The following is a 72,089-nucleotide window of genomic DNA, read 5'->3' on the forward strand; positions in this document are numbered from 1 at the left end:
GGCACTTTTCATATTTAACATAAATGTACATCTTGGGCTTCCAGCTCTACAGAGCTGAAGTTGTAATGTCTAATATTTTTCTGAACCAAATACATAAAGGCAGGGGAATGGGCAAAAATAAAAGATAATGTGCAGGCACAAAATATCAGATACATTTAGCTGACAGTAATTTTTAATGCAGTAGCTGATGTCTGACCATGGGGAAACCATAATGTTTTGAAGAGTTTACTTTTTGGGGTAAAAGGGTATAAAGCATTTTGTAAGTGAGAGTATTTCCTTATGAAAGGTAAAGATTGGATCCATATAGTCTTTCTGTACATTAATTCACACATCAGAAGAAGAAAATTTGGAATTAGAAGTCCATATACAGTTGAAGAGCTATGATTTCACTGTGACTGTGTGGTGGGATAGGTTGCCTGACTAGGTGTTGTATCGAATGATTACAGACTTCTTGGGAAGACAACTTAGGAAATGTTGAGATGGGACTGTCTTGACATAGCTCAGTGATATGAATGAACAGACAGGGGAGATGTTCTGCTTGATGTAACAAGGAAAAACTCATTGGGGATGCGAAGCAAGTGTGTTATGACAAATTTTGAAATCTATAGAGAAGTTATCAAGACAAATAGCAGATTCACAAACACTGAACTTCAAGGGAAGGAAGTTTTGCCTTCTTCAAGAATCTACTTGGTAGAATCCCTTGTGAAGCTTCTCTGAAGGGCAAAGGTTCCAAGCAGAACTAGCTGATCTTTAAAAACAAATTACATGAAGAACAAGAACAGTCCTCTCCAGTGTGAATCTAATCCGAGAAGCAGAAGGCTTGCATGGAGAAATAGATAAGTAAACAGAAAAAGGAAGTATACAGGAAATGGAAATGAGACTGAGTTACTCAGAAGGACTAGAGGGACAACACCTGAGAATGCAGTAATGGAACTAGGAAGACAAATCTCACTTGGACTTGAAGCTAATGTGGGAACAAACTGAGCCAGCCGCACCTGCAGCTCAGTTAATTAGGATCAAAAAGGAGTGTTTCAGCCTTGACTAATGTCTTGACAAAGACAGTGCTGTGTTTTCTAAACAGAAAACCACTTGACAGTGTGCATGGTTTACCGTGACTGAAAACAGTCACAGAATGATAGTATGATTTTGTGAAGTCAGAACACTAGGTCAGCAAAAATACTGGGAATTCTAGTTAACTGAATGACAACACCAGATGCTGTTTATCAAATAACACTAATAAAAGGGAAACAGAGAGAGATCTGCAGAGAAATTCCGAAAATCGAATCGTGTTTGTGCAGTCCCATTCACCCATCGTCAATAGCTAGCACTGGATACACAAGTAAGGAGGGGTTTCTGTAAGTTTTACAGTTGAAAAGAAACATCAACAAAAACCTTAAGAAAAATTTTGTCCTGCTACTCAGTAAACAGAGTACCTAGTAAAAAAAGGACATAGAAAAGACAAAGATACTTAGTGTGTTTACTTGTTTTTGTTGGTTACCCTCTCCCTCAGTTTTCACTGGTCAGTTCTTGGCTCTGACTTCCCAGTTTCCAAAGTTATTTCCTTCCAAATAAAAGGAATAAAGCATCACCTACAATCAAGGATAACACAACTAAGAAATATTTAAAACAGCAGGACAAATTAAGGGCCATGGAGACAGGTGGGATGTTCCCAAAGGTGCTGGGAGAAGAGAACAATGCATTTGGACATTACAAGGCTGGTTTTTGTGATCTTTGATAAGTCATAGGAAACAAAAGGTTCCTGAGCACTAGAAAGACCTAATGTCACACTCATCCTCAAGACTGTGAAGTAAGAGGATCTGGACAACTGAATGGAAACCAGTTTAATCTCAGATCCAACTTGAAAAATGAAGAATATGATTGGCCAGAGTGGATTACCCAAGGCAAAATCATGCTTGACCAACCAGTTTGCCTTCTGCAATAAAACAACTAGCTCAGTTAGACAAAAAAAGTATGAACATTCTATGTTTTTTACAGTTCTGTGATCCTCAGTAATAGAAAAACAAGGTACATGCGGAAAAGGTGAAAAAAAAATGGATTTGTTTATAAGGATAAAGAAAGATCTTTCTGCTGTCAAAGGAGGGTATAATGATGATATAACCTGTTGCTACCTACTGGTGCACAGGGTTAGGACAAGAAATAACAGGCATGGCTTGGAACAGTAGAAATTCTGGCTCAATATAAGGAGAAAAAAAAAATGACCAGATGGAAGTCAAACACTGGAACAGTTTGGCCAGAGAAACCATGGGCTTTCTATCCCCACAGATTTTCAAAACTCAAGTGGACAAGGTGCTGAACAACCTGTTCTCAGTGGACATATTTAAACAGTTGGGCCAGGTGATTTGCAGAACCCTTCCAATCTTTAAAATTCAATGACTGAAGTTTATAAAATAAAAACAGATTACTTCCTCTGATATTTTTCATAATATACACCACTTAAATACTGGGGAAAAATACTCCTCTGCATGACATTATGAAAATAGAAGAAATACAAATATTAGGAGAAAATTATATCTGTCTATAAAAATATGAATAATAAGAAAAAATTGTAGTTACTATTATACACCAAGACTAAGAGTTTCCTTTACTTTTTTAATGTTTTTAGGGGTTTTCTTATTCTTCAAAGTAGCTTTTATTTCCCATATTTTTTTTTAATTACTACTATTTTTCTGGCAAAATATTAAAATTGTTAAACCTTACAAGTACTAGCCCTTCGGGAAGCCCAGAGCAGAATGTAAGCCAGATATTTGCATATGTCAGCTTCACTGTACAAAAAAGGAAACAAGCCACAAAACAAGGAAATTAATATGCATATCTTCCCTTATTGCTATGAAATTACTCTTTAATGAGCATTAGAAACTCTCAAAAATTCTCATTGAATCTTTATATTTCAAGGTACCAGTTACTGCAGTGATAATGAGATTAAAATATACCTATAAAGTTTAGTGGAAATAATACCACTAAAAAAATTAACTTCTTTCTTCTCAAATTTGAATAACTTAGTTCTTAGTGCACATTCAACAATTGTGATCAATCAAAATTTGTAGAACGAAATGCAGATAAACAGATTGTCTAGATAATTATGCAGTCTTTATCCTGGGAGGTTTTCAAGATCATACTAGATATAGTTTTAAGCAGTCTGGTCTGACCTCACAGCTGTTTCTTATGTCCAGAATGTTGGAATAGAGACACCTTGAGGTCCACTCTAACCTGAATTATCCTGCTATCTTAGTATCTTGTGCAATAAATAGTATTTAGGTTGTATTAAGGAATTTAACAAAAATTCCTTCTCAAATCTTCATTCTATCCAAATGTAGAAATTCTAGCATTTTTTTAAATCCCCAGAGGAAAAAAAACAACAAAAGAGTACTACCACCACAAGAAAAAAACTCTTATATTAGAAATCTCAGTTAAAAAATAAAATAATATTAAACCCTCCCAAACACGTATCCATATAAACAATACTATATATTGTTTTCTTTATTGCAACAGCACCTTAATTACATAATGTATTAAACCAATCACTTCACAGATCAGATAAAACTGTTCACTATATTTGTCTAAAGGAAAGGACTGCTGTAATAACGTTGTTGTTTCTCAAAAATGTCTCTTTTACTTTCTTTTTTCCATAGAGGAAGAGAAATAAAGATATCTTTTTTTTTACAATGATTTCACTTTGATCCTCTCTAATTAATCAAATATGTATGGAAATAAATTCCCTGTCCTTAATATTCAAATATATGTAAACATCTATTCCATTATGATACTTGTTACTGTTTTGTGAAATCTGAAAAAGCTTACATTTCTCTTCTCTGCTGAGTATAATATTACAAAACAGTGCTGAACATTCACAGCTCCCAGAGCATAACTCCATGAATAAAATTTACTTGCAAGATTGTCAAGGAAATTTGCTTAGATTCTTTTCTCTTTTAGGTATATAGCTACCATGTGGCATCTTACTGGCTAATACAAGCCTAAAGCAATGAAAAAAGAGAGGAAAAGTCAATGTGAGTATTATTCCATAGTATGATAAATTATACTAGGAAATATTGAATATTTGTAGTTACTACCAGAGCAAAGGAGTACTATGAAATTTCTTGCTTTATTTTATTACGCACCAAACTGTTCAAAACAACTATTACTTCTAGATGTCATCTATAAATCAACACAGGCCAGTGGCAGCAGAGTGATGGATATTCACCCATCTAAGAGATTTGATCATAAGACACAAGCTAAAACAGTGACAAGGCAGAGATAAATGTTGGTGTTCAGATTAACATCCCAAGGTCAGAGTGCTTAGGCATATCAATGAGGAATTTCAACTAACACTCTAAGAATATTAATCTGGAAATGTGTAACAGCAAACTGAAGAAGAAATTGAATTTTAATGAAGTTGTCTATTTTGATTGTCCAAGAAAATATTTATGGTAAACTAATCACACAGAGACTGGAATTTGTTCTTGCACAGGGCCTGTTTCCTGAAAATATTAGTCTTGTCCTGGGTTTTAATGACAATTTTATTTTTCATTTGTTTATTTTGCAAGGATGCTACTAAAGTCTTTATTTCTTGAATGGAAAAGCAGAACAAAATAATGTCATGACAGTCATGCACTATTAATTGTAGGATGACTGTATGTTTATACAAAGTCGTGTTAAGGTTTTACAAGATTATTTAACATTTTCATTTGTAGAAGTAAATAACAGAAGATAGCAGGAGAGACATTTAAAGAACACAGCAATTAATGTCAAAAAAACATATCAGCTTGCTAAAGCAGACAGCAGACAACGTTTTTCATCACTAAAAACATCTGAAAACTAAGGTTTACTTCTGTTATTAGATTTTCAATGTGTATAAGTGTAGTAGCTGTTTTAACAAAATGCTCAGCAATGCAGGCTTGTCTGAGTTCAGGGTCAAGCCTGTAGGGCACATCTTTGTTCTAGTGTGTGTTCTTTCTTTCTCACTCTCTCTCCCTCTTTCTTTCTCTCTCTTTCTCTCTCTTCCCCTCCCCCCCCCCCCCCCGCTTTTTTCTTTCTCTCTCCCTTTCTTTTTCTCTTTTTTTTTTTTTCTCCAATGTAGTGCTCTTTCACTTTGTTTCTGTACATTCTGTGAACTACAGTATCCAGAAAAAAATCTGAAATCATAAGTAATTCATTCAGTCTAAAATAACTCTTAGGAAAATCAATGTTGTGAAGTTCACTGTACTAGATCATTTAAAATCTGTATACTTATAACCTTGGACCCTGATGCTTCTGTAAGTACAAGCGGGAAAGAAGTACTGGCTTTTAAACTTAGGGGAAAAAAAAAGAATGCCAAGACCCTTAAACTTACTATTTCTGTAATAGATTGCAGAGTTATTTTGAAATGTTACTGTTTATATGTATACATGTATATATTTACATACATAAACACATACATCCCCCCTTCACAGGTGAATCATCCATTAAACTATTACACACAGAACAATTTTAAACTACTAAAGTCTTTTCTGGTTTTACAAAATTTAGATGAAGACAAATAAGTGATTTATTTATTAATGTCAGCCTGTCACTCCTACTCCTTTTATACTCAGGAATAGTTTTATTCCCAGTTTTAAGAGTTTAGGATGAGCTAAGGTATATGTGTGATGTATTTATATGCATACACAAAAAATCCCTATGCAATATACTAAGCTCTTGCACCTATTGCAGATGAGTGAATAAACTAAAGTGAAAGACAGGTGTATTTTGCAATAGACAAACAGGAGAAGTTTTTAACTTATTTAAATGATTTCTAATTAAGTAAGCAGGTATTCTCTCTTACTGTCACTATTTTGCAGGGATATGGCAAGGGACAGAAAGGGTTGTTACTGTAGAAACCAATCTAGTATTAAGAGATTACTCTCAGATCTTACTTAAATTTACTGAGATTTATATTTAAGTTTAAGAAAAAAATTACTCTTAAATAGCAAATTTATTCAGGATAACTGACTCATATGAATATTTTAAATTTAGAAAAATATAGAAATAATATAGAAATCATATAATATAGAAAAATAAATATGAATATTTTAAATTTAGAAAACAAAAAACCTGAACAGCTCCTACAAAAAATCGTAAGGACACGCGGTTAAGGTAAATTGGTCCTAAAATATTTGAACTCATTTTTTAAGAATTTTCTTCTTTTACTTCATTTTCAGTGTGCAAAAGGAAAAAAATAAAGAGATACTTTCATCTGCAGGTTGAGTAGTTAATTTGGCTCCACAGCCTTAGAGAACTGAACTTACTGTAGCAAAAATCTCTGGAACTCTCTGCAGGCCAATTTTGATGCATTAAAACAGTGCAAGAAGAATTGGAAAATAATAATTAATCATTAACTTTGAAAAATGCAGTGAAAAATGTTAGCATGATTGCTGTCTTCATGTCTTCGATTTCACTGTTATTCTGAAAGTATTTTGGAACATTTAGGAACTGCAAAAGGACATGATTTTTAAAGTTATAAGGAGGAGAAATTGGGTAGGAAACTTGTTTCTATAAAAAGGATTGGCATGACTGTCTTCAGGGACATCAATGAAATAATGCACTGTATTTAAATGCTTCATCCAAGAAAAAAAGAATAATATTAATTATAGCCTTTAGCTCTTTTCATGGCACTCCTTTGGTAATTATAGTTCAATACAAAGAACAGAAGTATTTTAAAGATGTACTACTTCATAAGACACCCAATTTTATTTTTTTCTTAGAAAAGAATGTATTTCAAAGGAGAACTTTGTTTTAACTTAGATATGCACTGTTTGCACAGAAGTAATGAAATAAACTGTAAAGATATTTCTGTAGCGTATGCTATTTTTGTAGCTGCATCCATGGTGGCAAATTTGCTTATTGGTAGTAAGTTAAATGGCATCAACTTTGATGATACCTGCTGGTACCCCCCAGCCTCCTCACTGGAGGGGCAGTGTAAGAAGCAGAAAATGCCCTGATGCTGTGTAACCACTGCTCAACAATAGTTAAAACATCCCTGTGTTATCCAGACTGTTGTGGTCAAAAATCCAAAATGCAGCACCTTATGGACCACTGTGAATAAAATTAACTCCCAGTCAAAACCAATATACTACCAAAATCAGCCTATTACAGTAAGTAAATGAGACAGCAGTCAGTAGTAGATGGTCTCCTGATGCAGGCATTTGTTACAGTAGTTAGAAGTGAAAGTTTCAACTTTTCATACGTTCTTATGAAGAATGCAAATGGGACATAGCACTACATGAAGTTTTTCAGATATAATTAACTGCCTAACCTAAAACAGCAATCTGAACTTTCACAACCAACTCTGGGAAATACATGCTTTTGAAAGACTACTTTTGCTGCTGTCTCTAAAGACTACTAACCATTTTGCTGTTTTCCCACTCCTTTTTACTCCTGGAGCCTCACATTTGCTCTTGAACCAAAGATCTGCTTTCAAAAAAAAAAAAAAAAAAAAAGAAAGGTGAATATCCTTCCACGCCATTCGCTCATAGCTGGTTCTTACCTTATTATATCAACCTGGACTGAAAGAATTCTCCTGGCTTCCAAAGTCTGCATTTTTTCAGGCCAGGACTTAAACATATCATCTACTAGGGATGAACTCTAACCAGTAGATTATTAGAACTATGCAGAATATTTATTTAAGATATGCACTCCATATGTTTGCATATTTATGTTAGACGTGCTAGGAGGATTAGATGGCATGCAAATGTGCATGCATCTTGGTTTGCTTCACACTTGGTTTGCTGCATGCAACATACATGCTTGAATTGAATTTAGATCATTTAGATTTATCCTGTGATAAATCACCTGGACTAAATTTCTTGCATTTAGTTTTATGCTTTTTATTTTAAGTAAAAATATTCTAACATGTCTTATTGCCATCTAAAAGTTATTTTTATGTGAGATTTAACTACTATTTGTGTAACTTTTTTAAATTTCAAAGGCTCAAAAATAGACATCCTTTTTTAATTTTGTTAATTGCTTTGACTATGTGTAAGGATTTAAGGAGCACAGTTGCCTGTCTCAAACACTGTTAAGGCCACAGAAGGACTTTGCCATGAGATAAGTATAGAAGGGAATGATAGGATGACATTAGCTCCAGGCCTAGCAGAGGCAAGATCTGGTAAGCCTATCCCGGTTAACATGTCTGTTATGACCCAGTTATTAAAATTATTAGAAATGCCTCTGCCTGAATTAAGGTGCAAATGAGACTATATGTCAAAGTCAATAGTATGGATTTTATTGAACAGAAAATATGAGGTAGATAAAGAGATAGAAAGAAATAGGAAAAAGGAGGGAGGGGAAGAAAGAGAGTGACAGAGAGAGATTAAAATAGAAAATGTATCACCACTGTGGAACCTGCAGCATTCTGTGGGTCTTATTCTTCTGGTCTTCTTGGTGGTGAGGGTCCCTCAAACCATAGAGTCCAATGGATTAATATACATTCAGGAGATGCCCAGACACCTCCCCAGCGGGGGAGCTTTGCAGTCTCTTGCTCTGGATTTGTTGCCTCACTTGGATCACGTGCAGTCCTCTGGTGGTGGAAGGCCTCAGGAGTGAGTCTTGGAAGGTGCTGTGGGGGTCTTTGATGGTTTATGACCTCTTCGCAGCTGCCTCTCACATCAATGTCCTGTGTGTACGTGGTCTTCCTGGGGGAAGGGGGAGTGAGGGGTTACTCCTTTGGTTTGTGTGTAGAGATTTTTCCCATCACACACTCAAACCCTTCTCCTCCACCACCTGCTGAGCCTTGTTTACCTCTCCTCAGACCTGATTTAGTTAGACAATAGTCTTATCTCAAGTTCCCAGTCATAGTCCAAATTCCAGTTAGGAGGCATTTTTGGGAGGTGGGGGGTGGGTGCTTCAGTGGTCCCAGACAGGCAGTTGCTTCTTTGCAGTTTGACAAAAAGTATTTCTATGAATTTGACAGTGTTTAAGATATTAACAACATTTCAGTCCCCCACAGCATCCAGACAAATATTCCCACTGTGGCAAACTGTGTAAAGAAGCAACTATGCATACACATAACACAGGTCAAAAAAAGATCACCCAAGTTATTGGACAGATGGCATTTCTAACAACCAATGAGCGCTGAAGCCAACCATGGATGTACCTGTGTGGATACCTGGAACTTGGACTGTAAAATAAGCCACCACAGTGGGAACTTGAGATAAGATAAAGGCTGTACTATTGTCCAGGTGTAATCTCAGACCTAGGAGGAGGTTAACAAAGCTGGGGGAGAAGAATATATCACTGATAGTGGACACAAAGAATGCAGAATTTATGGGCCACAAGGGAAGCCGACTCAGCAACTGTGCTGAAATCAGCTCGGGCTGAGTAAAAGGCATTTCCAGCAGGGGGAGATCACAACCCACTGACTTTCAACCCACCGACCCAAGAAATCCACCAACTCAAAAGAAAACAAAGACTAAGCATGTGGACTAATTAGCCTTAGAAGCAAGGCAATAATTTAACCAATAGAGCAAGAGAACTGTGCATCCAATGATCATTAATTCCTTTGTTTGCTAAAATCTATGAATGGTGAAAAATTTTGAATTACCTTGGGACCCCCAACACAGAGAAGCCCAGGGTGAAGACAGACCAGTGGAACACCACTGGGTCCATGGGTTGTGAGTATCTTCTGCTTGATGTGCCTCTCTCTCACTATTTCCCTCCCCTTTCTTCTGTTTCTTTCTATCTCTCTACCTCACATTTTATTGTTAAATAAAATCTGTATTATTGACTTTGGTACATGGTCTCTTTTGCATCTTAATTCAGGCAGAGACCTGAATTGGATCTTAACACTATGACACACTTCTGCATGTATATTTCCACTTAGATAGCACACCCAAAAAAATTCATTTTCAGTGGTGTATAAAAAATATTTTTTTCCTCACTGTTTCTGAGGATTCTAAATGTTTTCCTTAGTGATCCTGTGCCAGAGTAAAAACATGAAAATTTTCAAAATCTGATGATATTTTAAATAAAAAAAATTGAGCTGAATAATTTTTTTATTTTTATTATTTTATCTTGATGAAAACGTATTTTCATATTTTTACCTTCAAGGAAAATGAATTTTAAAACACATTGTGAACAGAAACACATTGCTATTAGTTTAAGAAAAATACACATTTTCTCTATAAAATTATAAAACTCAGTTTTCCTATTTTTATGGAGTTTGGATGTGCAGAAAACAAGTAGGACGCAGAATTGATCCAAAATAACACTTTCCTGGTAGTTCACACATGTTGCTGTAACATTTTGTTTCATGCAGGTACGTTTTTCAGACAAACACATTTCAAAAGTACTTTGAGCACTTAAGGCATTCTAAAAATGTTATTTAGTAATGAAATCATAGGAAAGAATAGTTTTTTTGAGACAGAAGAGGTTTTTTCCAGCTTTCGTAATACCACAGGGTATGACATGAAAGTATATCCCTAAGTGAACGATTTTGTTTCACCTTAACCTGTGAGATGTTCAGGGGCTTCCTTACAGAGAATTTTTTCCTTTCCCCCTAGAATTGTAGTCAATCCATTTTTCAGTAGGTTTATTTATACTGTTAATGGTTCAAGGAGCATTTTGAATCAGTAGGTAGTGAATGATAAGCATAAAAGCCTTGGAGTTTCTCTGTTCAGATAGGCATTGATGGAACTCTATGGTGCTATTTTTATACTTGCAACCAAGCTCTGAAGCCAGTGAGCCTGAAACATGGCTTCCCACCCAAGGTGTTCAGGAAGATATTGCTGCTGTGCCTGAAGTGTCTAATGCAAACCATGAACTATTGTAAATTGAGGCTGTAGTAGGAATGTGTGAGATATCTGCAGTCTTTTTATCCACCACCATTAACGTGGTATTGATTTGTGTTGCAGGCTCTTTATAATGGAAAATATCTCTCACTGCTTTGTTCCCTGTGCTCAGAGAAGCTCTCTAACAGTAGCTGCAGAAAAGCAAAAACAAAAGGAGAGTAGGGGAAAGGTAAAGATGTAGTTTCCACTACTATCTTTTTTTTGTTTTAATTTTTAATAAGGTGACATACGTCTTCTTTGAATCTGTCCTTAGGTTTTTCTTAATCAGTGATTATGACTAGTAAGTTTGAGTAATAGTTCCTTATTTTGTTTCTGCTTGCCACAAATAGTCTTTATTTTCAGAGACATAAAACTACCCATAAAACTACCTCTATTTCCTTCAAGATAAAGATGTACTCTATGAAAACCCTTTTACCCCAACACTTATACCTGAGCTAGTCACCCTGCTCCTCTATTTAGGTAATGGTCATAAACTGGCATGTCTAGACCACGACATCATCTCTTCTGAGTAGATGCCTCTATCTGGTCAGACTAACCTTGATGTAGTAACCATATTTCTTTCTATTATTTACATTTGCAGTGTAAAAAAAGGCTGACAATGACAGGATGAACAAGAACAGATGATAAACAGAAAAGAAAAAATTAAGAATGAAGTAGATACTTATTTTAATTCACTGGTGTATGACTATTATTTAAATGTTTACAAAACATCAACTAAGGTAGAAGAAACTGTCAAAAATTGTTTTACCAATCTTTGCATTTTTCATAGCTGTATTTGAAAGTATCAACTTGGGTATAAACTGACCAAAAAAATGTAAAAAGCAGAAAATAAGTTTAATACTGATTGAGGAAACATATAATGTTCTCTTTTTTTTTTTCCCTAAGTGGAACAATATGTTAAACACTTCTTTTCTAACTAAAAGTATGCTACAACTCACATTAAAATACTATGTAGAGCGAGCTAACAATAACGTTTTATAAACAATATCAATAACTTTAATTTTCATTATTTAGTGACTTTGGTATTTGGAAAGACTGTGAGCAAACAAGTTTATCTCACTAAAACAAACAAGAAAATAAAACCCTGTTTTTTGTTGAAAATGTCGTCACACAGGAACAAGCATAATGAGTTTACGCTAATTTATTTATTGTTGTTGTCTCCGAGATGTTATCTGTTATTTCCAAGCAGTTCCTGGAACATTACAGATAGCAGTAACATGCATTAAACTTTTGCCAAATTCCAGAGACATGGCTTAATGCACTATAAGAGAGTATTTTTGAAAATCTGATGGGTTTGAGTACTGTTTTTCTAGTAATGCAAAATCTACCTTTGTATATAGTATACCATAGTGTAAACTATCATAAGCTATCAGTTTAGAAATGCAATATCTTTATAAAGGACTAGTCTGTCTCCTTAATATCAAAATGGTAGCTTCTGTGATGGGAGATATGCATATTCTTGATGATCTAGTCCCCCCATTTTATTTTTAGCAAGGAACTGAGTTGCTTGCATTGACAGTTTTCTAAACAGGAAGAAATATGTTATTGAATATTTAAGATTTTTCTCTGTGACTACTATTTTCTCTGTAAGGATAACTCGTTGGTACTAATAATTCTGCATTGTACATGTATAAGATATGTAGATGAAATCTTAAAACAGAAACATACTTTTCTATCTTGTTTGTTCTGTGTTAACTCAGAAACCTGTATTTAACTGCCAACACAGACATTGCTTCCAGTTATGAACAATAAATCAGCAATACAAGATGAACAACAAAGGAATACTCATATACCAGAGGTGAACAGGAGAAACTGGCAACTTTTGATTTTCATTTCAATAGAACTTCAATAATTTATTCAATACTTCACAGGCTAAAGCCAACCTGAAAGCTAAGACAAGTGAGATATCAAGAGTATTTGTCCAGGTCTAGCAAACTAGACTAATACTAGTTGAATGAGCTAGAAAAATAAGAAAACAAACATGAACCTTGCTATATAATGATTGGTAGCTGCAAAATTTTATAACAGATTTGAGTTTGGAGACCAGAAGGTGATAGAAACCCTGGTGATGAATGCTAATTGGTCTTCAGTGCAGAGAAATCAAAGGGACCTGGCCTAGGGCTATGTTCCTAATGAGATCACTGGCTGTTTATGCTAAAAATCCAGAGAGGAATAAATAGTGAAGGCAGGAGCCCCTTTGGTGTAAGACAGGCACCCATGTTCCTGGACATCTGACATTGCAGAGGACTAAGTCTAGGTTGGAACTGTTATACATGGGAGCTGAGAGCCCAAACAGGATGCAGTCAGAGCACATCTCTGATTCCTCTGGGTTCCTGATATAAGTGGACCAGAGGGCAGGACTGGAGTAGGTCTGAAATTTGTCTCTGTTGTAGAGAAAGACCTTAGACTAGAAATTGCTATATACCCACCATTCTATTTAGTAAATGGATTGTACAATATATGTCAGTGAATGATGCAATCTTCTTGTGGCCACCCGACTTGTAATTGCTTGGGACAAGGTTTTTCGTGGTACCTTCTCTTCTTTATGAAAACAACTGTGTATAGGTATATATGTATGTATATGTGTATATATATGTATATATTTATGCACATCACCCACCCAGATTTCAAATGTTTGGAATGTTGTTTTTTACAGTTTCCTTTGCCTCCAAACTCCTGGAAGCAGGAAGTTTTCACCGAATGCCTGACTCTCAAGGATATCCAGAGGCCAGTGATGAATGCACACTGAAGACTCATCTCCCATATGGTTCTGCTTACACAGCTTAGAGTCAGTGACTTCTAGCATTCCAGCAGTTTCAGGAAGGACATGGACCTTTTGGAGCAAGTCCAGATGAGGGCCCTGAGGATGATCAGATGGCTGAAACACCTCCCCTATAAACACAGTCTGAGGGAGTTGAAGTTGTTGAGCTTGGAGAAGAGAAGGGTCAAGGGAGAGGTCATTGAGGCCTTTCAGTACTTAAAAGGGTTTATAAAAAAATGGAGAGTAGGCAGATACATAGGCAGATAGTGATAGAACAAGGCCGAATGGTTTTAAACTAAAATAGGAAAGCTTTAGATTAGATGTTAGGAAGAAATTCTTTACTCACAGGGTGGTGAAGCACTGGAACAGGCTTCCCAGAGTTGCGAATGCCCCATCCTTGAAGGTATTCAAGGCCAGGTTGGATGGTGCTCTGAGCAACCTGGTCTAGTGGAAGGTGACCGTTGTCATGGCTGGGGGGTTGGAACTAGATGATCTTTAATGTTCTTTTCAACCCAGGCCATTTTACAATTCTATGGTGGTTTTGACAGGACAGTGTGCAGCTATTGGACCATGTAAGGAGCTTGCAGATGCATGCCCAACCTGGGGGCAGGAGAAAAAGTTTAAACAGGGTTACAACTGCAGACACTGCCAAGGGCTGGAAGTTTCAAAAATACTTTTGCTATAATCTTTGTGCCCAAAACGACAAATAAGGAGAGAGAGAAGCAAGAGAAAACCATAGCTGTGAAGAGGGAACACACACCTATTAATCTTTCTTATCTAATAAGCAGAAGGGACAACTGGGAGTGAGAGTATAAGCTCTGTTGTGTCTGCACCAGCAGCAGTGGCAGGTTCAGCAGCAACAGTAAGACTGGTATTGGGATTGTGATGCTGTAGTGGAAATGGTGGCGGTGATCTTCATGACTTCCTGGCTCAAACAGGAAGAAAGAGCCAGGCATAGGACCTCTTTTCTTTCAGTAGGTACAATTAACTTACAAAGTAGCAAGAACGGGGCAAGGATAGCCATTATTCCTGTGCTGCATAATCTCGGGGAATAGAGTCTAGGTAGTTGTTTTATCTCAAATCAAAACCGCTGAACTTGCTCCACGCCTGTCCTGTCCTCTCCTCTCGTCTCATCTCCTCTCAGCTCCTCTCCTCTCCTTGAGCAATTTTATTTATGTTTAACTGTGCAGAATGATCAGCTGTATCTTTTCATGCCTATAATTCCCTCTTCAAAAACTGTCTTACATTCTTTTCCTGAGTGTATTCAAAACCACATTTTAGTACACTTTGCAGCCTGTGTGCTGAAGCTTGTCAACGCAGTTGTTATACACTTTCATAGTTAGGTTACTGCCATCTCTTATCTAGAGTCGTTACCTTCGACTTAATTTCTTCTCTGACTTGAATTTACCTTACAGAACACAATTTCAATATTGTTTTAAAGATGTGAAGAATATTTAGTTGTTTTTAGTCTTCACAGATAAAATTACAAGGTAGTTTACAACTAAGCATAATTTTGATGTTCAGTAGCTGTCTTTTTTTTTCCCCTCCAAGTATCCCAAGAGATGAAAGCAGACCTTAAAAGATAAAAGTGAATTTAGAAATATAATGAAAGTGGTTTTAATATCTTAGCTTTTGCCATAAGCTTTGCTATATAACCATGCAAATTGACTGCTTCTGCATGTTGCAACTGTATTGTGCATTTTTCCCTCTTGGATAATGTGCTTTCTACTACTTCAAAGAACTCTAAAATAATTGGACTTGTGTTATATGTAGGAAACCAGGGTGAAATTAATTGAAATTGATGTTAATTGTATTATTTTCTTAATTGCTGCAAATGTGGGTCAACACTGCCATGGACTTCATATAGATTTTAATAGAACTGTGAATTATAAGATATTTTTGGATTTGCTTCAAGCATTAAGTTCTAAAAAAACTTTAATGATTGAATCTCATATGTAATGCCATCCCAGTGAGAGCAGATTTTGAGTAACACTTCATGACTGGATATTCACTTTGGAAGTATACAAGTCATGCATGGTTTGTTGTTCTAATGAAGGAACTCAAAATATGTTTTCTAGCAGACTTACTTAGCTTCAGATGGAGAATCTTGTTATAGATAAAGAAACAGAGGGCATGGTTCAGTTGTTAGCATAAAGGTGTGACATTTCCTTAGGGTACTCTGTATAGTATCCAGTTGCTGGTGTAGACAATCATATATGGTCGTAAAGACCTGGGACACACTTCTCAACTCTGTATGAAAGCTTCCATTGCCTTAGGGCATCTGAAATGACATTATCCATCTGTGTCTAATGGAGATGAGAAGCTGTAAAAAAGATTTAAATTACTCCAAGTAATGTGGGTAAATGTTCATGCAAGATACAAACAATATATTAGCTGTCATCAATACACTGCTTCTTGGAAAAATTAATCCGAGTATCACAAGAAGAGAATACCGTTTTTCCTATCTATGCACAGGACTGAGATACAATGCCATTAAAAAAGAGTATATGCAATGATGACCATAGAAATACCATGGTATACTCATGGTTTACAGAAATGTAATATTCTCATAGGAGAAAAACAATACATGTGAGACCCTCAACAATATAGTGTAGGGTAATAGAAAAAGCTACAGAAGAATGGTGTCATTATTTTAAAGGAAAATGTGGAAAAAGTGGCTAAAAGAGTAAAAAATTTGCATGTTGTATGAAGGTTTTTCAAGGATATCTTGTAAAATTTTCAGAAAAAATAAATTAAATAGTTATTCAATTTAACATTGCTTTTAAATGAATCAAAAAGGAACTTGAAGCAGATTAATAAAAAACCCAATAGAGTAAATCTTGAAAAAAGTATCAAAAGTTGATTATCAGAGAAAGGTGGCTATCAAAAAAAAAAAAAAGATATATTTCAAAATGGAAAAGGTGTATTCAAATGAAAAGAGCATGAACTCTAGATCTGTAAACATGTATTTTTAGCAATGCATGTACTATTACCTCATTTACACTTCATATAGGCACCTCAGTAAAGCAGATATTAAAAGATTTAGAGAAATATCTTGTCTGAACTACCAATAATCTGTATGAGAAAGAAGAAAATTCTCAAAGATTCCATGATTTGTACATATTCTTTATCTGTACTCATGCTTTAGCTGTAAAAAAGGGTACATGTCTCAAAATTTTTGGAGCTTCTTCTAGCATATAAGAGGATGCATAAGAGAAAACCAGCAAAAGCTAATTACTGGAACTACATGACCATCAGTGTTACTTCAGTCCCTGGGAAGGTAGTTCTAAAAACCATTTCCAAACATGTCAAGGACAAGAAAGTGACCGGTACTGGTGAGATGCCTCTTGAAGGCTGGGTCCAGATCTGGGCTCCCTGCTGCAAAGGAGACATGCACATACTGGACCAAGTCCACAGAAGGGCCCCGGAGACAATTTAGTGTGTGAAACATCCCTCATACATGGAGAGTCTGAAAGATTTTGGACTGTTGAGTCTTGAGAAGAGAAAGCTTGGGGAGATTAACATGTTTAATACCTGATGGGAAGGTGTAAAGAACACAGAACCAGACTCTTCTTAGAGGTAGCCGGATGAGAAACAATGGGCAGAACCTGAAATATGGGAAATTCTGTGTCAATAAAAGAAAATATTGTCTTTCCGCCAGGGTGGTCAAACACTGGAATGTAGGTAGGAATTTATTGTTAGTCTGCAATTCTTAAGGGTCTAATCAGAATGCCACATTTATTTTTTCAGTCCCATTGCAGTTCTATAAGCTTTTTCAGTCCAAATTTATAATGGAAAAGCTCATTAATAATTCTCTAAAATTACTATGCTTTAAAAGTTAATAATATCTACACCCTCTTTTTGATGTTTTTCTGGCTTGTTCATGTTTTCCTAGGCCCGAAGACTGGTCACATTTCTCAGAAGCAGGGATGTGGTGGAGTGTCACAGTGAGTTGTCAATACCCCAAGTTTTCTGTAGGAGGAGTTTGGTGTCCAGGGGAAGTCTGATGCTCAGTTAAAGTCTAAATGCTGAACAGTAGCTTCCACCATCCATTACAAAGCAGCCACTTTATCACTGGATTTCTCACGGTTGCACTGTATGTGGTATTCACAGATTTTCAGCTATAGTACAGTTGAGGCAATGGTCACTAGACCACTAGGGAATGTCTAAAATTAGGTCAGACCAAGACAAACCCTGACAAGCCCTTAGATCCATCACTGCCTTGTAAGTACAAAATATATGGTCCTTTATTATTAATGTCATAATCATAGTTAGAGTTGCTTACTTCACCCTGTTTCTTACTCTCTTTTCCTAAACATTCAGTGCTGCCATAGATGGAACTTACATCTTAGGGTTTTAGGATGCTTGATCTGTTGAGGTGAGAAAAGTCTTGTACAAGGTGACAGTCTGCTAAGGGTTCACGCAATTTATCCCTCAGGACTGCCTCCACAAAATAGAGTTTTTGAAGGATCTCCAAAACTACTTACTTAAGAGGCACAAAGGTCACACAAAGCTTGAAGCAAATCAACAGACACCGTCTGAATAACAAATTGATCTATTTTAGGAACTGTATTGTGTGCCTGAGATTTGAAAGAGTCTGCCTTCCCCCTTACTCTGGTTATTCCTGCTATTCTCCCTGTCCTTTGAAGTTCAGAGTATCTGTTCAGTACACATCAGAGTTCAGTACACACTGTATCTTGATACCTAATTTATAAACTACAAACTGTTACATCTGAAGGAACAAGGCTTGTGATCTGACTCTGGGAAGCGATATTTCTATACATCTTAACATAGGAAAGTTGAGTAGAAAAGGTTAGTTCCCACTGTCGGCCTTGGCATTATGAGGTTTTTAAGGGATGTTTGTTCTTAGTGTTTAACACTGATGGCTTAAAAACAAAGAGGGAACTTTTTTTTTTTTTCCTTAGAACTTAATTGTACTGAGTTTTATTTAAAATATTTCAGAGACAAAATTGGTCATAAAGAGTACATTCTTTGACAGAGGTCAGGATACTGTAGTATAAGCAGCCTCCAGAAAGCAAAACTAGGTTTCCCTGCAACAAAATATGTTAAAATGGTTCTCTTGAAGCTTTTAAGTAACTAAAAAGGTGACATCATATTTAGATTTTAAAAAATGCTTTGGCTTATTGTCTTCTTGGTTTTTTTTTTTTTCCTTTTCTTCATTTTTTTTTCCTGTTTTTTTTCATATTTCTTGCTAAGTAGTGGTTTCATATGTCTAGGCACTACACCTGCTGAAATGGATCTGAAAGGTATTATGAAGTTGACCACAAGTCATTATAATACTGTTGTGGGGGAAAAAAAATAATATTTTTTTCTGTCTGAAAGAACTGTGGCTTCTAAGAGGGGTAAAATAGTTTTTTTTGTTCTTCTTTTTACTCTTTAGACATCAGATAAACCAGGTTTGGACACTGTATATCTGGAAAGATGGGGCTAATTCAAGAAATTCCCTATGGAAAAAACAGAATGATCAGAGGTGAGATCAATACAACCTAAAATTTAAGAGAATTTGTGCTAAGGAGTTATGTTTACATTCATATATGTTAAAAAAAACCCCCAAAACTATTTTAAAAGAAGGCAATAATTGATGTCTTATATCTACAATAAAACAAGAAATAAATAATTCTAAATTGCAGCAAAGAAAACTCAGGATAGATATTATCCACTGTCATAAGAGTATTAGCACAGCCTGCCTGATCTGCTCCTTGCCTAAGTTGCACAATAGGTATGCTATGCCTGCTCTTGTATCTTAATGAGTTTGAATTTGCCTTGCTTTTCTCTTCTGGTTTGAGCTCCAATTTGCCTTTTCATTACAGACTTACATGGTACTCTCGTGGTTAAACCTGGTTATCATCATTGGACCTACATTGCTCTTCTCCTTTGGGAGCTGTGGATCTGCATTTTTGTTGGAGGTGTTCATTGTCCAGCCTGCCTTGCTGTCACTCCCGCTTATCTCCTTACAGGGTAGTTCAACCCTGACATCTCCATTGCAAGAGGTCCTCAAAAACAAACTAAAAAATTTTTGCAAATTTGAAACAAATATAATTTTGATTTTGGGGGGGTTTTCATGGGTTTACTTGTTCTAAAAAAAAACAAACAGGAATTTTTCTTTCCCCTGCTGCATGTGGGGGAGGGATGTTGAATGGAGAGGACAGTTTTCTGCTTTGGGTGATTACCTACACAAAGGACCTGGTTGGCAGAACTACATTCCAGGCTAATAGCCCTCTCTCGGGCTGAGGGGGGAGGTGGGGAGTTTTTCTCCCCTCTCCTCCTTGGAAAGTGGCACTTCATTTTTTACCTTAACGGAGGCAAGGTGTGTATGTGCTGGGAAAGCTCTGAGGCCGATTTGCTTTTGATCTGGTCATCTGGCTGCTCTCTGGCCTTGGCTTGCCTGTGCACTGCTCTGTCTCCAGCTCGAATCTGCTCAGATTTCATCGGAGAGTTTTGTGCTCATTGACGAAAAAAGGGGAGTCCTGACCACAGCCAGCTGCGGACAGCATGAGTTTAGTGGGAAAGAAACGACCCTTCTTTCCCTTTTCCCCTTCCCCTCTTCGGTGGGGGGGGAAATCTCCATTTTTTGGTTTCTCCTGCGATCCGGGGCCTCACGCGGTGACCACCAGAGCCCAACAGCGCCCCCGCTGACCAACACCGAGCACTGCAGGCTCTGCTCCTCCAGTGATCCAACAGCGCCTGCCAACGGGGATTAGAATCGCACTAGAGGACAGAGAAGTATCAAACTGTTTCCTTTTTGAAGGGGACTTTTGGGTACAGGATTATTGCTTAGCTGTTTTGTGTGTTCTGTTACTGTTTTTGCCAATACACATATATCCTTTAATAAACGGTTGTTATTTTTTCCTTTTTTCCATACTTCCTCCACTGGAGCCTCTTAATTTCAGATTTACAATTGCTGAGAGAGAGGAGTTTAGTCTACCTCATCCTCCTTAGCAAAACACTTCAGTCTCCTTAAACTGAGAGACGGGTGTAGAGGACCAGGCCTAGGCACGTTTTGTCTCAAACTTTCTGAGTATTGCTACAGGAAAGGGGTGATCAGAGGAGAGGGTCCCACAGAGGTTGGGCACACACCAGCATCTTACCTTACCTCTGCACACACCAGCATCAGCAAGAGCCTAACAACCTTTAGATTCTCACAGAGTGCTATCATATTCCTGAAAGGACAAATTTACCATATACCAATACAAATAAAACATAATCAGCAGAGGCAGTGGTCAGAATTCATTCTCACCCTGATGAAAATCCAAGGCCACCTGAAATGAGTTACAGTCTGGTCACCTGACTCAGAACTGCATTCCCAGATGGTAACAGAATTTACCAGTTCTCTATGTCGATAAATCTGAAATATTATTGACCTTTGCCAGTCTAGCTGATGCTTGTCTAGTAGTGTATACAGCATTGTGTTTAATTATAATTATGAATTTCAATGATAGTATTAAAAGGTTCATTCTCTCCCTCTTAAAAAACAAAAAAGAACAGGAAAAGAAAAAAATGGGCAGCTAAAATACACATGGATCTAAAATATAAGAAATACAAGATAAAGAGAAATTTTCCAGCTTAAGGACTACTGTGAGCCTGATCTCATATTAGCTTTACCTTGTTAAACACAAAAGGAGAGCACTTAATTCAGAAAAAATACATAAAATTAATGAAGTGCAGTAATCATTAATACTATTAGAAAGTGGTTTAGTAAGGACTTTAAGATCTCATGTTTCTTTTAAATCCTTAGCAAACTTCAGCATTAATTTCTATATATAAGTCCCAGAATTTGTCCATGGACATATCATGTGTCTGTACATCTGCCTCATTATCAAAAGTAATTGAGAGTTCTCATCAGTTTGGAGCATTTGTGCCTACAGCACATAAATACAGAACATAAACTTCATAAAAGTTTCAGTATTTTTTTAGTTGTTATTTTAATTTATTATTATTAGTAATTTATTATTATAATTTTTTAAAAGTTGAGTGTATTGTCTCTAGCTGAGATGATTTTCCCCTTAGCAGACCCCAAAGTTCTGTGGTTTGTATTGGTAGCTAGAAAGGTGTTTATAACACCACTTCCGAGCAGCACTAGCACAGCATCAGGGCTGTCTCTAACATTCTGCCCTCCCACCAGCAGGCTGGGAGTGGGCAAGATCTCGGGAGGGACCATAACGAGAAGAGCTGATCCAAACTAACTGAAGGGATATTCCATATCATATGATATCTGGGACAAACTGGTTATTTGTTATTTACAATATTTGCCCTCTGGAGCAACCAGTACATCTTCTGAAGCCCTGTTTCCTGGGAAGTGGCCAAACATTGCTTGCTGATGGGAAGCAGAGAATAAAATCTTTTGGTTCTATTTTCTTTTGACTGTGTGCTCACGACCTTCACTTCTGGGTTAGTAAATTATCTTTATCTTGACACATAAGGTTTTTTTTTTCATCTTATTTTCTTCCCATGTCCTGCTGAGGAAGGGAGAGATAGAGCAGCTTGGTGCATGCCAGGCATCCAATCAAGGTCAAACAGCCACACTGGGTAAAGGTAAAATGGCATTTTTTGAATACGCGGCATGTAGAGTTAGGGACTGATAATATTTCTAGCAGTATTGCAGATTTTCAGGTAAGTCACTGTGCAAGCATCTGTCATTTTTATCAAATGTATGTAAGGCATAAATTTTCTGATTCAATTCTATGTTGGAGTTTAGTTTATTCCTGTCAAGCTTTATATATTGGCAAGGCAGGTAAGCAAGCAGAGTTAGTAGAAAGAGGTCAAATGATTGAGGCTATTCTAGAGCCAATCTTGTGCAGAAAAGAGAAATACTAAAATTAAGAGAGATAAAGAATAGTGCCAAACCTTTGAACATGAATCCAGGGCCTATAGAATCCCTGTAAAATTGGTATAAGCCCGACATTTAGTTTACAATTTTTAGGGAGGGTTACAACGTTTTTGCTTTTACAACTTTTTTAGTTTTTACAACTTCAGAAGTTTACAAAGACACTAAAAGGGTGAATGGTGTATTCTATGGAAATGGTCAAGGTCAGGTTGGATGGGGCTTTGAGCAACTTGGTCTAGTGAAATGTATCCCTGCCTATGACAGGGTGGTTGGAACTAGCTGATCTTTAAGGTTCCTTCCAATCTAACTCATTTTATGATTCTGTGATTTTTCCACTATTCAATAAACTCTAATGTAGCTAATGTAATTATTTTCCAAAGAATAAAGAAGATACAATCATTGACAATGATTTTTCTGATCCTACTAATGAAAGAGAAATAATGCAAAACATAATGATACTGGCATTTCAGTCTGACTTTTCAGATAATTATAAGTGCAAACCTGCAAAAGCAGCATTTGATATATGAAACCATTTACACTTTTTATCACAGATATGCATCTGCCTTTATCATTCTATCGATATTTTTATTCTATATATAAACCCTAAAAATATGGGTATTTCTTATGATCACAGTGATGATAAATATTTTATACATATGCCCTTTAATTTACTCAAAATCCTCAATTGAAAGAGCTATGTTAAACAAAGCAAAACAAAAGATAGAGTACAAACTTTGATACAAGTATGCTTCTCGGTTACATAATTTTAAGAACTTTTGCTAAGTAAACCTAGCTTCAAACTTTCACTTTCTACTACAGGAAGCAGCAGAAACTGAATAGTGTTGTGATACATTTGAGAAAACATTTCCTAGTATTTTACCATCAAAAAAGCTAACAGCTAATTCAGGTTAGGATTCATTTTGAAGCTATGTTTAAAGCTCTAAAAGTTAACCTTCAGAACCTGAGCAAGGATCAATTTGTAATCAATGAAAGGAAAATAAACACCTACAGAAGAAATTTCAGCTTGTTATAAGACAAACAGCTACCATAAATCAGGTATGGAAGTATTTATTCCTCTCCTTTGGCCATAATGAGAGTGTAGGATAAACTTAGATGGCAGCGGGTAAAGATCTAAATTTAGATGAAATTGCTGTGTACCTTTTTACATGCCAGTAACTTTCAAAGGCTCTTTTCTATTTAACTCAACTAACTTTAAAGCCCATTTCAAGGAATAAAATGCATCTACTCTTTTGTACTTAATCATACTTGTCAGGGCTAATAAATTAAACACATCCAGGACCATTATCTGACATCAAAGCCAGGTGCCACAGAAAGGTTTGTGCCCATACTATTGAACTCTGTTGCTCCCTGAAATAAGTGTACTTACGAGTTCCTTACACAACAAGGACTGGACTCTTGCCCTGAGGCAGGGCAGCGTCAGACTGTGCCTGGGATTGTATCCACTAGTTAACCAGGTAAATAGTCTGTCCCAGCACCTGGGAACACTCTATGGCACTGGCTTGTTTTATGAAGTGATTAACTTGGTGTTTCTCAATGTGCTTTACTGAGGGTGTACAAAATACAAAATTACTGATACATTAACAGACTTCAATACTGGCAGGCATTATTTTGGTATTTACCCAAGAAATGATTATGTTCAACTTAAGTGAAATGGATAACGTGAAATGAATATGAGTTAGGAAGAATAGCAATAAACAGGTGGTTTCTTAGTACACGTCATTGTTTTTCAGATGTTTAAAAGGACTGCTGAAGCACCATGCAGTTATATTCATTCAGTACTTCAGAGCTCCATAAGGTGGTAAAACCGTAATCCTTTTAATATTCTAGTCTGGGATTTTAGATCATTGTGCTGGTTTTGCATAGTTTTCTTCACACTGGCTAGTATGCAGAAATGTTTTGGATTTGTGCTGAGCAGAGGGTTGATAATGTAGAGATGATTTGGTTATTGCTGAGCAGTACTTACTCAGAGCCAAGGCCTTTTCTGCTCTTTGTACTGTCATGCTGGCGAGGAAGTTGTGGGTACATGAGAGGTTGGGAGGAGACACAGCTGTGACAGGTGACCCAAACTGACCAAAGCGTTATGCCATACCATATGGCATCATTCTCAGTGTATGAGGGGGGTGGAAGAAGGAAGAAGAGGGGGATGTGTGGAGCGGTGATGTTTGTCTTCCTAAATAACCATTATGCGTGATTGTGAGAGTCTGGAAAAAAGTTATTACTGGCTCAAAACAACTCTGTGTGTGGGGAAGGCAGATCAGCTTCTGCCAAGCTGGGATTGTGCTTTGCCCCCCCCCCCCTCCAGTACTCTGCCTCCTTGCGAGCCACCTGTGCAGCTGTCAGTCACTGGCATGCTGGGAGCACTGCCTCACACCACACTCCCTGAAGCCCCTAACCCAGCCCCAGAGTGGGACACACTGGAAGTCCCTCCTGGGGGGGTTGGGGGTGACCACAGGCCTCCAGAGTAAATAAAACCAACCTCCTCATGGTCACAGCCTTATTGTCCTTGAATTTGTGGTAGCTAGATCTACCCTGAATCTAAGGTGATAGCTAAAGTTCTCTCTTTATCTCTCTCTCTCTTTATTCTTCTTCTAATGTCTATTACTTGATATTTGGGTAACTTAAATCTGGATGGGTTGTAATTTGCTGAGTTAATGCTTCATGAAATGCTTTGCATTGATTGAATGTTTGCCTTCAACTTTTGCCAAGTTCCCTTATCTTCCAAAGTTTTCCAGTAAAAGTGTGTTCTTTTGACCTCCAAAAAGCATTGTAGCATTTTTCCTGTGTGCATCCTTCAGATATAAGAGAACTGAAGGCCCTTTTAATAAATCCGTCAGGTGGTTTTTGGGACCTTGTATCTTTTTGATGTAAAACCCCTTTGATGAGCTTGTGAGGCGAGGCTGGGGTCTTGCGGTGATGGGGCCCTGCTCTCCTGGAAATGGGTGAACTGACCATGGGAAGCAGTGAATTAATTTCTTGCTTTACTTTGCTTACATGTGTTACAACCTGGTTTAGAAGCTCCACGCTTTACTGGGTGTTACACTTCTATTTCAGGCTTGAAGAGATTCTGCCTACCCAAACTCTTGCAAAGCCTTTTGATTCTTTGGAACCTCGAGTTCATGTTCAGAGAAAAACTACGCATTTTTCTCTCAAGAGATTACTTTTAATTTGGTGAGAAAACAGGGGTTTTGGCAAAAAGGGCTTAGCAGAAATAAAATGCAACTTCACAAAAGCATTACAAGAGGTTACTGAAACTAGCAAGCATTCCTAAGGGAACCTTTGCTACACCCAGCAAACACAAACTTAAGTGAAATAGCCATAGCTTGAGTACGGACAAGTTGTCCACAGGAGTAAAGGAAGAGGGAATAAAAGAAGGAAGAATAAAGAGAGGAAGAGAGGAAAGAGACATATTTGCTGCTCTGGAGGTCACATGTGGACAGATCAGGAGGGCAGAGGCCAAGGGGGAAATACAGGCCCTGTCCATGTCTGTTTACAGGCTCTGGCTATTGTGGCCACCCCTTCTAGGCGGGACCTTTGGCTCACTGCCACTCACTGTCCCCTTTGCCAAAGTGAAGGGTGCCACAGCCAATTAGAGGCTCCAGGGGTTGGAGGGCCACCAGGAAGACTTTATTGAGAGTCCAGCCACATGGCTTTCCCTGCCATGTGCTCTGCATGGATGTGGCTTTGCTGGTTGCAGGCCTAGGCCTGGCTTTCCCCCCCCCCCAACACAGACAACATGGTTTATTCGACCCATCAGTCAAACAATCCAGTGAGATACGAATCTGGTCTCTGACATTGCTTTCCATATTAAACTGTTTTTATCTCAACCCATGAGTTTTCCTGCTTTTACACTTCTGATTTTCTCCCTGATCCTGCTGATGGGGCAGTGAGTGAGCGGCAACATGGTACTTGGTTGCTGGCTGGGGTTAAATATGGCAATGATAAAGAAAACAAAATTTCAAAATGGATTTTTTTTTCATGCACTATATATGAATTGTACATGTTAGTGTGACCTTAAATTAGCATTTTAAAATCCTGTTTAAGTGCCATGCAGGGATGATTTTATGGGTAGTAAATGGGAAAAATGCTGGTTTCTGGCCAAGGAGAAAGACCTCCTGGGTACAACAGAGAAAATGAAAATGGGAAGTGAAAGTGACCAATATCACACTCTGCTTATGGATGCCATGAATTGTTGTGTGCGCTACTTGGAAGCAACCACCTGGTGGTTGCACAATAAAAGAAACCCATCACTTTGCAACTTTGCTTTTGAATATCATTACATCGCAATGGTAAAGATGGTAAATGAACTCCTGAACATTCAACTAGCAAGCAAAATTTAGGAAAATTTGTTTTCTAGCAAAACAGTGGTATGCTCAAATGAAAATAATATTTTTTTTTCTCTAATTTGAACCAGACATATTTCTCACTAAAGTGATTTTTGATATTTCAATGGAAAATTATATTTGAGCAGCTTTTCTTTATCACATTACGTGAGTCAGCAGTGCCCTGACAGCCAGGAGGGCCAAGCATGTCCTGGCGGGCATCAGGCAAAGCATTGCCAGATGGTCAACGGAGGGGATTGTCCTGCTCTGCTCTGCACTGGTGCGGCCTCACCTTGAATATTGTGCGCAGTTTTGGGCACTGCAATATAGGAAAGATATTAAGCTATTTGAAAGCAGCCAAAGGAGGACAATGAAGAAGGTGAAGGGCCTTGAGGGGAAGCCGTATGAGGAGTGGCTGAGGTCATTTGGTCTGTTCAACCTGGAGAAGACTGAAGGGAGACCTTCTCATAGTCTTCAAATTCCTTGTGAGGGGAAGAGGAGGGGCAGGCACTGATCTCTTCTCTGTGGTCACCAGTGATAGGGCCTGAGGGAATGGCCTGAAGTTGTGTCAGGGGAGGTTTAGGTTGGATATTAGAAAAAAGTTCTTCACCGAGAGGGTAGTTTGCTGCTGGAACAGTTTCCCCAGGGAAGTGATCACAGCACCAAGCCTGACAGAGTTCCAGAAGCATTTGGTCAATACTCTCAGGCATATGGTGTGACTCTTGGTGATGGTCCTATGCAGGGCCAGGAGCTGAACTCGATGATTTTTATGGGTCCCTTCCAACTCAGTATATTGTGTGATTCTGTGATTCAAATATAACTGTCAGAGGATTGCTTCTGAAAATCAAATACAAACATCAGAACTGACTTTTTAATATTGTCATAATTAAAGGGTAATGGTTTAAATATTAAATATCTTCAGTAAACACTTTTGTTCATAAACTCTTTGCTCTATACTTTAGTAATTAGACATAAAGCAAAATTATTCTCCAAATACCAGAAGTTGATGGTATTACAGAATGTAGGTCAAAGCTAATTCATAAAGGATACACATGTTGGGAAGGAAACAGAATTTGTTATCAGCTACTTTACATCCTTTATAAAACTAAGTCTGTGTACTAAGTGCTACAAAACTTATTGAACAACAGAATTTTATGGTTTAATCTATTCTATTTGTTTAATCTTCATTCCATGCTCTTCTTTGTCATCATACCTTTAATTTTTTTCCCTATCTAAAAATGAATTTCCTTTGTCCAATTTAAGTTCATGAGATGTTCAGAAAGTAGAAATATTTGGGTTTGGGTGCTCAAATATTGATTAATACTGACTTATGTCATAAGAAAAAGGTAAAAAGGTAAAGGTAACCCCCCCAAACTAGGAGGAGTTGAGAAAAACCAAAAAGAGTTTAAGAATTCTACTCTTTTCTATAAGATTGAAGTTAAACTGTAACAGCTGGAATGTAATAATTTTATGTATATAAGAATAGATATATAGATATATTTAGGTTGGAAAAATTACAAAAATTGGGATATATCACCTTATTGCAGTTTCTTTCTTTCTTTCAGGATAATGCTAAGACAGACAGGACCACACTATTGACAGCAAATTTGTGTTAACCTACACTGAAGTAACATTTCAGAAAGCAACATCAGTAAAGCATAATTTTAAATTTCAACGAGGCTGATACCCAGTTAATAGCAAAACCTGCATGAACATTGGCAACAAGAAGATTCCATTTTGTGAACAAGAATCAATTATTAAAAGAGAATTCTATGTAAGAAATATTAGAAAAAGTTCTTCCTTTTCATCAGACTTCAAAGGGACTTTTCTCAAACACATTAAGAATATACTATAATTCAAAGGTTGCATTTATGTTGCGATATTAGCTGTAAGAAGCGAGAGAACTGAAATATGCACACTGTAAGAAGAGTAGTCTTTGTTTCTTCTAAAGAGAAATAATCATTTCAGCAGCAGAAGTTTTTCATGGGCTTTTAAATTTCAAAAGGAAAAGAAACTTATCCTATATTTTCTGGAATCTGAAATAAAACAAAGAAATCATTTCAAGCTGAATGAAATAAAAGTGACTAAACCACTTTTAAGTGATTTTTGTAAAGATTAAAGATTGGATAAAGACAGTAGTATACTGAGCAATGAGAAGGATAGGTCTTCACTATGCATGGGTGGAAGTAATAATAGAATGACATGACCAATTCTAGTATCTGCAGTCCAAAAAAGAAAATTATTGAAACATAACATATTCAATCATTTTAGTTTAATCAAAAAAGTTACAGAATAATTTGATATTCATACATATAGAATCTATATATGTGAATTTATAATATATATTGAAAGTGAACAAGTGATAACAGAAAACAGCTTAAAGTAGAAGAAAAGAGCAAAATTACACCTAATGAATTGATCAATCAACAGCGGAAATAATCATGTGGACTCGCAACTACTGACAGACAAGCTTAGATATTTTTTCTAAAAATACATCTAGTTGAATTACAAATGAGCAAAGAGAAGCCTTACTTTTTTATTTTATTGAATATTTCTTTTGCTGGGCTTTTTGGTATTAAACTATGCGGTGCTCACAATTCTAAATAAACCAGGAGTCATTAGAAAATTTGAAAATTCTCATTATCTTTTTCCTTTTTTTATTCTCTTTTGCCTTTTTTTTATCTTCTGAAGGTTGCATGTGAAAAGTCAATGACTTGTAGCATATCATTTATTTGTCTTTAAACCAGCTGAGATAGGCAGTAAAATAAATAGCAACATCACAGTCTTTCTTTGGAATCTGATCCTGTGGTATAATCTTTCATAGATTTTTGGATTTCCTTTTACACCTATGAATATCCCATCCCAAAGTTGACAGTAGATTGGCAATATTTCTTTTGAAGTGTCTCTGAAGCATCCCCACCATCTAACTTAATAATAACAGCTTTGGGTGGGTTTTTCTTTTTGTTGGTTTCTTTGTGGTTTTTAGCTAGAGACAAGTCTAAACACTGACTGTGTTCTATCTCGTGGCATAGGCATTCCCACTCTATACACTTAAATCTATAATGAGGCAGAATTTGTAATATTTCCCAGAAATTGCAATGTATTTTTAACACTTATTTGCTTATCATCATGTAGAATGTCTATTTGTGGATACACAAAGCAGCTTCTGGAGATGGAGAAAGTATTAAAGTACCGACCTTATTTACTTTATATGTGAAAATACCCTGGAGGCATAACTGTGAACAATGACCAACAAATCAAAGGAGGGACGGAGGGAGGGAGGGAGGAAAGAAAGAGAGACGGAAGGAAGAAAGGAAGGAAGGAAGGAAGAGAAAAGAAGGAAGGAAGACAAAGGAAGAGGAAGGAAGGAAGAAGGAAGGAAGGAAAGAAGGAAGGGATGTGACAAATATTTCAAAGGTAGATTTCATGAAAAGGCTACTTAGACTTAAAATAGAAGTTACCATATTCTCTGCTTCATAGTGAAAAAAACAGTTGGGTCAGATTTGTGCAGTGTGTGGGGGCGAGAAAGGAGACAACAACAACAAAAAAAAGAGCAGATGTCAAGAAACATTTGGTTGTTCAAAGACTTATGAACATGTGGAATTGCCTATGAAGCATAATTGTTGAGTTGAAAAGCACTGAAACAGTTGCAACAATTAAATGGCATCCTAAGAGACATTCAGCTCTAAAAAGGACTTTGATGGGTTGAGTGATCTTTAGTCATTTTGCCACCAATATCTTTATATGTTACATTTAAGGTTTTTTTCTTTAGCTGAGTAGGGCAATATTTTTCCTTCCGTTATAAGTTTTTCAGGGTATTGCACAATAAATTAGGGATTTGCAAGTTCATCTAGAAAATTTAATGAGAAGGATTTTTACCCTTTTTTATTTATTTATTTTTAGGGAGGGAAAAAGATGAGAAAAAGACCACAAGCAACCCAAAATTTCCAAAAGTTATTTTAAACAGACAATTATATGTTGTTTACTGGGAAAATATTGTATTTGATCCTTCTCCACAGGAAAATAAAATGCAATGATTTGGAAAAGTAATGGGATTTTATTTCAATACACCCATCAGTACTAATCTGTATGTTGATACAGATATATCTGTAAAAAAAAGGAACCACCTTAATTGTCTAACTCATTTATGCCAGTCCTAGAGAAGATAATGAAATGATTAATGTAATTAACATCAGTAGAGTTTGGCTTATGTGTTAGAAATATAAATGATGGGTGCTTGGAATGCATAATAAGCACTCAATTATAATTAGTACTTCATAATCCTTATTCCTCTGTTGGTGTAAATCCTTAATGCTTTGCTAAAAATATTAGTACCATGTTCTCCTTTCATGTAAAATTTTTGAGAAGTAAAAATTAAATTAATTTTATGAAAATGTTGCAGAAAGTTGAAAACCTAAAATATATTTTATTAAATATATGTTGTTACGGACATAAAATAACAATATTTGCCTTTTAAATTGTAGAAAAATTACAGGAACTTAATTCTATTCCATTTTATTTCACGAGCTATATCATTTACCGTGTAGTTTTTCTTTCAATTATAAACCTATAGTTAATAAAGGAAAAGTTCTCTTTATAGTCAGTGAATGTTAACCATGTATTGTTTAACTGTTCTTTCATTCTGCATAGAAGAATTTAAAGAAATTCTTAATAAATACAGAAACATTTCTTAGTTGGTTTTCAGTTTTTGTTAAATTGTTGTTGGTAGATTACTTTCAGTTTTCACTCATAAACATAGTTACAATATTTACTCCTAATTACCCTAATGACTTAAAATAATTTTGCTGCTTTCTTTGTGTTGACAGCCACATTCCTACAACAGGCGACTTTTGCCTAAGCTGTAGTACAGTGCTGTATATTTGAAGGTTAATTTTTAGATTAAAAGGGAAATCAATGAACTGCAGCTAAGATGTGTGTCAAGTCATTTTTCTTTTCCACGGCTGTATTCTATTTTTAAAATTAAAGAGACAAGCAATATGCAGAGTAATTTAAATTTTTTTCAGGGCAACTCAGACAACTCCTTACTTTTTTCAAAGAAAGACATAAAAAATTTGTCCTAGTGCAAAAAACCCACGTATTTCAAGATTTGCAGTGGTATCTCTCTCCTTAATCAACATAACCAATCTAGAAAGAAAGAAAATAACCCTCAGCAACAAAAGCTATTGTACAGAATCAAAACTGTCCATGTTCCTTTGGAAATTCAGTAGAACATCTAAAAAAGCTGGGCCTAAGCTATGGAATGGCATGAGGAAAGGGACTTCACTGACAGTAGAGAAGTAAAGAAAGAGGTTTTGAGGAGAACAGTATTGCTCCTTTTGGTGACACTAAACCATTCAGTGGTCTTGGTTACACCATCAGATATTAGTCTCAGGATCTGAGCAGGAAAGAGAGCACCAGTGAATTAGGCTAGGCACTGGATGCAGATCTTCCACACTGATCAATTGCTTCAAGACATCAGTTGTTTTTCCGAGAAAATAATTGGGCATAGCTTGGACCTAGTTCCCTTCAGTTACAGCTTTCAAAAGGCAACAGGAGGGCACTTCAACAGGACTGGCCTCTTCACCTCTACATGGTCCTCTAATAGTAATGCCAGAATGCTTTGCACTTTCATATACTCTCACAAGGTCTGAAGTCATGCCCTAAGAAACACAACATATGCCATCATCTTTAGAAGCACCGCTTAGTGCATACAACGGAATTATCGCATTTCAGATATTTCGGCCTGAAAAACTTAAAAAGTAACAGTTATGACTTCTGCTCTGAACAGTAATGGAGTCTGACAACACGTTAAAAAAAAAAGCTTTTTGAGGCAGTAAGAAAGATGAGTAACAACATGCCCATACGAAAACTCACCCAATCACTAATAACAAATATAGGATCATAAATGATGTTATGGCTCTTCCAGAGTGCCAAGGACACTTAGTATCCAGGTAATCTGTCAGCAAAAAGCCAAACGTGCAAATGCTTTTTGAATACACATAGGAGTTGCACACCCTCTTGACTCCACCAGAGTGATTTGAGAGTATCATACCTTACATGGATAATGTGGATGGCATCCTGCCCATGCTGCTGCTATTGGTAAAGGGTCAGGGTGTCAAGAGGCAGGGGGTAGGCAATTTGTCTAGGACAATGATGTTGATCAAGGGACAAGATATCAGGAGCCAGGGTGTCAGTACCGCATGTACTCAGGTGAAACTTTGATTAATGTAAATGTGTTATGGATGCCTTCAATTAGTTAAAAGGGTTGAGTTCTACCTAGACTAAACTTGAGTTTATCCATGCACTTATATCTGGAGCTACAGATTAATGCCTGCCTTTGTTTTATTTAGCAATATAAAATACAGGCATAGTAGATCACAGCCATAGCCTCATGTTCAAACTTTGTCTCAGTAATCAAAGTAGAAACTTTAACCTCAGTCTACGTAACTCAGGTATTGTCAAACTCATCAGGCTACAGCTATGGGCTACATCTATCTTAATTTCTTCTTCTAGAGATTTTCTATTTTTACTAATAATCAAATAGTAATTGCCTGTAAGAAAAAACTGTTTCATATACACAAGAAAAGCATTGTAACTGCTACAGATAGAATTCTGAAAAATTACTCTTTTTTGTGGGCATGACAACCATCTCGTTGTCTTCTTGCACAGGACTGTTTCATTTAATGTAAGTGGGAATTAAACTTCTAAATCATAAAGGTAGCTTGTGAAAAAGTGTAACATCAAACAAACTGCCTGAGTGCAATACAATGATTAACCTTGTGGTAGCTACTTGTATGCTTGAAAGTTATATTGAAAATAACATCAGGGAAAAAAAATGACAAACAGCTCCATTACAAGGTGAAGAGAATCTTTTATTCTTATTTGAACATTGCTGACAGCATGAGCTATAAAGAAAATAAGAACTGTGTTGTAGAAAGCATTTTTTATTCTATTTTCATTTTTCATTGAATAGTTTAAAATAAGTTTCCATCTCACGTAGTTTGACCAAAAAAAAAAATCACCTGGATTTGAGAATCACTTCTTTCTTGTTAAGTTAAACCAGCTCTTCTGAAAATCCATCACAGTATATCAGTTATGCCATCGGCACAAATGTAACTAGTGATTTTCAAAACATTTTTCTTACAGTGAGAGTGAAAGACATCTAAAGAACAATGACAATGAATTAATTAGGAGTCTGTAGAATAGGAGAGAAGTCTAGATTGGGAAAAGTAGCACATATTAGCACAGATCTAGCTTTTGACAACTACAGAAATAACAGAAATCAGTCCAACTGCCTCTTAGTAGATTCTCACTGTGTAAAATTAGAGTGCAGATCTCCTTGTCACAAGGCATTATGGTTATTACAAATGTATGGGGGAAATAATTCCCTTGATGGCCATTAGAAAATAAAAATATAACTTCAGGCTTGTGAATTTGCAGATTGCTAGTGGGTGGCAGAATAGTCTGGGAAAATATCTCTGCATACTGTACTGCTTCAGAGTAATCTACTTTTAGCTAATGGTGAAGACAGAATGCTGGACTAATGGACCTCTAGGCTGACATGCTGTGTAGCTTAGTCATTAATATGATTGTTTGCAATTGCCTTTTTTTTTTTTTAATAGTTGAGCTGTCCATAAAAACAAGAAGTTTTCTGACAATGTATGTCTACGGATTCTGAAGACATCAGGGTAGAATAATGCTACACTTTATTGTCAACTAAAGGATAACAGGTCCTTCCTCTGGAAGATTTTTCAAGTTGCCAGCCTAGTCTTCTGCTTGGAAAACCTCTTGTACAATATGTTACTTACATATATTGGTTTACAGAGGCTTTGTAAATTTTAATCTGAGAAAGGCAAATATATTGTTGCTGAAATCAGTGATACCATTCTATGTTCAGCAGCAACAGTATTTGTCAGTGTGACAACAGGCTGAGGGTGGCCTTTGTTTTAGGGTATATCAATTGTTGTAAATATTTCTCCCTCAGTTCATTTACACTCAAAAGAGTGTTAATGTCTCCCCTACTTAGCCAGGCCAACATGTAGGGAGTGAATATCTGTCTGTCTGTCTATCTATCTATCTATCTATCTATCTATCTATCTATCTATCTATCTCAGCCCAACACAGAGTATAAAAACTACACAATTAGCAAAAGAATTTTGATGAGAGCAAGGGACTTGAGCTGGTTTCAACCCAGATATTCCCTCCTGATGACTGAGGATGCCCAGCATTGTGAGAGTGAGCCTATCAGGAAGACCAGTAAGAGGTATCTCATTGTTATAGTAATTAAATTGTGTATTGCAGTTGCTGTATCTTGCTAAGTATAACACATATTTTATTGTGTCATGCAGTATATTTTGTATCACTCTGCTAAATCAGAAGTACTGTGTAACATTAACTATCTCAAAAATAATGAATTTGATATTAAGTAGTACGCCGTCCATGTGTGAAGTACTTAAAAGAACTTGGTCAGAGCATTGGATTCTGACACTGATGCTGAGGTCTACTATTATTTTTTGCAATGAACATCATTCCTAGAAAATTAATTTTCTAGAATATGGCAATAAGTGATAAAATAAAAAATCACATGCACCTGTACGTATATCATTATGCATATATAAGCACGTATGTGTGGACGGCAAGAGTTCAGAAACAATGCAGATGATCAACATGATCAGTGATGTTCAATTTATTATTTAAATGACTTAACTTTTATACAGTTTAGTTTGTTCCGGGTACATGCTTACAACAAGGTGATTGGATAGCTCAGTCTGTGCACGTGTCTCATGCTTTCAGTTTATTGGATCTAAAGCTCTGTCCACGCGGCCTGAGATCATTTTTGACACTCAAAGTCCCTTCTATTGATCCACCTTTAGGGGTTTTCCGAAATTCTGCAGGTGTCTCATTATCTCCAGTTTCCCAAGGCTTTCTACTATAAACATACTATTTTCTCATACCTTATAACTATAAACACACAGCTAATGAGCATAGTTTCACACAGCTTGCAGCTTCTAAAGTCACGTCAAGCAAGGCCTACAAAATGCAGGAGAAATTGCTCAGAGAAATCTCTCTGCTCCGGCCACACATATGTATGCATACACATATGTATATGTACCCAATTTTGTGTACTATGTATAGGATAGAGAGGAAAACTAATTCTGACAGATGTGTAAGGAGACTTTGGGTTTCTGATTTCCTCAGAGTCTCTGGGCAAAAAAAAAGTCACCATCTACACTTGGAGTCTTGTTTAGTGTCATTTCTGTTCATAACGCTTCCCTATCTAATCTTGGTGTGGCAAAGAAAAGCTGATGAGTCATTATGAGATAAATGTGATACTGCAAGAGCATCATAAAAGTAATGACATTAATATTAACTTTTAATTTGGCATATTGACATTAAGAGACCAAGTCTACTTTGCAAGATTGTATGAAAGCTTAAGGGGTAAAATCAGCATTTCCCCTGTTACTGAAATAAGATGATTGTAAACACAGCATATTTCCCACACTTTGTCACTTGCAGAATATTTGAGTTTGGTTTTATTCCTTTTCAGAAGAACAGCATAAAATCTTTTTCAGATCACTATGCTCAGTGACTGCTTCATTTAATAAAAATTGCCCAGTGTTAGTATCTTGCCAAACTAGTTATTTATTTGTTTACACTGAATGCATTTACCCTCTCTTGTCCCAATTACATAAACAATCTAAAAGCTTTTCAATCTAGTTGAACATTTGCTACTGTTTGCTACATCTTCAAATTTGATACTTATTTGAATTCTGTTTTCAATACCATGTTCCAAGATCTCTATGGGTCATTCTCTTTAAAGCTACATCCCCTGTTAAGATTTTTTGTGTTACCACAGGGTTACAAAGCAGCCTTGAAACTAAAGAAAAGGCTTCTAGGAATACAGAGTCATAGGACAGTTTTGCTTGGAAGAGACATATGGACATCTGCTAGTCCAACCCTACTCAGACCAAGGTCTGCTAGAGCAGGCTGCTCAGAGCTATATGTGGTTGGATTTTGAATAACACAAAGGACATATAGGAGAAATTTCAGTTGCCTTTCTCTTCCATTTCTTTATTTTATCAAGTTTTGCCAAAATGGCTTCTGTTTGTGAGGGAAAAAAAAAAAAAGACAAATAAGGGAGTAGAATATGAACAACAAAATTACACAAAGGCATTTTTAGTCCTGGGACTGAAAGATAAAATGGATCACAAGCCATCTGCCAGGATTTGAAGAATTGTATTATCTTTTGTTAGTAAGTGAACTCTTTGATGCAACTGCATCCTCAAGCATAATTTTGTAATGGTCTTCACAATACTTCAGTTACTATGGTGGTTTATAATGGATATTCAAAAATGGGCAGAATCAGATGGAAATCAAATAAAATATTTCTGCAATACATTTTTTTTTTTGCAACAGATGCAGCAATTACAAAGTGACTTTAGAGGTTTGACATATAAGCCAGTATATTTCAGTAGTCCAAATGCTGTGTTTTTTATGTTGCTGGTGCCCATCATAAGGTTCCAGAAAACCAGAAACCCAGTAAATTAATGCAAAGGTGATACAGTTAAGTAAAAAAAAAATTCTTATCCTTAACAAAAAATTACAGAAATTGTCAATTACAGTGTATATTTGTTTGTTGGTGTATGACAAAGGCTTTTGAACTCAGTTTAACTATCAATTACAACTAATTTTTTTTTTATAAATCACAATTTTTGTGAATCATTACAACTCATTTTTTATAGATGATTATAACTGATTATTTTATTTGTTGGAATAAAATAACGTGCTAACTAACTTGGTTGAATGAGTTAAGCTCAGACTTGTAGTTTTACCCATATCTTATAATCCTTTTAAAGATACTCTATTATGCAAAGATGTAGATTTGGTAAATCCAAGGTGTAGACAATGGAAAAAGGCAAGTAGCTGTCAGAATTTCCCATAAAGAGACTCACCAATATTTAGAGCAAAATCTAGATAATTAGAAATTCTTCTCTAATTATGTTGAGACATTATATACCCAGTGATTCACCAAAAGTGGAATTTAGCCTCAGAATAAAAGATATAACCTTAAGGGTATACAAACTTTCTGTACATATATAGGTGAAATGCTAAGACTAGGGCTACTCACAGTTATAAATTATATAAATATTAACAGTTCATCAGGATAGCTATGTCATTCATATTCATTATGACACTATAACCGTGAGTTTGGGCTTAAATAAGTAGTAGAGACAGGACATAGTAAAGTGTCTTATTCAACCTGTCAATACAAACCTAGTTGACACAGTCTTGATTCCTTCAGTAGGAAAAAAAGTATTTTTGCAAGAAGAACAAGTTGAAGGAAACCACGTGAATGTACCTTAAAGTGTTTATCATTTGAAAATAAGTAAACCAAACTTTGAACCTTTGCAACTAAGTATTCAGCTTTCCTTTTTCTTTTTTTTTTTTTTGTACTCTTCTCCCTTACTGCAAGGCATGAAACACAAGACATACTACCAGAAAATTATCCTAATTGGTTATAATAAAGTGAAAAAGAGCGCCACAAAATGCACAACTCTTCCTAAATGTAGACTCCATAATTTTTATTGGAACATATAAATGCATATTTCATCTCTCTACATCAGCATTCTGCCTTCTGTAGGAATCTGTTAAGAAGTGAACAAAAAGGTTCAAATACCTCATATTGCAGAGGATGTTTTGAGTGTTGAAAATCTGGGAATAGTCCTGTGATTTCCTTTTACTTGTGCAGATATTAAATCTTTCTGTCTACTCTTCCAGTGAATAGAAAGAGTCAAGATGATCTTGTCCTCTCTGAACTAAATATCCTATTTCTTTTCTATATGCATAACACTCCAGTTGTAATGACAGTGGAACTACTCTAGGTAATAAGGCCTTTCTTTTCTAAAATGCTGTTTATAAGTTATGCTTATTCAGTTCTGTATTTGAAAACAATTTAACAGTTTTCTGAGTGGAGAAAAGTGTGATTATTCACAGGATGAATTCAGATGTAGATTCAATATTTCTACAGAGATAGAGCCTCTCTACAAACAAGATAGGTAAATCCAATTTCAATAAGTTTTGTGAATCGTCTTCTACAGTAAATTCAGGGTTCCTTGTATCTATTAACGTCTTGATTGCTTTAGCTGATGGAAACTAAATAAATGGAATAATATATAAATATTTCTTTGGAATAAAATATAAATATTTGTTTATTAGTTTGAGTCTCTTGCCATTCATTCTTTGGTATACTCATGGTTAATATGCAGAAAGTGCCTTTTCTGAAGTATATTTCTGTGTATACTACAGCTTTTTAAATGAGTATGACTATGTTGGAGATGTGACTATAATCTTCAAATCTACTTCTGTTGCCTTCGGAAACAAAAATTGCAAAGAGAATTCTGTTTTTATATTATGCAGGCAAGACACATGGATCCTTAGTCACTAAGGTTCTGTCACTAAAACATCTTAAAAGGGGATTTTTATTGAGTCAGCTGTCTAAATCAGCTTTTCCATCAATTTTGCAGCCATTTGTAGTCAAAAGTAATGAGTGTCTCAGCTCATAGGTTTCAAAGTAATATATTAGAAAATCAAAGTAAGAGTGCACTGAATGGAAACTGCATTGAACTTCAGAAAGCAATATTGATAGTTTTTTTCCTGCTGAGGCAATTATAGTGAACAGCAAAAACTGGTTTTGATGCTATTAGCTGTTGACAATTTAATTATTCCAAGGATTTTCTTAAGAAGTTCCTTCAAAGTATTAATGTGTTGCCCAACACAAAGTTAAGTTGATTTTTTTTAAAACAAGGAGTTATAAATTGCTACTAGATTGCATTTAAAACATAATATGTATGAAAGCTTTAAAACTAGAAATATGTTTTCTCTGGAGGGAGCTGAATTAATAAAGGCAATGCAATAGGTCCAATTTTTAAATATATGTTATATTCAGAAAATTAAGAAAGAGTAGAAACAATTGAGGGGACTCCAGCTTTGTTAGAGCTGTCGGAAAATCCTAAGTGTCCTTTGGATGAATCCTTCATGGTCTATCAAAAAGAATCTGTATTTAATTTTTTTTTTTTAAAAAAAAAGATTAATTTAAAACATTGACCTTACAATAATACAGCAATGATTTTTTTTCTGTGTGTTTTGGTTTTCTTCTTCTAGTTATTTCACTTTTTAATTTCTCCTACAGACTCACAGAATCAGCTAGGTTAGAAAAGACTTCTGAGATCATCGAGTCCAGCCTTTGATCTAACTCTACCTTGTCAACTAGACCATGGCACTAAGTGCCACATCCAGTCTCTTCTTAAATACCTCCCCCGGGTATTTACCTCCCCCACTGTCCCCCGGGACAGTGACACCACTACCTCCCTGGGCAGCCCATTCCAATGTCTGATCACTCTCTGTAAAGAACTTCTTCCTAATATCCAGCTTAAACCATACTTGGTGCAGCTTAAGATTGTGCTCTCTTCCCTTATTGCTGGTTGCCTGGGAGAAGAGACAAATAACCACCTGCTACATACAACCTCCTTTCAGGTAGTTGTAGAGACTGAAAAGGTCAGCTCTCAGAAGCAGAAATACTGCATAAATCATTGCCTAGAAAATGAACCTGAACTTCCATAGATATTCATCAATTAAATGAAACATAAAGAGCTGAAAAGATCCCAGGAAAGTTATATGTTGTGAAACTTTTATTCACTTCAGATCTGAAATATAGAAAAGTTGGAAGAATGTCCAGGTAGGTGTTTATTGATTGCATATACTATACATGGAGATTATACTGCAAAAAGTTTTCCTCAGAAGCCAGGAATGACCTCAGAAGCTCATAAAATTGTTTAGTGTCCCATTTAACAGTGAAATACAACTCCGGAATTATCTCTGATGGACTCAGTTGTAAACTGATAACCTCTATTAGTCATGCCACCCAGAAGCAAAACTGTTTAAAAATTGTGTCTTATCAAATTTTGTCTTCTGTGATGCTTCCTTCTTGATCTCAAATCATACAAATTTGTACTGTATTTTTTTTAAAAAGTCTGCTTTTTCATCTAAGCATCTTTAGGTGGAAGAGCTTGCTGCCCAGCCTAACCATTTGTTGATAGGATTCCTGCTTTCTAGACATGCAGGTCTTCAATGATAATCTAAGATTAGCTAAGCAAACTAGTAAATAATGGGAGGTTATACTTTTCTGTGCAGAGGTATGATAGCACAATTCTTTTTGAAATGAGTAGTGTCTTCCATCATCATAAAACAGGAATTCAGTGTTGTCACTGATAGGAAAACAGGCTCAAAAAAATACTGCAACATTACTGTATAACAGCAATCAGTGTTCCAGGCATGGCATGATGAAAGAGTTTCATGAAACATCCATAAATACTAGACCAATAAAAGGTACTCTGCTAGGGGCTCTCCTAGTTTAACATCTGTTGCTTCTGTGTACCAGCTATTGTAAAAGAAAGAGATCTGAGACCTTGAGTCAGCTGTTATCTAAGCAAAGAAATACAGAAATTCAAAAGCACTCTATATATGAATTTTGTTCCTGATTCACAAGCCTTAGAAATTTCCTCTCTTCCCAGAGCACTGGAAAAAGCCTCATAGGATTTCAGGACCTAGAGATAATAGTGCTTTAGTCACTAAGGGAAAAACACTTAAAAATCTGATTTCTTCTCTGATAATTTTTTGGTTTATTTATTCAGTAGTTATTAAAGGAAAGAGAATTTGTTTTTAAAACAGTTGTTTTCAGATTGTCTCTTTAATTTGCCAAATTGTTTCAATAAATATAAATAACAATGTATATGTATTTGTTAAACCGTAAGTTATAAAAAGTTTTAAATCTGAGTTCTTTTAGCTGGGGGGTTGGTTCGTAGTAACTGAATTTTTTTCTAACTTAAAAACATCACTGCAATAAATATAGACTTTTACCGGAGGTGAAGAAAATGTGCTAATTAACCTTTCCTTACAATAAAATCTAGATTTATGAAGGCATTAGTGTCGCTATGTTGTGCAGATCCACCAGGGAGAGCAAGAGCTAAAAAAATTGAAAACTGCAGTGGAACTCAGCATTCATTTCAGGCCATACTTGCAGCTGTGTTAGTAGTGGTAAAGAAACTTTAAATTACATTGGTATTCTGCTTTAACATTCAGGCTTGTTTAGGCATTAAGTTTTTAAAAAATTCAGTGAAATGTACCTTCTTTAAGTTGAACAGTCTCAGCTCTCTCAGACTTTCCTCACTGAAGGAAAGGCTCTAGTCCCTTCATCATCTTCGTGGCCCTTTGCTGGACTCTCTCCAGTATGACCATGTCTCTCTTGTACTGGAGAGCCCAGAACTACACACAATACTCCAGGTGTGGCTTCACTAGTGCTGAATAGAGGGGAACGATTATCCCTTGGCCTGCCCTGTCTAATGCAGCCCAGGATGCCATTTACCTTCTTTGCAGCAAGCGTACATTGGTATTTCATGTTCAACTTGGTGACCACCTAGAAACCCAAGTCCTTATCTGCCAAGCAGCATTCCGTCTGGGTGGCCCATGGAATGGGCATGTAGTGGTGCCTGGCATTTTCCCTCTCCAGGTGCAAAACTTTGAACTTCCCCTTGTTGAACTTCCCCTTGTTGAACTTTATTAGGTTCCTGTCAGTCCATTTCTCCAACCTACCAAGAACACTCTGGATGGCATCACAACCCTCTGGCCTATCAACCACTTATCCAAGTTTGGGGTCATCAGCAAGTTTGCTGAGGGTGCACTCTGTCCCATCATGCAAATAATTAACAAAAATGTTGAATGAGATAGAACCCGTTATCGATCCCTGGCTAGTTGCTGGCCTCCAGTTAGATTTTGTACCACTGATCACTGATCCTCTGGGCCCAACCTGTCAGCCAGTTTTAAATCCAGATCACTCCTCACTCAACATACTGTCTATGAGAATCTTGTGGGAGATGGTGTCAAAAGCTTTACTGATGTCAAGGTAGACAATATCCACTGCTTTCCCTTCAACTACCAAATCAGACATTTCATCACATAAAGATATCAGGCATGACTTTGCTTTGGTGAATTCATGCTGAATATTCCTGTTGCCTGTCTCTTTCTTGTGCATGGAAATATTTTCTAGGATTTGTTGTTAAATTGCCTTCCTGAGGATCAAGGTAAGACTGAACAAACCTGTAGTTCCTTGGGATTTCTTTCTTCCTATTTCTGAGAAGTGGTATTTGATTTCCTTCAATCTTCAGGTACTTTTCCTCATTGCCACAATTGTTCAGAGATTATCAGGAGTGGCCTCACAATAGCATCAGTCAGCTCCATCAGTACTTGTGGGTATATTCCATCAGGGACTGTGAACTGCATAGCCACTTTGCACAAATATTCTGTAACCTGATCCTTTTCTACCAAAGTATGTCTTCCAGCCTTTCCCCTTGGTGTCAGGTACCTGGAACTCCTGAAGACTGGTGTTGTTAGTAAAGACTGAGGCAAAGGCAGAATTCAGTATCTCAGCTTTTTCCATGTCGTGTGTCACTGTTGCCATTCAGCAGCAGGCCCACATTTCCCCTAGAGTGTTCCTTGTGTCACCTATGTATTTATAGAAGCATTTCTTGTTGCCTTTGACATCACTGGCCAGATTCAATTACAGGTCTCTCGTTAAGAAAGCATGCTCTGACAATGTCCCTATTTTTCCCATGTTAGTTGTCCCTGATTCCACTTCCTGTAAAATTCCCTTTTGTATTTGATTTTTTTCAAGGATCTCCTTGTCCACCGCAGAGGCCTCTTTGTTTTTTTATCTAATTTTCTACTCTTTTGGGTGGAATACGATTGACTTTGGAAGAGGTGATTCTTGAATATTAATGGCTTTTCTTAGGCCCCTTTCTATTCCAGGGTCTTATCCCATGAAACTCTTTCAAGAAGATCTCTGAAGAGGAAGTCTTCTCTTCTGAGGTCCAGGGTTATGATCTTGCTGTTTGCCCTGCTTTGACCTCAAAGGATCCAGAACTCATGGTTGCTGAAGCCAGCTTTGACCTTCATGTCACCAATGAATCTTTCCTTGATTGTTAGAGGTACCAATATTTCTAAATATTAACCATGCAGTTGTCCTCTCTGTAAATTAATGGAATTTTTAAAAAAAATTATTGTGATTACCTTAGAGAAAGGAAGGAAGCAGTATTGAAATGTCTTCTTTACAGACATTATCTTAATTTTTAATACAAACACTAAAGTAAGCATTAACTTCTCCTGTTTGGCACAAGAAGACCTGCAGTTCCAACAGACTAGAGTTGGGGAAAACAGGCAAATTTTGCCTCATATATTTATTAAGAATATATCAAAGTGTACCATTAGTGGTTACTCTTTCAAGGACAGACTCCAAAAAGTATGTTATTCTAATAGCTATCTATGACTGCATCAACTCTGTGTCATGTTATTTCAGTAGTGTTGAGGGTGAGCTTGAAGGGTTTTTTTGGGAAGAAGATAATGACATAGCTGCATGTGAACTGGTAAAGTATAAGGATGGAAAGTTTGGGTGTGTAAGGACTTAAAGGGCACAGTTGCCCATCTCAAACACTGTTAAGGCCACAGAAGGACTTTGCCGTGAGATAAAAACAGAAGGGAGTGACAGGATGTGTTAACTCCAGGCCCAGCTGAGGTGAGATCTGATGAGCACATCCTGGTTAACACATCTGGAACAAAAATCCCCGCTGTGGCAAACTGTAATAATATGCATATCACCAGTCAAACAAAGATCACCCCAAGTTATGAGACGAACAGCATTTGAAACCACCAACAACCAGTGAGGCCTACCCTGAATATGCCTCTGTGGATACCTGGAACTTGGGCTGTAAGACAAACCACCACAGAAGGAATTTGAGATAAGATAAAGGTGGTACTATTTTCCAGGTGATACCTCAGACCCAGGGGGAGGTTAACAAAGCTGAGGGAGAAGAACACATCACGTAAAGATAGTGGACACAAAGAATGCAGAATTTGTGGGCCACATGGAAAGCCAACTCAGCAACTGTGCTGAAATCAGCTCTGTCTGAGTAAAAGGCAATTCCAGCAGGGGGAGATCACAACCCACCGACTCATGGTCCACCGACCGACCAAAGAAATCCACCAACTCAAATGAAGAGAAAGGCTGAGCATGTGCACTAATTAGCATTAGAAGTGAGGAGATAATTAAACTAATGCAATAAGAGAACTGTGTAGCTAATGATCATTAATTCGTTTGCTAAAACTTATAAATAATGAAAAATTTTGAATTACCTTGGGACCACCACCACCACCAAGAAACCCAGGGTGAAAAAGTTTAAACAGGATGCTGCTGAATCCACAGGTGGCAATTATCTTCTGCTTGATCTCTCTCTCTCTCCTCTCTTTTCTATTTCCTTCTCTCTCTTTACCTCACATTCATTTTTAAATAAAATCCGTATTATTGACTTTGGCATATGGTCTCATTTTCATCTTAATTTGGGCAGAGGTATCTCTCAATAATCAGATCTTAACAGGCTACCATCGGAATATTTCTCCTTGAAGAATATCACAGTGAGATGTCATATGCTAGTGAAAACGTGAATTAGAAATATCTGCATATTATCTCATATGAGATAAGTTGGATGTATCATTGCTGCCTTCTCTGCTGACAGGAATACTTTCCTAAATTGTGTCCTTTGTAATGAACCAATAAAACTGCTTCTGCACGTATCATAGCACAAGACAAAAGAGAATTCTGAGAGATACATTTTGGATTTGGAATCAAAAGCATTTGATTTGAAAGTTCTGTAAAAGAAAAATCATTTTCATCCCAATCAGCTGTGTTCATTTATTTACGGGTTATACGAATCTTCTGAAAAGACTGGTATAACTAATGAGTTATAGTATAACTGAATATTTGAAAGCAGACTAGACTTAGACTAGAAGCACAGACTTAAATACTTATATCCACAATTCTTATATTCAAAATGTTTTCAAAGGCTATAATTTTCTCTTAAAAGGAACATCTTAAGTCATAGAATAAAAATGAAAAAAGCTTTCAGAGCTTCTTTTTGGACTTTCAGTTTCAAACAATATAATTCATAATGTGAGTTTTTTTATTCTCCAATATGTGATGAAAAGAGGAGAAACAAGAGTGAATAAACTTTCACTTTGCCTTTTAGTGATTTTTTAAAATTTTTTGATAATATCTAGCGGGTTTTTGTCCTGCAGTGCACATTTCCTTGTTGTGTATTCTTCAGTCTTTAGTAAGATAGACAGAAGATTCAAAACAGAGGACTCTTCAGGCCTTCAACAGGAGTAAGTTTTTGGAATTGATACTGATTGAGTATGCTATGTAGTGGGCAAAATCTCTGATTCAAAATCTTCTGTGGACTTCTGTATGACTAGTGTAGAAGTCACTACACTGACTTCTGTATGTCACTCAAGCTTCACCTAAAGGTAAAGAAATAGTATAAAAGTGAGTTAAGAATGGGTAGAAATCAGAGAAGACTCCATTGTAACTTCTGGGATCAGTTGAAGCACTGAACCTGTTCTCTTCTGTAAGGATGCTGATTGGGTAAGAACTTTATGCACATTAAGTGATTATCTTGAGTTAGTTTTCATTGGTGATTAGAGCTTGTTATTTATTATTACTGCTTCAAGCTTTTTTTTGCAGTAAGTTACTATCACCAGCAATCTTCCAACCTTAATCTGTCCCAATTTTCTATTATCAGTGTGTTTGTTAATAAAGTGTGTTACTCCATGAACTGTTTAGCTTCAGTCCTTCAAGGGCATTAGCAGTTGCTAGCAGTGGATAACTCACTCAACAAAAGTGGGGAAATTGAGGAGGAAGTCTCCCTTTCTAAAATGTAGTAGAGGATTTGATTGTGATACTCTTGGACACAAGAGTATCTAACTTGTTCCCGAACAAGTTAGTCAAATCACCTTCCTATAAATGGACGGTTCAGTGGAGTCCCCTTATTGGGAAGCTGACAGACTGGTCAGGCACAATGTTCTCAGCTTTTCTTGGGTGTTGGCAGACTGATCAAACATTAAGGGTTCAAGGAACTCCACTTCTACATGACACTCTTCTGTGTTTCATATTATGTTCCTAATTCATGCAGCAAATAATTTAAATTAAACTATCAAGAAGACAATCTATAGAAGCTTCTTGCTTTACACAACAATTTCTTTAAACTACTGCTGCTTAAGCTATGGTGAACATGCATTTTTTATTTTTTATGTTTACACTAGAGATTGTGGGCATTTATATAAGTCTGTTTACTTAAAGCCTACCTGTCAAATGTGCCTCATTGTGAAGGATGTCCCTTATTTTAGACTCAAACCTGATGTTATGCTAAATTTAGTCTTTTAAATTACTTATATCAGAAATGCTGAATCAGTATATTGAAGTGATTCAAAATGTTATGCTGAGTCTGCTTTCCCAGTAGGGACCGTGACAGTGGGCCTCACTACTGGGATCACATTCTCTGTCAATACTCTTTCTTATTTAGCTGACAACACAAGAACTTTCCCACAGAAGACATGTGCAGGAAATAATGAGGTTTTTTCAGTGCCAAGTAAGGCGAACGGGAAGTTAACTCCATTGTCTTGAATACTGTGTTTGATACTTGAATGAATCTTGTATTTCACTGCCCCTCCTCTCCCATCTGCCTATGTGATAAAACTACATGGGAGAAATTCCAAATGCTCCTCCTACATAAATTTGCATACAATTTTATTATTGTTTTCTTCTTTGAGAAATGAATGCAAGGCTGACCATCAACACCAGTATTCAGATATTATGTGTTGTATTTTTAATGTCACAATTTTCCTTTAAAAATAATTTAAATAACAATAAATTTAAAGATGCCAAATTCAGTCCTTTGCCATTACATTTCTCCAAATAACCTTGGTATACTGTAGATGACTTTGCACAAGGTCTTAGTTCTTTTCCATTGTCTATCATATTTTCAATGCTCAGAAACTGAAAAGACAGTACTAATGAAAATACTTTATAAAAAGTTCACAACTTATAAAGCACAGTATATTGAGGATTTATTAAATACTTTATTGTGTGGGAGTTTTTTGTTTTGTTTAAGATTCAAGTCTAACATCTTTGCAGTATCTGATACCTGTAGCAGCTTGACCATTTTTTATAGCAGCAGAAAGATTAATGTGGTTGTATAATAGCCTAATTAAGTATAAATTTGGTTTCCCGGGTGTCTGAAAAGTCCTTGAGGTTTCTGAAACAGAAAGATTAGAGAGAAGATTATTCTTTCTGGAACAAGAACTGGAAAATAATATTTTCACAAAGTAGAATTTTATTTTTTTTTTTTTTACTTCTAAGAGAGAATAAAAAATACAAACAAAACGTCTTTAACAGAAAACATTTTCTTCATTTTTTAATGCAGAGTATTTAAAATGTCACTGTGATTCATAGATATAATTCTTTGGAAATTCTTCCACTCTACATTTTAGAAGTCAGCAATAGAATATATAAGGGTTAATATTTTTAATATGCAACAGTCATCGACATGTGTTTCTAGTAATTTTTCTGGCAAAGCTGTCATTCTCTGTGACAGAGCATGATTTATTGCCCAGAAAACTCAGAAACATCTCTAAATTTAGGCAAAACAAGTAACAAATCGTGTACTGAAGTGCAATTATTGGTAAGGTTCTTTTTGTTCTCCAGAGGAAGAGATATTTGCTAACAAGAAACATTAGCATTAATTTTACCATATGATTGGTTTGAGTATTTTCAGCACTGAAGAAAGAATCTTTTTCTCCCTTTCAGCTTCTCTCTGAGCAGCCATCAGGCTCACTTCAGTGTTCAGTCCTGCTCAGTAGCCACAAAAGCAGTTTTTAGCCTGTCCATCATACAAGGCAATCTCTTATGCTCTGCTACTTGCCTGCACAATTTCATCTTGCTTTTCTCTTCTCTACCTTCAGAAAGTTTGTTTTCCTTTGCTTTGCTTTGTTTTGTTTTGTTTTGTTCTGTTTTGGTTTTTTGTTTTGTTTTGTTTTGTTGTTTTGGTTTGTTCTTCTAGCAAATCCACAGGTCTTTTGTGGCCTTTCTCTGCTGTGCAACAGAAACAACTGAAAATTTATGTTTGCTTCATCTTTTTCCTCACTCCAGTAAATTTTCCACTCTGATTTTGGATCCCTCTAATTTTTCCATGTTATTTTTTGTCATTACTACACCTGAGAAAGATTTTAGAAAACAGGAAGTCATGTCCACAATACAGTACACTTTTCACCATTTTACACTAACTGGGGCATGTTTCATATCGATTACCTGCTTTCATCCATTCTGTGTGACTTCTTACCACAGAAATTCCTGAAAAATATTCACAGTCTATCTATCTTGTTGTGCTACATTTTTACTCGTTTTGTACCCAGCATATGAACATATTCATTCTTCTTTCATTTCTCCTTCCAGTGCAAACTTAAAACACTGTTTTAAAGTTCATTTCACTTATGATGGCAGCAAATTACTGGAAAAGAAATGCAGCACAAATAAAAAGCATTTGGTACTCAGTTGCCTACAGAGAGCCATCTACTGCAATTTGAAATACTTAGAGCTCTTTAACCTACACTCTAGAAGCAAGCACTTAAAATTATCTTTCATCTACATGGAAGATTTTAAAGGTTGTCCCGAGAGAATTTTTTTCTATAAATTTTAGGAGTATGATTTTGATCTGAAACAGAAACAAAAGTCTTCCAGTTTATCTGCAACATGAGATTATCTCTGGCCATGTCCAGGTTATTAACGAAAATGCTCTTCAAAATGACACACTGTTATCATGATACTTCATTATTTCAAGGAACATGAACAATCTTCTTAGCAAGCGTAATTGCAAAGATTAGTTTTTCCTGTGCTTACAAAGTAAAATGTAGAGAACTTTCCTTTTTTGCTTGCAGAAGAGCCTGTCTCTCAAAAAACACAAAAAAACCCAAAGATCAAACTGCTTTTTAAAAAATTGCTTAGCGAAATTATTAGAAATAGGAGACAGGGAAGCAATCAAGAAGTCCACAAACAAATAACATGCATATTTTTTGTGCCCTGTTTAGTTTCCGCAATCCTGTTCTAATTTTCTGACAGCTGGTTTCTCAAACTCTGCAGCGACATTTTACTAACAAGCCAGTCATGTGCTGTGATGAACAGGCAGAACTTGATATCCTTTTGACTAAATCATACCTTATCCCAGTATTGCAAAACCTGTCATCTTCCCCTAAATCAATGGTTACTGAGTGGACAGTAGTTTCACTTGAAATTATCCTGATCGATTTTCTACAGAAGATATTGCATAAAATAATGTGTAGAATTTCTGTCCTAATAATAGTAACAGAAGGTGTCTGCAGTTTTTCAAACTTTCAGTTTAACTGTCCCTCAGAGAAATCAGCAGAAGTTGTACTGATGGGATCTAGATCAATAAAAAGGAGAGTCCTTCCCCAAAGCTACATGCCCCTTTTCTAACCACACAGTAAGAGCTGCATTTGGTTTCTAAAACTATAGTTTTGTAAATCAACAAAAAAGGTAAAAAATAAAAAAAAATTGAGATTTATTACTTTAGCTAGGCAATTCTTTCAACCAAATCATAGGAATTTAAATCCTGCTTTTTTTTAATTGAAATGGTTTGTCTTTTGTTAGTTACCGTGAAAACCTATGTGGTTTTCAACCAGGGAAATGCAGTCTGCAGTTTTTACAGGAGAAAAAACACAAACAAACTGAAACAAAACCAACAGTGTCATCATTGCAAGTCTTATCTTCCTGTTAAATGTCATCTAAAAAAGCTCAAATGAGCATATAGTGTTCATGCAAAATAAACTTTTTTTACTCAAACTGGAAAAATGTTGCCATTTTATAAGACTATATGAATTACCCTTTTTTTCCATGTAAGATAGCCTTGACATGTTTATTTACAGGGATAATCATATCAGATCATATTTTATAAAATTTATGTATGTTTGAACTCTCTTATGTAAATATTGTGGTTTATATTTCTAGAATTTGTCCCATCTACTGCCTCAGATATGGAAAACTGTCAAGATAAGTTTTGTGAAAACCAAAATTATCATGCAAAGCTGAATTTTTTTTTGTGTCTGAGTGGTTTTGGTTTTTATCAGTTGGGGTGATTATGTTTGATTGAATTTATTAAGTTTTAAAAATGTATAATGACTGCACATAAAAATGTACCTATGTTCTCAAATGTCTTAAATGTAGTAGTGGTTTCTGTATATTGTATTGAAAACAATAATATTTTGCTCTGTATCTTTCATGAAAGGTCAGACCATAAAATCATAAATGGTCAGCATAAATAGGTTTTAATTTTATGATCTTATAGAAGAGTATATTCTTCTATACCACATGCTCTGATAGCAGTTTCAAAAAATTTCTCACAGAGATGCAAGCACTGTGATGTGTATGTTTTTTATAACTCTCCCTTCATAAAGCTATCACTTTATTCTCAGGTGCCACCACGTCACTCAGCATCCATGTCATTACATTTTGCCATTACCCAGGAGATTTTCCTGCTGCTGCAAAACTGTAAGTTGCATCTTTATCACTATACCTGATAAATGTGTATACTGACAAGCCATCTTGCCACACAGCAGTTATAATTCCATTTCACTCACTCTGGTACAGACTAGAACTTAAAATATAGCTCAATCATATCAAACACCCATAATAGTGAATGTGGGTCAAAAGAGGAACATTACAGATACTGACTATGGGCCCAATATTTCAAAACACTGAGCAAGGATATGCTTAGATTTAACCCTCACAGTATGTTAGGTGAAGATACAAAGCTTAAGTCTTCCATTTGAAAGCCTCACTTAGAAGATACAAAAAGGTCTTTTTAACAGTCTGGATTTTCCGGGTAAGGTCAGTTATCCACATTCATTCTTCCAAATAATTGAGCAAAGCTTAGGTAGGTTTGTTTGCTTGTTTGTTTTTGTTTTTTTTTTCTAATCCAGCTGTGAATCTATCTGCTTTTTCAACAACCACCTTTATGTTAAAGAAAAATTACTTTCGAAAAGTGAGATAGAGGTCCAGTTCCTTTCTGTGCATGAGTAGATTAAAAACCATATTTCAATTTTCCACTTAAGTGCCCTAACCATTGTGTAAGCTACTAAGACTATTAGGATGGTTCCACTTTGAGGAACATAATTCAAGAATTACTGAGTCATACAAAGAAAACATAAAAAGGAGCACAGCTTTGTGATTTTAGTAGTTATAGACATTACAAAGCTGGGCAGAAGCCTAAATCTAGTGCCATGGGACAGCTTCTGTATTTTACCTGGTGGAATTTGTCGGTAAAGCCCATGCTTTTTCTGCCACTTTCATGTTAAGTATTCTAATCCCAACATTTCTTCTTGTTTTTTCCTTTCTTTATGAATTTTTTATTTTGCTGGGCCTTGTGCAGTAGCTGCAGTAGAATAGTTACCTTAAGTATTTTTCTTATAACATTCATGTCCATGGCAAGGGCAAAATCTCTTCAAATAGAAGAAAACAGAAATCATTGTTTCCACCATTTTGCTGAATCTTATAACTTGTGATTTTTTTTATAATTAGAATAGAACAATTCCTCTTTATACATATTTACACACACATATATACTTACAATAGTTACTGTCTGGCTGAGATGGTGTTCATTTCCTCATAGTAGTCCTCCCAGTGCTGTGCTTTGCATTGGTGGCTAGAAGGGTGTTGATAACACACCAGTGTTTTGGCTACTGCTGAGCACAGCACCAACACTGTAACATTCCTTCCTCAATGGAGGGCAAGATCCTAGAAGGGTCACAAGTAGGCCATCTGACCCAAACTGACCAAAGGGATATGCCATACTACATGATGTCAGCTCAGATATAAAAGCTAAAGAAGGAGCAGGAAGGCAGGCATTCATTGTCTCCAGTGACTGTCTGCTGAGGAACCAATACGTGTGCTGAAGCCCTGCTGCTCAGAGGTGGCCGACTATCGCTGCTCATGAGAAGTAGAGAATAAACCACGTTATCTTTCACTTCACTTTTGCATGCACAAGCTTTCACTTTGCTTTTGCTTTAAATAAACTGCCTTATCCCAACCCACGAGTTGTTTTCCTTCTTCCTCTCTCCCCTGTCTGGCTGAGAAGGGGAGTGATAGAGCGGCTGGGTGGGCATCTGGTGTCCAGCCAAGGTCAACCCACCACAGTTGTTTACAAAAGTTGCTCATACTAATATAAATTTTGTAGACCTCTGCCATGTCAACTTACTTACAGGACTGCTGAGCTCTTACCAGTTCAGAAAAGCTGTTACATGCAGAAGCACATCTTGAAGAAACTAAGGAAACTTCTAGTTAGTGTGTCACTCAAGTCAACTTTTTTTTATGCTTCATAGTTAAGTAGCAGTTGTCAGAGGACTATCAGGTTTGTAATTTTGAATATATGCACCTGTGTTTGGCATAAAAATCTAAATTTAGGTCTAAAAATTCCTGGTTTTTTTACAGTTTTGTATCAATCTGAGGCCATTACTAGTCTTGCTAATACATATATAATATATATATTATATATATTTGGGATATCTATTTACCAAAACATTTCAGAATGTGCCAAATATACAAAGTAGATTTAATTAAGTTATTATGTAGGGGTGAAATTGAATGAATCAAAAGAAGCTTGCATCAAAAGTCATATCCATAGAGTACACCTTTCATAGAAAATAGTTAACAGCTGATATTAAAAGTAAAAACAAAAACATTTTCTATAATTGCATTGTAGTGTTCCTATATGCAACACCACTACTAAGTAATTACAATTCTTTGATATAATTTAAGTACAATTAAGACAACCAAACAATTAAAATGTGTTTTGTACATTAAAAGATCATAGCTCATGCTGTTTCTATGATTTTTTTATGTAACAGAGCAGAGGGATTCATGAGGCATATGCAGTTTTAGACAAGAAAAGGTCATCAAGGATTAATGAAAGCATGTGTATTTGGTTTTGGCAGAAATTAAACACTGCAGAGTATCATGCTGAACAATCAACCCTGATTGAATAGTGAATTGATACTGTATTGCAATTTCCATAAGGACCTGGAAGGCTGGGTTTTATGATAAGATTTCAAATTCGTGTTTTACAAGGACTACTTTAGCAGTAATTTCTAGATATCTGTATAATAAACTTTTCAAATCCAGAAATTAATTTCTGCCAATTTCATTACAGTAACATAACACGGAATCACAGAATCTGCTGAGTTGGAAGAGACCCACAAGGACCATCAAGTCCAACTCAGCCCTGCACAGGACCATGCCCAAGAGTCACACCATGTGCTTGAGAGTATTGTCCAAACCCTCCTTCAACTCTGTCAGGCTTGGTGCTGTGACCACTTCTGTGGGGAGCCTGTTCCAGTGCCCAACCACCCTCTGGGTAAAGAACCTTTTTTTTAATATCTAACTTATGCCTCCCCTGACACAACTTTGGCCATTCCCTCAGGTGCTGTCACTGGTCACCACAGAGGAGAGATCAGTGTTTGTCTGACCCTCTTCTTCCCCTCTGAGGAAGTTGTAGACTGCAATGAGGTCTCCCCTTAGTCTCCTCTTCTCCAGGCTGAACAGACCAAGTAACCTCAGCTGTTCCTCGTGTGCCTTCTCCTTAAGGCCCTTCACAGTCTTTGTTGTCCTTCTTTGGACACACTCTAAGAGCTTAATATCCTTCCTATGTTTTGGTGCCTAAAACTTGCAAGCAATATTTAAGGCAAGGCCACATCAGTGCAAAGTAGAGCGGTACAATCACTTTCCTTGGCTGGCTGCTGATGCTTTACCTGTTGCTCTCCAGGACACAGTTGGCTCTCCTGGCTGCCAAAGCACTGTTGACTCATATTCAACTTGCCATCGACCAAGACTCCCAGGTTCCTTTCCGTGGCACTGCTTTCCAGCATCTCATTTTCCAGTCCTTAGGAACAGGACTGGGTGGCATCAGGGTTGCTCCATCCCAGGTGCAGAATTCGGTACTTTCCCTTTTTGAACTTCATATGGTTGGTGATTGCCCAGTCCTCTAATTTGTTGTGGTCTCTCTGCAGGGCCTCTCTGCCTGTGAGGGAGTCAACAGCTCCTCTCAGTTTTGTGTCATCTGCAAACTTGCTTAGTATCCCTTCCAATCCTGTGTCCAAGTCATTTGTGAAGATATTGAAGAGCACAGGGCCCAAGATGGAGCCCTGTGGAACCTCACTAGTGATATGAACATATTTTAACAGAACTAGGCCCTGTAAACACCCATTCCTTAACAGCATACAGGACTGAGAAGGTAGTGTGGTATCACTACATGTTAAATAACTTTTGCTGCTATCTATCTGTGCCTGGTTTTCTCAGGCTGTCAGATGATTGATGCTTTTAGGCAAGTGTTGCAATATCTCATTCTTAATGTCTGATGTGTTGATGGGGAAATGTCTAATAACTGATACGTGAATCCCAGAAAGTATAATGTCTGGGATTTCACACACCGCAAGTGAAAAAGAAGTTGAAGCTGGTTATCAAAAAAAAAAAAAAAAGGGTCTAGAATTACTGAAGCTAATTACACATGGAAATTACAAGACCTGAATCTATAATTAGATTCTTAAACACCTGTGTTCAGTGCTGCTTAATCATGTGGATGTTTAACTGTGTAATCAATCAGCTTTTGACCTTAAACTTTTGCACACATTTAAAGATGTGTTTTTACAAAACAGCAAATATTTATGCCTATCCCTAGCATAGGATCCAAAAACGATGTCTTTTTCTGTTAGACTGCGTTTGCATGCTGTAAAAGAGGCCAGGACTTTTTTCCTCTGTCCCCACAGGTACGTAAAATGCTGACGCACATCTGTGGGGATAGCTTTACTTTCATCTCAGAGCAGGGTGGCCTTGACCAGGTTAATTACAGCAAGTTTGTTATTCCTCAAACCACATCTGAACCTCTTCTGGGAGTGTACTAGCTGGCATGGTACAAAACATGCTAAAAAGCAGGCAAGCAGTCAGAGAGAAATGTGTGCCAGTGTTCAAGGCCATGACTTGTCTTTTAGGTTTACTGACATAGATGTAGCCTGAGAGGCACAATCCTGTGAATCTTCTGTTCTTAAAGAATAATTTTTACAGATCTTCAGGATCCTGTTGCCTATAAGAGACAGTTGTCTGCCTGAAGGGAAAATAATTTACTTTTAAGACATGAGCTTTGAGCCAGAGGAACCGCTGAGCCTTTCAATTCACTATCCAGTGTCTTGGAGACCTCTGTATCTTGAGTTCATATTTTTTACTTTTGGGGAGCGTAGTTTAAGGCTAACAGTCACTTAAAGGTAAGAATACTTATCTAAAATGTCTGAATGTACAAAACTTGAATTTTTCTTTTCAAAACCTCTTTGTGTATCAGTTTTACATGAAACAGCCTTTGCATGTGCTAGGGACTGAGACTCATTCCTCTTGGGTCAGCATTTCAAACACTTTACTGGAGATTCACACTTTCTCTCCACAGGTTCAGGGTGTTGGTTTTGCCTGCATTTTCTTTGACCTCTGTATGATAAGAGCTCTGTGGGATTAGATCATTACTGAGCAGATTTTGACTTTTTTTATAAAAAAGTGAAAGTAAGATAAAAAGTCAAATATCAGTAAAAATACTTAGATAAAAAGGGATACTTTAATGGAACATATACTTCCCCAAAATTGGAACAACAAAAATAAGGGTGTTTTTTGAGGTCTTTGAAAACTGAGTTAAAATTTGGTATAAAAATAAATATTTATTTCTTATTTTTCCCTCTCTTTTACAGGTGACAAATCTGATGAATACTTAAAATAATGAAAATTAATTCAAAAAAGACTCAGAACACTTTAGAATGAAGTACTTTAACTTCTTGTAATATTTTGAATTTATTATTCAAATGTAATGAAGTTGACAAAAAGTTCCATTCAGGTTAAGATCTCTGCTTATGGTTCTGCTCTACTATGGATCTACTACTGTAATGAAGGTTAATTCACAAAAATCCAAATATATTTTTGTTATGAGTTTCAATGTATATTGGAAATAATTGTTTTCTTAAAATTAAAATTTACAAGGCTACAGAGAAATGGTACTTTATCCTGCAAAAAAACTCAAGGAAATGGCATCTTCTGGGATTGCATGAATACTATCTTCCCTGGTCTTTCACCAGACCTTTCCTGAGACCTCAGGAATTTTTAAGACTTCATTAGCATCGGAAGTGGATCCTTTCTTTTTTGACCTATATGGTACTGCAGATATGCTTTTAGATGAATGATTTTTTTTCCCTTAATTTGTGAAGGATAAGATTTGTCTTGCTTTTCTTCATGCTCTTGTAAGTTAAGTTCCTATCAAGTCATCTAGACCTGGGATCTGCTGAAAGAGGGCACCTGAAAATGTCTATTCTTTCCATCTGTCTCATAGTTATGTCTCTTCAGCCTTTTTTCATTGACTCGGAAATGGAATTAATCAACATAGTTTGTCTTAGACTACATACCAAATTGAAAGACATTTAACATTTACGAAGATAAATCTCATTTTGAGTCAGTGATAAATGGAACACCTTAGCCATCATATTTCTTAGTGAAAATTGTGAACACTGACTTAATATATGCCTACAGTCTGAAAAAGTTATATCATTTTTATTCATAAATAATTTTTTCATGTGAAATACACTACATCCTATAGTGGAGTAAAAAGAGGGAAAGAACTGATACAATTGCAATTTTTCACTCCTTATTACAATTTGGAATATTAAAATAGTGGGTAGTATTGATCAAACACAATTACTTGTATATGCACTTAAATAATTCAAGGAAAAGAAGACAGAGATAAACATCTTCATAAAGTCTGATTAATAACAAAACCCTCAAACATCAAAAATTTGTAAAATCACAGTATTTTCTAACAGATTAAAAAAATTAAAGTTGAATATAAAATTACAGATTTCAGTATATATGTATTTCAGATATGTACAGATACATCCAGAATGTAACAATTTCAAAGAACATAGCTGAACTGAATATTTGTCTCTACCAAAGACCAACTTTTGTCAATATTATATAGGCTTTTAATGCAGAGAATATGTAGATTGTCCATCCGCTAATTTATTTATTTTGTCATCTATTTTTAAAATTCTTGACTCCACCATATTGTCATAGAAATTTTAATTGCTCTGTTTTCTTGATACGGAAAAATAAGTACTGGAATTAATTATTAAAAATGGGAAAGATACAATCAGTTTTCACAACCTAGCTATCTTTCAAAGTAAATAAAAAACAACTCAACATTTTTAGTGAGTTTTACCAAAGCTATTATGTTCAGCAGGATCATTTGTTGCCTTACTTTCATTGCAAAGTCATTATATACCCCTATATGTATTGCAGAAGTTCAAGTATTTAGTTCAATGTAACACCATTGCTGCCCATTGAATATTTTAAATTTGCGAGAAAAAAAATGCTTAGAGAAGCCCTTTAGCTTTGCAATACATGTAGGGGTGGAAAAAGTGATTTTCTGATTGATTCAAGTAATATGAATAAATTATTAGTCCTTATGGTAACAGAGAAAATTAATCTTTTGAACACAATGAAATTAAAAGGTTTTGGCTTGCCTGATCTGAACAAAGTAAGATGAATTTTTAATACAGCAAATTAATTAGGCACATAATGAGGAATAGGATGCATAATAACTCTAATTCTGATAAATAGCAAAATAGTTCAGATCCTCAAGGAAATAAATATCATCCATCACAAACACGTCTTAAATTCTTTTTGTTGGGGAATATTAATGATGAGAGAGCTTGCATAGAGGAGTTAGATAAATTCTATTTGCTGATTTTGTTCAGCGCAATTACATTACATGTTGACCCTCATCTGTAACTTTTTGTGAAATTGATTTTAGGACATTAGTCATTTCTGAAGGTGTTAATGTACCATGAAGGATTTGTATTATTGTTAAACATACTGTCTGTGCCAGGTGTTACATGTTATTTGCTTTTGCCCTGAAGATCATTTAACAGCTTATAAATCTTTATGGCCCCACGATGCTTTGCTACAATAATTTGCGTCATTAAATAGCTTCTTCTGAATGATTAATTCTAAAAATAAGTAACAAGCAACATTTTTGTTATTACAGAACACATATCTTCTCTTTTACGATAGCGTTAGTTACAAGTCTCAAGCAGCACGAGTATGGGAAACAGTAAAGTTGATTAGGAATGTGAGAATGATTTTTTTTCAAACTTTTTACAGCATAAAGGTGTTTCAATTCAGATAAAGTAGTTAATCAGTTTAAGAAATTTTCTTTCATGAGAACTCTCCATGAGCTTTAAAGAGTTATACAACTACAAAGCTGTATTTCAATAGAATGCCATGTATTCTACCTGTAAATCTGTTTTGAAATCTAGGAACTGAATATATATTAATAAAATCTGATATAATCTCCTCTCTTCTATAACACACAGAAACAATGGAATTGGAATTTAAAAAATAACTGATTTGAGAGATCTATCATGACTTCTTATTACTCTATGTTGTCTTTATTTTAATGAATAGGTCTATGCACCAGAGGAGGCTACTACAAAGACAAGAGCTTGTCTTTGTTGTTGCATACAGTCTAAACCACCATGAAAGAAGGAGGCTTTGGAAAAAATTAGGCTCATACCTTTCGAAGAACACTTCAGAGTGGAATGGATAGACAATAGTAGTAACAACAGGGATTTTGTACCAAGAAGGAAGCTTCCTCAGGGAAGTATGAAGAGAACAGGTAATCATCAGCATTTACAAAAGAAGAAGATTTCCTATGGATGCTGAGAGGAATTTTACTTTGCAATTTATGCCTGATCCTCAGTTCTGGTCAGCTAGTGCCTCCATTTTATTACTTGCAATGTCCTGATGTTTCTGATGTTGCTGTCTTAGTGGTCACCTGGTGGTCCAAGTGATTTCTATGCCTACTTTGGACTGTCTTTTCAGTTCCCAGATATTCACGGGAAAGTCTCCACTGCCTTAATTTTGTAGATTTGAGCTCTCTCCTTTCAACAGAAGATAATGACAAAATCCATCCTGTTTCAGTTGTAGTTTCTGAGATTTTGTACAAAGCAATAGTATGCCTACATAGATTATGCCCATTTACTATGTTTGATGGCTACTACATATTTATTAGTAAAATAATGTGAAAATAGATGGCAAAACATACATTGACTTTTAGCAGTCGATGATCTAAGGCAATGATCGTAAACCCCACTGTAAAACTCAACATTACTTTCCCATGCTCTTATTCACTAAGAGCAAATACTAAATGTTTTATCTATATTGTCAGTGTTATTTATTTTCTTCCTGAAAAACATTCTATATACTCACAGTATTAGTATTGATTCTCTATTTTCTAATTTAAAATTTGTATTTTCTTAGTAAGAGCTTTCACAATATTCAGACAGGCTACTTCTTTAACTTTCTATTAAAACTTAGAGGTTATAAACTGCATATAAATCATTATTTTCTTTAATAAAAAAAGCCAAAAAACTCTGAGCACTCAGTACCATTAGGATAAATTATAGACATTGATGGACAGGATATGGACAAAGAGGGTGATATGAACATAGGTCGGAAAGTCTTGAAAAGTAAGTTAGATGGTGTTTAAGAAATCTTAGGATTACCAATTTGATCTTCATAACAATTGTGGTACATATCACTTCAAGCTATTTGCAGAATGCTTTTTATTAGTAAATAAATTTAGCTGTATTTAAAAGTGAAAAGGTATGACTGCTATGACATAGCAGAGGCTATTACGTCTATAGCATTCTGCATACTGCTTTATAAGGAGCTAATGTAAGCAGTTGGTTCATGGCTCATTGTTAACAAAAATGTCCTGAGAAAGCAGTATTAGGAATATTCTGTGTTAAAATAAAGGGGGGGGGGAAAGCCTATTGAAAGTCTTATCATTATACAGTGTTTAATCCTATTAGTCATAGTAATAAAAATGCACAAAACTGCAAAACAACATCAAACCATCAGAAAAGATCCGTTATGTAAATCCTACTAATTCTCTGATAATAACCTACTACAGAAGAGGTTTATGCCTTTCATATGCCATCTCTCATATGACCTACCTGTTCATATTCTAATCACAGTAAAGGATAAATCTAGTGCAACAAAGAAACAAAAAGCTTTTGATAGTTTTTCTCTTTTTGAACTAAAGACTAATTTCTTTATTCTATTTGAAACATATTTATGAAGCTGTTTTATACAGGCTTTATTACTTTTAGTGGAAAAATGTATTTATATAGTAATGGAAAATACTAATATTATGAAAGGGAAAAGATACAATTGTCAAATATAATTGCCATTATTAGAATTTTACTATTTTGTCTTTCTAATTTTTTCTTTATTCACTTGGTATAAAGATATCATCATAGGCATAAAGTTATATTAATTTTCATTTAAATTACTTGTTTATTTAAAAACAAACCAGTAGTTTCTTAGTACATCTGTATTGGCACAGGACACATCTGTAACTAGGCCTTGACAAATGTAGCCTCTATCTGTTATTCTCAGAACTAAACCCAGTAACTCATGAGAAAAGCACTTTACCCAGTGATATGGGCAAAATTCAAACCACGACACTCAGATACAGCTTCTCCAAGGTTGTTTTCTTACAAATATTGAATTTCCAAAATCAGTATGATTAGATGATATTCTTAAAGGCATCTGATCTACAAATTGCAATATCTAAAGGAAATCTGGGGAGATATGCCATCCATTTACAACCAATTAGATGTGAAATATTATTAATAAACTTTGTTTTAGTGGGCTGGTATAGGTGTATAGTTTATATTATTTCTTTTCGTTGAATCCTTTTTTCCTTTCCTGAGTTTGTTCCATTTTGGTTGGGTCAATAACAGATGGTCTCTTAGCTATTCCTTCCTTTTTTATCTTTCTTTTCACTATCTCTCCGTTCAGTCTTTTATATGCATTCCTTATTTATTTTCTAACTCTATTTCTCTCCAACAATTCTTCTGATCACCTTCCTCGTCTTTCTCCAGAGGACAGAGGGTCCTATACTCAAGTGAATGTCTGAAAATCTAGATGTTTATCCTCCTCTCCTGTGTGGCAAATTAATATGAGTACTTATATCAGGGAGCTAGAGATTACTGTGATGGAGTGTTTAGAAGACTGACAAATTTGGTCGATTTTAAACTTTAAATCTAAAGTTTACTAAGTACCTTCATTAGCAAAATATTTCTTGCAAATGGTCGGTTCTTACAAATTATCATTACATTAATTATCATTACATAAATTATCACTGCTTATACAAAACTCTCACTTTTTGACAGTTACATTGTAAACTGTTTGAGTATAATTTGTGAGTATACATTGCCACAGAGCTTAAGTTGCACAGTTAGCACTGACAGCTGTCCAGCTGTCTTATTAGCTCTTATCCTCAAGGTCAAGGTGATTAGTCTTGAGATCTCATCAACCAGAAAGGCGTAACTGGTTGTAAGGTGCAAATCTATTCTATTTTCCTTGCTTACTCTTGCCTGATGTTTTTATGCAGTTTTCTCTCCTACTTATTGAACACATATAATCTATACTTGTTCCTTTTTCGGGTTAAATAAAGGTGACCCATCTGCCTGAGTCAAGACTAGTGATTTCCAAAGAATGGCAACACAGCTGGTGAAAGATCTAGAGAACAAATTCTCTCAGGACTGGCTGAGGGAAATGGGATTATTTATCCTGTAGAAAAAGAGGCTCTGGGCAGACCTTATCACTCTACAAATACGTGAAAGGAGGTTGTAGGAAGGTGAGTGTTGGTCTCTTTTCCCAAGTAACAAGCAATAGGATGAGAGGAAATGGCCTCAAGCTGTGCCAGGGAAGGTTTACAGTGAACATTAGGAAAACTCTCTTTACTGAAATGGTGGTCAGTCATTGAAACAGGCTACCCAGGAAAGTGATGGAATCACCATTCATGATGTGATGAATCCCATGACTGGTGTGAGGTTATCTATGGCTACAGACTGTTCAGAAGGGACAGGTAAGGAAGGAGGGGCAGAGACATTGTTCTCTACATCAAGAAATGGATAGTGTGAAGAGCTGTCTGAAGACCAGCCATGAAAGTTGAAAGTTTATGGTAAGAATTAGAGACCAAGGCAACAAAGGGAATCTTGGAGCTGGTGTCAACTATGGGCTGCCAGATCAAAAGAACACTGTTGTTGAAGCCTTCTTACTTCAGCTACAGGAGGCAATGTGCTTGCAGACACTTGTCCTGCTGTGAGACTTCAATCAACTTGGTATCTGCTGAAAAAGTAGCAGAGCAAGTCCTGGAATGCTGGAGAATTTCCTAGAGGAAAACTTCTTAAGCATGCTACCAGACAGCCCTACAGGAGGAGATCTGATACTGTACCTGACGGTCACCAATGCAAGTGAGCTAATTGGTGATGACAGGATTGGAGGCAGCCTGGGCTGCAGTAATCATACACTGGTGGGGTTTGTAGTCCTAAGGAGTATGGATCAGGCACAGGGTAAACTCAGGACCCTGAATTTTGGGAAAGCAAACTTCCACAAAAATGATCAGAGTGACAGAACATCTCTCCTGTGAAGAAAGGTTGAGAGAGTTGGAGGGTTTCAGCCTAGAGAAGAGAAGGCTCCAGGGAGACCTTATTGTGGACTTTCAATACTTTTAGGGGACTTATAGTAAGAAAGATGGACACAAATTTTTTAGCAGGACCTGTTGAAATAGGATGAGGGCTAATGGTTTTAAAATAAAAGAGTATAGACTTAGATGTAAGGAAGAATTTTTTTTACTTTGAGGGTGGTGAAACACTGAAACAGGTTGCAGAGGTTGTAGATGTCTCATCCCTGGAATCACTCAAGATCAGGTTGGATGGAGCTCTGAACCACCTGATCTAGTTGAAGATGTTCCTGCTCATTTAATGGGGGTTGGACTAGATGACCTTTAAAGGTCCCTCCCAGCACAAACTGTCCTGTGATTCTATGAGTTTATTCTATAACACTAATTCTTAGACATACAGATGAGGTTCAAAAAAGAGAAAAAGAAACAAGATGAGCATGCTCATAATAAGAAGGCTGAATATTTTTAAGGAGGGAAGGCTGGGAATGAGACATGAATGTTCCATGATATTCACAGTGCTTCACCCAAGGGAAATCTGAAAAGCTTAGGGACATTAACTCCAACTGAAACAAAAGGGACATAGCAAATCTATTTAGCATTTTTAAGATCAGATATATGCCTGGAGACTTAATTTCTGATTACTTATAACATATAGCTATCCCATTTTTCTTCATGCTATCTTTGTTGGACAGTTTCTCAGACAAATAAGGGCAGCTATTGGGACAGTTTTTTACATTAGTTGTGCATAGTCTTTAGAGCTATTTGAACAAATAGAAATAGAGAATATAATAAAAATGCCCCCTTTTCTTTGACAGTCTTAATTACCCCGGTAACTCATCACCAATTGTGCTGCCTGCAATCAGAAAACAGCAGAAGATTGCTATATCTAGTGATTAGTGTCTATAAGTCTCATGCAGGATGAATTAAAATGATTAGATGAATTATCACTGGGATTACAAAACAGACTTGACAAACTAGCAATTTGGATTTTCCTTGATCCTTAAGCTTCCATAATTGCATTTAATCTTATTTGAACATTTATTTTTCTGCATTGGTGAGGTCTTTAGGATCATTTAACTGCATGGTGAAATGATCTTCAGTTTTTCTCATTAACCTCTGATTAAATCCTCCCTTACTCTAGGTTGTAGTGCCTATGGTAGGATACCAATCCTTCACTTCAACCGATACTTTCTACTAGACTTGCTACAACTGCCCATTTCAATAACAGAAGTCTAAAGATTTAGTCCCTGAAGATCTACAGGATTTTCTTATATCTAACTTTGTCTTTCTTTTTCAGACTCAAAATTCTACTGATTTTCTGCATAATTTTCATTGCTAACTTTGCTTTGGCAATTAAAACTAATGAAGGTCTGATATAAAATATATGCAAAGGTAGCAAGAAAATGAGGTATTAACTTATTACTGTTGCTGCAATGGGAGAATAAACTAAGCTGGTAAAGTTTTATTTGAAAATTATTCAAAATTATTCAGTGATCAACAGTCTTTTTACACTGTGCATGAGTTGCCAGTGACTGACAATGATAAATATTTCATTCCCTTATTCAGTTAATGATAATGTGCTATTCACATATGAATAATTTTATCTAACCATTGCATTTTTTAAAATCTTTGTATTGCTTAACTCTTATTTAGTAACAGATAGTTCCCGAATAGCATGCAAGATTCACTGAACTTAATGTTTCTCCCAAATCCAAAGAATATGCAAGGTCCTTCACATTTTTCTTGTTCAAAGAGGAACATATAATTTTAAACCATTGATCCAGACACTGCAGTTCAAATCCTTCAGTGAAAATATTACAGATGTAGAGTAATGCATTCTTTTTTTATGCCCTTTAAGGTATACATGTTTAAGTTTCTGCTAGATGACAATGAAATATATCTTGAAGGAAAAAAGTATGCTGTGTGATCCAAATTTCCACTGATATAAATCAGAGGAATTCTCAGAATTGAAATCATCTGTGCAGAACCATCTAAGGATGTGACATATAATTTTTACAAAAAGTAATTAATACAGCTATATTTTTACTTGTTTGTTTATTGAAGTCACTGACTCTTCTGATATTTGAAATATTTAGTTCTAAGTTAATAATAAATTTAAATAGACTTATTACCTACTTCCAATTCCAACTACTGTTGATTTCCTTACATCAATTCCTCTAATCTCAGATATCTATTAGTCCCCTGACTTCAGGAAGAATACTTATTTCTTACGTTAATTCCAGACCCTCATTGAAACCAGTAGTTACAATATTTCAGTGTATCAGGTTTATGTCCAAACATAATTTCTCTAAAGATAATTTCTCTCTGATTTTCAATCATATGGACATACATATATCTTTTATTTTTGTTTCTAAGTTGTATTAATTCTCTGTGTCTAAGAAAAATGAATCCTTCCTTTCTCTATTTTGAATTCTGAAACCTTTCTCTTTTCCTCTGAAATGTTAAATTAGTGTATACTTTCTAACGGGTTACTACCTTTTTTTTTTCCTCCACCTCTATTCAGTTCACCTAAACACACATATTCAGTAATAAAATATGTTGATGGGTTGCACTGTTTTTCCAGTTTAGAAACTCGGTCGAAACAAATTTCACTGCATGAGAGAAATAGAAAGCCTATGAAGTTAATAGGCTTCCCATGATCTTTCAAGAGAATGCCTACATTTTATTCTCTTAGAAGCTCTTGTTTTAATTTTTTTCCTCTTAGGGTCACAATATAAAGTAGAACAAAGGCTTCAAAAATGTTAATCAGATATTATTAAATAACAGCCTTATATCTCTTCTACTTTGCTCCCCTTAATTTTAGCTACCTAAAAATTAAGCCTGTAAGGCTATGGCTGTACTGCTAAATGATTTTTGAGCCGTCTTGGGAATCCGGATAGGTCCCAGCTGACTGGAAGCTGGCAAAAGTTTTCCCAATTTTCAAGAAGGGCAGGAAAGAGGGCCCTGGAAACTACAGCCCTGTCAGTATCACTTCAGTGCCTGGTAAAGTTATGGAGAAGATTATTCTGGGAAATACAGAAAAGCACCTGAAAAAACAATGCAGTCATTGGTCACAACCAGCACAGCTTCATGAGAGGGAACTCCTGCTTATCAAAAATTATTTCCTTTTATGACAAGGTAACCCACCCAGTTGATCAAGGAAGGGAAGCCAGTTGATATAATCTTTTTGGATTTCAGTAAAGCTTTTGATACTGTCTCTCACTGTATACTTCTGGAAAAAGTGTTTAGCACACAGCTGGATAAACACACCATGTGGTGGGTGAGCAATTGGCTCACAGGTCGAACACAGAAGGTAATAGTGAATGAGGTGACATCAGATTGGAGTCCTGTCACTAGTGGGATTCCACAGGGCTCCATCTCGGGCTCTGTGATCTTCAACATCTTCATAAATGACTTGGACGCAGGACTGGAAGGGATACTAAGCAAGTTTGCAGATGACACAAAACTGGGAGGAGCTGTTGACTCCGTTGAAGGCAGGGAGACCCTGCAGAGAGACCTTGACAAGTTAGAGGACTGGGCAATCACCAACCATATGAAGTTCAACAATGGGTAGTGGCAGATTCTGCACCTGGGATGGTGCAACCCTAGGTGTTCCTAAGGACTGGGGAATGAGATGCTGGAAATTTAAATATCAAATGTTCAGCATCCATGATACTTAAAGCAGTATTCTTTGTGTTATATTTTCATGAAGATGGATTAATGAAATAATCAAAAACAGAGTCAGGAAATTATTTAAGAGTTAAACAATGTGAAAAATAAGTGGTCAGTATTGGAATGCACTCCCTATCCTGCTTTTATTCCACAGCTAGTATGTACTTTATGGTTAAATCTGTTACACAAATTCCCTCTGCTATTAAGGTAGAGGTACATATTTTTGTTTGGTTTGGTTTTTTTTGGCTTATGTAAATGAGTTGGTATTTGTAAAAGGAAAAGAAAATCTAGTCTTGACTTGAAAACTCAGGAGATACCTCCCTTCCTGACTGTCTGGCTGTCACGGATGTGTCCTGCCAGCAGCAAGGTTAAGTGTACACTCACAAAAGGCTTGACCAAACACAGACAGTACAGACCCAGAGGGACACAAACACAGGTAAACAGCACTTTTACAGGCATACACATAAACACAAACATCACCTAAATAAATATAAGCAACATAAATGGCCCAACCCTATTCTTCCTCAGGGCTATCCACTAGTAAAGTTTGCTTATTGGAATTTAGACATAGTCATATGTCCAACCACATTTACCAGTCCTTCAAACATTGACTTTAAGATCATCCAGTTTCCATGCCCAGTGCTTGGGCATTTTAAGTGGCCTCCAGCTTAGAGGTTTTGTCTGGAATTTCCAAATACTGGTCTCCGTCTCCTTACCTGTTGCGAGACACTGGATTTGAATCCGACTGGATTGTTTAATTATTGGGTTGGAATCAACCAATTCGTGTGTGTTGGGGAACAGGCCAGGTTGGAGTCCACATGGTCAGGCCTGCAGCCTCATGGCAGCATGGAACTCACATGGCCAGGCTGGAGCCCACATGGAGTAGCTGTCAATCAAAAGGCCTGCCTGGGAGCTCACCCACACCATGCCCCCCTGGAGCCTCTGACTGGCTGCACTACCCCTCACTCTGGCCGGGAGGGCACTGAGTGGTCAGTGAGTTGGATGTCCCACCTGGGGGGGGCGGCCACGCTGGCCAGACCACATAAATGCAACTTACTCTTACATAAATGTGCTTACTCTTACCTTTTCTCTTGGGACCTGCCATTGATGTGTGAAGGTCTGGACTTCTATAGGGCTCTGTGGTGGTAGCTATTTAATTCTCTTACTCTAAACTCTTTACTCCTTCTCTCTTATTCTTTCTCTCTCTCTCTTTACTCTTTAAATCTCTTTCTTTCTTTACTCTTAATCTCTTTTGGGTAACTTAAAACTGATGGGTTGTATTTTACTAAGCTGTGTGGGGTTGGTGTGTGCTGGGTACTTTGGTGAAATATTTTGTCTTGATTGTATGCTTCCCCCTTTTAACTTTTGCCAAAATGCCTTTTTTCTCACTAAATTCCAAGAAATCTCCTGGGAAACATATGTAGTGTTCTCTCTTTACACAATCTTGAGGTATTAAGAACTAAAGGTTTTCCAAAATAGTTTGGTGAGAGAATTATTTTGGAGCCTTAAACATAAATAAAATGCTTGGGCAAGCAAGTGGCTTGGACCTGGGGTCTGTTAGTCACACCTGTTAGTCTTTCTTGAAGTTTAATAGTGAACCATTTACTGTGCCCCCCACACCAACAGAATAGAAATTAAGGTCACACAGAAAGTAGTTAGGAATAGAGTTTAATGAGAGGATATGATAGATTGTGACAATCAGTTTCATTAGAATCTTCATTAAAATCATCTTCAGTAAAATGCTTTATTAAATGTAAGTATTTAATTGACAAAATATTCTGTGTCTTTGTCATGGTGACCAGTGTTTACCAGCAGTCTCTTGTTTTACGCAGTGATTGTACACTTTAACGTATCCACTGATTTAAAGTTTGGTATGGGAATAGCAATGAAGTCCTTCACTATCTCTAATTAAGATTGATGTCTGTATCACAAAAAAAAACAACAACCAAACAACAAAACATTGTAAGAATAAGCTTCAGTTTCCTGCATGTGAGTGATTGTACTGAAAATTCTCTTAGGTAGCTAACTTTCCCCTTCTAATCAAATGACATTGCCTTATGGATAAGCTGCAATGCTCATCTGAATCTCAGGGACTTTTAAACGTTGCTCCTAATATGGATAAACTTAGTCCTTCTTGCAAAACTGAATGATGTAATATACAGTTTTGCAACATGCATACTCAAAGTCTGTCACAAGTTAACATATCTTAAAACATAAAGGAGCACAGCAGACAGATGGTCGTAGCTGTTAGTTCTGTCAGTTAATTGTAAAATAATATTATCCAAGTGGCTTTAAGGACCATATACCAAATTTCCCTAGATGCCTGCTTCAAGGGGCAGCTCATGTCCTTTAATAATCAACAAGTAGAAAACATACTTTACAGCTTTTAACTCTAAGATAAGCCGTATGATATGGAAAACAATACCTGGTTTAAATGCACACATAACAATCTTCTGATATATTATTAGAAAGAGAATCTCAGAAAAAAATTAACTTGGAAGTGATTAGCTCGTTTGATCATTTTAAATTTAACTCAGAAGATGTGAACTATGTAAAAGTTGAGGCTCCCCTGTAAAATCAGTACTTTTATTTGTTTACAAAATAGATTACAAAATCTTCATTCATTTGCTGATTTTTTCAGGTGTATAATTCTTTTTTTCCAATATGGTGAGTTTTTTTTTCCTTCTGATGTACTGAAAATTCAAAATAGTGCATTATTAGAACAAAAGTGCTATAAAAATGTCTGTCATCAATGCATAATCTATAAGAGCTCTGATCACTGTTGTCCTATTGATGCATTAGTACAATACATCATCAGGATGAAAGACAGAGGGAACAGAAGGCCAAAGAAGGATCTTTTTCAATACTTCCAAAAAAATGTTGTGATTCTTTCTTAAATATTAGTTGAAGGTGAGCCTTCTGTTTGCATGTGTATATAAGTATTTTAAAAAGAAATATCTCTTCCAGAAAAGGTAATGAGGGTGGTCCATTAACAATAACTGACATCTTATTATGCAGAAGAAATTCACATCTTTTCTAAAAAGTCTTTTTTATTGCATTTCAGTATTTTAGATATACCTCACTCTGAATCCCTTTTGCTGTTGGTGGTTGTCATGTTTGCAGAATTACTTTTAAGTTCACTATAAATGCATCTCAAGTACTCTTTCTTCATCAGACAATACTTCATCTCTCCCACTACGAAATCATATGATTCGGTCATCCTGAAATAGAACAAAATCTTTCTTCATTCCCTTCCTACTCTCTATTTTGTCATAACAAGCCCAACTGGCTTCAACATGCGTAAGCCTTTTCACTCAAGGATATGCAGCCAGTGACTGACAAAAAGGCTTCAAAGAGTATAAGAACAGTTTCTTAACTTCAACATAAATAGCAACAATTAAGTGAAAAAATATTGAGTGAAATGATAAAAAAAAAATAAATCCACTTATGCACGTAGCCTCTGGACACTTGTCTTTTACATTTTTTTTTTCATCTGAGTTAATCACATTTCTATTTGGAAAAAAACCAAAACAACCCACACCATTTTTTTCTGTAACAGCATCTCATTGACTTTGCCTTTTTTCTCTGTCACACATAGACTCATTAACGAATTCACATCCATATGTATATTAGTTTCTGTACTTCATCTTTCCTAATTCAAAAATATAAAGGTTCTGCAGTTTCCTTTGATACTAGTTTTAGTTTTGAGAAAAAATAAATCCTGTTTTCCAGATTAAACAGAGAGGGTATATTCAAATTAACAACTTTTCCACGGATCTATCAAAGACTTTTAATAAGATATCCTTTCTTATCTCTGTTGCTGTTTCTTTTCTTGTTAATTTTGACCTAACAGGTTCAGTTTAATATAATTCTATGCAGTCAGAATAATAACAGTCCTTTAAACAAAGACATATAAAATATAAATATTCTTATTTCTTTTATGAAGAAAAGTATTTTGTGCATTTTTTCTCCCCAATGACTGGCTTGAAAGAAAACATAGCTTACACTTACTGCTTTAAGTACCATTTTTTCCCCACTTTTGGAGGTATACTTTCCAACAAAACAGTTATTCCATATCTTTCTTACCTGCTTACTCATTATTTTTACTTGCAGCTGAAAGCCAGCCCGGCCTGGCCTGAATTGAAACATAAAAGGTATTGTGAGGTTTTCTCTCTCTATGTGCACTGAATTTAGTATCCAAATTTGACTAATTCTATCCATTTTTGTGCTTCACAAATCTGAATTAGTCACTTAATTAATGTTAATGCACTGTAGTTACATAATTACACTTTGCAAGTGTATTAACTGGTGCTTGTAATGGTATTGGAAATCCAATTTTGTCAGAAGAACTCATAAGTTTTTTGGCCCAGGATAAAGCTTTCAATTCTTGTTCTAGCTTGTTGTTTTTTTTTTTTTTTAAAAAAAGACATTTAAAATAAGCTTAACAATATTTTCTATCTTTTATTTGGCATTTTTATCTAAAAGAGAAAAAGATTTCTTATTTCTAATTTGTCTGTAGGAGAACAAGATCCGTTCCTTACACTTTCATCTGTCAGAATGAACCTTTCATTGCCAAGGTCAAACCATAGTAAATATATTATGAACCTTGAAAAACAGAATATTATCAAAAGTCAAGTAACCTTACAAAATACAGGAGTATTATTGCTCATCTCTATTATAAAACATTTTTTATTAACAGGTTAAAAGAAGATGAAACAAGAAGTTCAGAGGCATAATCATGTAATTATACTACGGTAGATGAGGTTTTGAAAGATTATGACTTTGTCTTACATGGTTAGGTAGCTTATGTTTGCGGAATGCCTCACAGAGCTGCAGTTTGTGCTCCATATTGAGTACTTTGTGGGCCATTTCAGAGAGAAACAGCGTAAAGCATAACTTATTCAAAATCAGAATTCTGGAATACTTAATAAAGATGCTAAGTGCAAAGCAAACTTCATCCCTTAATTATTCCTTTCTCTGAGCTACACATTCAAACATTAAACATTTCTCCAAATTGGTTATTCTAGACTCCAAAACTTTGATAAGTGTTCAGATTTCTAGATTTAATAATTTAACTCACTTGCTTTTAGA

The sequence above is a fragment of the Manacus candei genome, unplaced genomic scaffold (genome assembly GCF_025592945.1).
Source record: "Manacus candei isolate 608988 ecotype Guabito, Panama unplaced genomic scaffold, ASM2559294v1 h1tg000014l, whole genome shotgun sequence".
Classification (NCBI taxonomy): Eukaryota; Metazoa; Chordata; class Aves; order Passeriformes; family Pipridae; genus Manacus; species Manacus candei.